Source organism: Arachis ipaensis, chromosome B4 (genome assembly GCF_059453495.1).
Source record: "Arachis ipaensis isolate K30076 ecotype BB chromosome B4, ASM5945349v1, whole genome shotgun sequence".
Lineage (NCBI taxonomy): Eukaryota > Viridiplantae > Streptophyta > Magnoliopsida > Fabales > Fabaceae > Arachis > Arachis ipaensis.
Genome location: NC_142439.1, coordinates 136,181,505 through 136,253,593, shown reverse-complemented (window position 1 = coordinate 136,253,593; position 72,089 = coordinate 136,181,505). Strand labels below are relative to the sequence as shown.

The following is a 72,089-nucleotide window of genomic DNA, read 5'->3' as shown; positions in this document are numbered from 1 at the left end:
GTGCAGATTTTCAAGGGCTCCGGAATGTAACTCTTACCGTAACTAAGGAGAAGTGACTGAACCATGAAGCGGCAGCCCTGGTAGTGATTCCGGTAGCGGCAACTTGCAGCAACTCCTAGCACACAGCCGCATCACAACTCTCATGGTAAAGATGAACTTTAATGGAGAAGGAAACTGAAGACGGGTTAAAGCTTACCAAACGACACCAGTTCCAGTGGCAATTTCCGGCGGCAGCAGCGGTGGCCCTTCTCGGCGACCGGAGGCACAGCAGCCATGGCTGACGACGATTCAAGCTCCATCAATGGTGGCTTGGACCACAGGATCCCAGGCAGCAGTGGCGGAAGAAGGTCCCCCTTCGCGCATCCCCCTCTCTCTGTGCGCGAGAATGTGAAGGTGGCCGCGCGGCTCCTCTGCAACGACGGCGGCCACTCCCTCATTTGGCGCGGCGGCGACCAGGGACTGAGTGCGGCTCCCTCCTTCATGACCTCCTCTCTCTCGCCTGAGTTCTGACCAGCGACGGCGTCGTCTTCAATGGGCAGCAGCGGAGTTGGGAGAAGCAGCGGCGACAGCAACGCCGTCCTCCACCCCCGCGCGTGTGCTCTCGGTTCGTGGGTCACCAAGGACGGTGACGCGGCTCGAAGCCCCAGGGGCGGCAGCGACAAGGCGCGAGTTCGGCCCCTCTTCGACGCCTCTTCTCCGTGACGGTGGTAGCAGCGGAAATGGGTTCGACTGCGAGGCATGGTGGCACGGAGGCGAGGCAGCAGACGTGATCGACCGTGGCGGCAGCAACTCCTTCCCCTGGCCGGCGCGCTTCCTCCCTTATTTTCCCCATTTCTGTTTTCCCTTTCTGCTTGCCTTGATTTCTGGTTTCACCGTGGATTTGGGTGATAGGAGGGAAAGGGATAGTGACGGCTAAGGGTTAGGGATTAGGGTTTCACTTTTGAAACTTAGGGTTAGGGGCAATTCGGTAATTTCATATAAGAGTAGGGGTAATATAGTAATTGGAACTCAAATTAAATCCAACACTATTCGTACTTAGAAAATACTATTTGCTCATCAACTTTACAAATTATTTTCTAAAATAACAGTATTAACATTTAAAATATTAATTATTTAATCCAAATCATATAGAAATCCTTATTATTTCACAACTACCAACTTTATAACTTGAATATAGAAAATAATCCAATAATTACAAAATTGGATAATAATCATAACTTATCTCAAATCCAATAAATCAAAACTTGCCTTAATTATCTTTAATAAAATGATTTCCGAAATTAAGGCTATAAATAACTATATGATTTGAGACTTGATCATAATAAGACTTTTCAAAAGTTCTGGGTCTTACACGCCTTGTACATGCAGCAACCTATTAGCTAGCGGCAAACCCTTAAATGGATCGGAGTTCAATACCACAACGGATTAGTCCTTGCCCTGTCGATCAAGTTGTGGAATACCATGGGAAACCAAAAAGAAATAGATGGAAGCGCAAAGACCAGTTTACATTTTATTGCATACATAATTAAATCAAATAAAAGACATAACATTTTTTTTTTTAAAATTGGTTGGACTTAATTAACTTATAATCATGTACTATGGAGTATAGATTTAATCTATTAGACACCTATTATTTTGTTAAAATTCTAAAATTTACAATAAAAAAATATTTAATCTTAATGACATATTTTTTATACATATACTTGTATGATATTTATATTTTGTAAATAGTAAAAATTAAACGGCATTTACAAATTTATAATATTATTATTATTAATATTATTTTTAATAATAAAATAATTAACAGTTATTAACCGTTTAGCATGGTAAAAATAATAACAGTAATTCTTTATTCGTTGAACCATTGTATTGTTTGACAAAAAAATATCTTTTTGAGTGTATTTCATAAATGAAACAACATGTACATTGATAAGACATGTTTGTTAAATTTAAAATTCATTGAAAAAGTCTTAATCATTAAATAATTATATGACTTTTGATTACTACCCATAATATATGAATGTTTTAAAGTCTGCAACAAAAGAAAATAAAAAAGTGCGCTTTTAATTTTCTTGTACAAGAAATTTAAAATTTTTTTATTATTCTTAATTAAAAAATTCATTAATTTCATTGTATTTTGAGAGAATATTGTCATCAATTCTATATAATTAAATATAAGGACAAATATATATCTTTCTAAAAAAAACAATCTAATCGCTTTTTGAAATCATCTTTATATACTCTTATAAATTTGAATGGATCTCAAAATTTGAATGGATCTCAAATTTATATACTCTTTATATTGATTATTTTAAAATTTGAATGGATCTCAAATTTAAAGGTAGATCATCAAATATTATTAAAAGACTCTTTTGTTAAAATTACATTCGAAAAGATCAAACTAATAAAAATTTTCTAAAAAATTTAAAACCAGAACATATTCCGAAAATTATTTTTTATATATAAATATCAAATAGTGAATAACAAAAATCTTTAAATATTGTATACGTAAATATATAGCATGAATAAATTTTACATATTATAATATCTAAAATTGGAAATTGTGCAGAATTGTGTAATATATTATAAAGAAAAAGATCTAACGTCTAGGTGGATAATTAGACATATATTTTATGATGGGTATCAATTAAAGAAATACATTAAAAAAACTAAAAATATAGCACAAGAATCAATAGGGATATGTCGAAGGGGATAAAAATATATGCAAAATTCCAAAGTATTAATAAGGATGTATTTTTTTCCTTTTTTCAAAAATAAAAGATTACATATGGCTGGATCGGACAAAGATTTGAACATTAAAAGAAACATGAATATAAAAATGAAATTAAAATGATAAGGAAAAAAAAACATACTCGTAACATGCAATGTAAATTATCTATGCTTCTGGAAGAAATAAATTTGTAATAAATGTATTTTGTGAATAGATTTCAACCATTTTACAATTGACACGCTATTTATTTAATTTATAGGATTAATGATAAAATTAATCACTAAAAGATGGTTTGTTCGTGGAATTCATTCTCAAAAAAAATTTTCAATCAAATTAATCTATAAAAAATTTAAAATTAATTGCATTTGTTCTTTCGTTAATAAATTAATATTTTTCATTAACAATTGACACTGACATCAAGAATATCTCCTCAACCTTCATAAATTATTAATCTCCTTTTGTCATTTTTAAACTTTTCATCATATAGTAAAAAATAATTATTTTTTATATTTGCTATGAATCTCTAAATATTTTTCATAGGACTGTCAAAAATACATAAATCAAGAGACAGTATGAATCATAATAATTCATATCATTGAGAGTTTCTTCCAAATTAAGCCCACATAAGTCATGATTTTCCTCTTCTTTCATAAATTATAACAAAAGAATCCTCAATCATGGTTTTTAGTTTGTCAAATTGTAAAATTCATAGCAATTAATCATATTTTTAAGACAATCAAAACAACAATGTGCAAGTAAAAGGGAGGAAAATTTCACATATCATGTCAAAAAAATCATCCTCTGTTAAGAGATGAAAAGGAGCATGCATTTTTAGTCCCTGACAATTTTGATGACACACTGTTTTCGAAAACAATAGCTTCACTTGGTAGCGTTCTGCCTTAAGCTAAGGTTGTTCATGAACTTCTTTGAAGAATTAAACCCACCATTGTTCGTTCAAGACACGAGATTCAAGCTGAAATCTTTGTTCTACCTTGCTCCTTTGTTGACATCATCGCCAATGTCATCGTTATCCTTTGTTTAAATCTTTCGACACTAATTTAATTGAAAAACCTATTGAAAGACAAATTTGATGATCAATCCATTTTTTAGAGACTAATTTGGCTATTAATTCTTAATTTATAAAAAAAAAGTTTTGCATGATTAACACGCGCGTAACTTGCTCGTCTACGTGATACCAACTAAGTTCACCAATGATTTTGAATTTGAAATTTGAATTTCTCGACGGTCTTCTCTCATGGGTTGCTTGAAATCCTGAACTTTCTCACGATAAAAATTTTATTAAATTTTTTTTTACAAAGCTACTATTAGATTGAAAAAAAGTTAGTTTTTACAAACAACTCTACTAAATAACGTAACCAATTAGAGATGTAACTAACCAGTGAAAAAAAGGTGCCCATTAATGGAAAAAATAGTACCCGAACTCCATAGCTACCTTAATTTCCATTTCACTCCCATTCACAATAAAAAAAAATAACCACAAAGAACCAAAAAAACATCCGGAACATAACAAAAAAATATCTAAAATCATTGTGAAAGATTATCCAATACCCTTTCATTTATGGTAAAGAAAAATGCATCCTTTTTGGATATTGAAATATCCAAAACCTAACAAAAGAGATATCCAAAATAATTTAAAAAAATCTAAAACCTAATAAAAGGAGACATACAAAATTATTAGAAAAAGAATATAAAAAAACTAAAGAAAAAAACATTTAAAATTATTCAAAAAATAATAATTCAAAATCTAAAAAAAGAAACATCAAAATTAAAATATATAATATAACATCCCGAGTTTTTGAAAATTAAATAATGAGTTATTTGTGAATTATTAGAGACTTTGAATTTAAAATTAATTAGAACTCATGATTTTCATAATAATTGGATATTTTCTTATTTAAAATTTAATGTTTTAGTAATTGAAAAATAATGAGAATTTCATATGATTTAATTTGAATATTGAGACTTATGAATTTTATTTTATGAATAAAAAAATTAATTAATTTGATTATCTCTAATTGTTAAATTAGAGTATTTTTCTGAAAATAATTGATAATTGATAAGTTGATAATTAATAATTATAGTTGGTTTTCAATTACTATTCTACCTTTTTATTTTACTAAAATTTCTATACTACCTAAGACCCTAATCTAACCCTAAGACACACTCCCACTCACAGAACAAATACCCTCACCAAACCATAGCCGCCATTCCCCCAATGAAAATAAAAGAAAGAAAGAAAGGGAAAGAGAGAAAAGGGAGAACGGAGGGGGGAGGGGAACCGACGGAGAAGAAGAAGAAAGGGAGAAGAGGGAGGAGAGAGCTGCCAAGCCGTCGTCATTTCTGCTCGGGGCCATCGCCACCGTCGTGCCACCGAGTGGAGGAGGACCAGAGCTATCGCGTGCGGGAGATGACGATGCGCAAGCCAAAGATGCAGAGAAGAAAGCTTCATCTTTGTCGCTACCGCGTCCTACATCGTCACCACTATGGAGTTGCTTCGTCGTCGTCATAGTCATCTTTGCTGGGGTTGTGAATCGCTGCTGTGACAGTGCGCATGGAGAGGGATTTCGAAGAGAGAGAAAGGGAGCTCCGACGGAGTTCGTCACTGAGTTGCGTCGCCGTGCTTCTAGGCACTGCCCTTGTGGAGTCCCCACTGGTAAGGGCATTCTTCCTTCTAATTTCCATTTCCTTTAACTTCTGGGAATATTGTTGTCATTGCTTGCCATTATAGCCGCATCACTGCGCCTCTGGTAGTCGAAAATCCACCAACGGAGATTTTGGTTGCTGCCGTCACTAGAGGTAGTTGCCAGAGCTGCCACTAAATCGGTTTAGAGGTCGTTGCTGCTTCGTTCTTTTGTTGCAGTAAGTTTTCATGCTTGAAAGCCCTAGCTATTACTACTTCGTTGTATGTTTATTGAGATTTCACGATGTTAATGTCTTAGGGTTGAGTTGCGGTAATTTCATGCTGTGATTAAAGCTGTTGTGGTTGTTGTAGTTTTGGATAATGCGGTTGTGGTCGCTTGGAAATTTTTGTGATTGCTGCCGCTGCTGCAGATTAACATGAAAAGAGGGTTTACTGTAACACCCTACCACACAGTGCTTTACACCTAGGATGTAAAACAGAGGTAGCAAGGCGCTACGACCTCTAAAAATAAAATTATATATATATATGTATATATATGGAAAAGTGTACAGTATACGAGGAGCCTTGAAACACGGATAAAACAAAAATCGCAAAAATAAAAGCGCAATGCTCAGGAAATGTGATTACTTGCGTACGAAGAAACTAGAGTTCATGAGTATAATTAAATGGAAGGTAGGAATATAGGGTAAAAGGTACAAAATAACAAGCTCCTAACTCAGCCTGCGAAGCTAAGGCTGGCCGGAGAATATTTACATACATATAAACATAGCCCGATATCCAAAATACATATATAAAACCCTAGTTCTCTATAATCCTCTAAGAAGAGCAAAATAAACAAGTATATCAGAGGAGAATCTATATATACATATATCAAAAGATCAAAAGAAACCCCAAAAGAAACCACTTCGCTGCAAAAGCTCCAGACGCCTAGCGAAGTGCCTCTCGACATGCATCTGAAAAACAATAACATAGTATGGAATGAGAACCAGAGGTTCTCAGCATGGTAAAGGTGCCACGCATATAAGATATAAGGTCCTGAAAATGCCAGAGGCAATCCTAGAACGCCAACACTCATATTATAAAACTTAGAGAGCTAAAACAGAAACCATAGATCAGGGTGGTTCTCTAAGGCTTTCTAAACTAAACCGATTTCTTAAAATCTAACTAAAACTGAACTAGAATCCTAAATCTCTCCACCTTTCCTCCATTCCTCCATCTCCGATGATATTACAAAGACAAACAATTAAACAAAGGCAGACACAAGTATAATACAAATAGTACAAATAGCAAGTGTAACAACTAGCATGTTATAAGCAGTTAGGCATTCCTAGTTAATGCACAATCAAACAATTCAAACAATATGCACATAATGTATGCCTGTCCTATGGCTGATGAGGCTCATCTGTTGGTTATCAAGCCAACCCGACAAGTCTGGTTTGCTAAACCCTTGGACTGTCCCCCGTCGCGCATCTCCATGAGTCTATGCATAGCTTTTTCTCTTTTCATTCATAATTCATACATTCATATATATATATATATATATATATATATATATATATATATATATATATATATATATATATATATATATATATATATATATATATATATATATATATATATATATATATATATATATATATATATATATATATATATATATATAACTTTACTCAATGGGGGATAACCATTCCCGGGAATTTATACGTGCCCAGTCACCCTTACGAGGTAGGGTCAACAGAGTATCGAGTTTCAACCTGGAATACGTGGTGGCAAGCCACGGTACGTTACCCAGGGAAACTCGTATCTTAGATAATCATTTATCATTCATTTATAAACATTTCATAGCCATTCATTCATATAATTTCACTTTTATATATAACTTATCATAACCCGGAGCAAGTGGAGCGAAACCACAACCCTTGCGTCTGACCGGGGAGCCTCTATACTAACCAACCCAGGAGGTACGTTCTCATATGCCCAAGAGGAACAAAAGAGGGGATCCTAACCTCCCACCATCTCACTGGGGGCGATTTTACAATACCAGGAGGAACAAGGAAGGGGATCCTCACCTTCCACCATCTCTTGGGGTCGCACTTTCGAGAAAGAGTACTCAGATAATGTAACATTCATTCTTTTCGTTAGCCAATTGCATAATTTAAGTAGTATATATATACTTATACATATTCACCCTACCTCCTCATACCTAAAACATCACTTCTTAAAATTTCTTCATCCCCAAGTTACTTCCATTTCCTAACTTCAACTTATTACTAGGCCTATCATTATGTTCTAGGGCTTAAAAGGTAAAAACAGAGGTTTAGAGGTTCGAAATGTAGCTTTAAATCACCAAAACTTGATTGCTGAAAATATAGGGTTCGCGTATGCAAGCAACTTACTCGCGTACGCAAGGGCTGATTTCCCATTGCTCGCGTACGCATCCCACTTGCCCGCGTACGCGAGATGCCCAACCCGTAGGGATTGGTCGCGTCGCGTGCAAGTGGTCGCATACGCAACCCTCTAAAGTCCTTTGATTGCGTACGCATGCACCACCTCGTGTACGCGAGATGCCCAACCCGTAGGAATTGGTCGCGTCGCATGTGGTGGCTCGCGTACTCGAGTTATGCAGAAATGAGAAAATGCTTAAGTTGCAGAATTTTCACCTTTTCAGTACCAAACTTCCGACGCGCATAAATTTTTTTTAAAACATTTTTCATCCGTTCTTCGAACGGCATAGACTTCACGAACCCCACTTTCATATGAAATAAATTTGAAATAATTTGGGGGTTTGGAAGCCGAGTTATGGCTCGCCGAAGTTCGGCCCAAAAATCAGTTTCTACACCAAAAACCTCAACCTCAATTTTTTACCAAAAAAAGATTTTCACAAACAATTCCAAGGTTTCCCATAACACCAAAACAATCCAAATTACCTTCTCCACACCCTCATTCTTCCCATAACATACAACACATCATTTAACTACTCAAAAACCAATCAATCATATCCAAAGCAATCATGAGATATCAATGAAACAACAATAACAATTTCATATTCATAAATCCTCACTAAATCACCATCAACCATAAGAAATAGTCATCATTCCCTTTCTCACACTCATTCAGCATCCTCCATAAGTTTTACTAAACATTAAGCACAATCATACATCCAACCTATCCTATGGTCATCTAGCCTAAGTTTTCACAGAACATTATATATCAAATACGTGAAATCTAAACCATTAATTGGCCAATTTTCACGTATTTCCCAAGGCACCCACTTAAGCGGAGAGCAAACCCTCAACACCACAATCCAACTCTATCACCAACCAAGTTCCAATCAAGCTTCTAATGGCTCCAAAGACTTCATATCATACATACATACACACCTAACACATATATAACATATTTATACCCAAAATACTTAATCAATGAATTAGTTAGGGTTCTAGGATTCTCACCTTACCAATGGGAAATTGGGACAAGACTCGGCAATTCCACCAAGTTAATTCGATCCTAAACACCGAAATCATACAAAATCTCAACACCAAAGCCCAAGAAATTCGAAACTGGAAATAAGGAAATTGAGGAATAAAATGTGACTTTTTTACCTTACAATGTTCTGGGCTTTGTAGAGCTCGACGCTGCGGACGCGTGGCCGTAAACGGTGCGAAGATCAGAGCTCCGGATCAAAAGTTACGTGGATTTGAATGAAATCAAGGATTTTGGAACTTAAGGTGTTCTTCCCCTTGTTTGCTTGCTTCCAGTGCATTTTGCATGCAAAAATGGGAAGAATGAGCTTCAGCTAATTTTATTTAATGAGCTAGTTGGGCCCACGGGTCCGGTTCGATCGGTTCGGTCCGTTCGGTCTAATTTTGGGTCAAATTCTTTTGAAATTAGCGTCAAAATTCTTGTTTTAATTAGCTCTATCTTATTTTACTATAAAATTTATATTTCTAATTTATTTTATTAAAAATTAATTTAATGATTAATTATTTGCTAATTTTGCGAGGTTTACATTTACTGCGTTAAAATCGCTGCGGGCTTAACTTGATTTCTTGAGGTAGGGGATTTATTTTAAAATCAACCATTTTAAATTATGAATGCCAAGAAACCTGATGAATAACTGCAAATAATTTCTAATTGTTTTGTATAGTTAATTGATGAATTGAGTTGAGTTGAGTTTGTGTTTGGTTTGGAATTATTGCAATGATGGTTTATTTGTGTCTAATTTTTTGATTATTGAGAATGAGTTCTTGCTGTAAATTTTGATTATATTGATAATATTATTTTGGTTACTAAATTGAAATGGATATTTAAATACTGGATTAATGCTGGCTATTGATAGTCATAAGTTTGAAAATTGGATATTCTTTTAGGGTGTTAAGGTTAAATTTTGAAAGTACTTGAGAATGGATTGAAAGAATGCTTAAGGAAGATAAGGAAAAGTTTAAGGAAATATATAAGGTTAAGGGTATCCATAAAGAAAAGATAAAGTTAAGAAAAAGGTTAAAGAAAAAGGTTAAGAAAAAAATTAATAAAAAGGATAAAGATAAGGACATGAAAGGTTTGAAGATTAAGGTTAACTTCTAAAGAAATAAGGTTTGAGGAATAAAGTTTGAGGAAGATTGAATAATTTGAATCAAATAATCTGATTTTGAGCACAATCTCATGAGAAAGGAAAAATATAACGCTTACTTGAGATATTGTGCATGAGACTCAATGGGGATGCTCACTTGAGACCCAAAGGATAAGGCTCAGGTGGGACAGCGATATGTAATGCCCACTTGAGATCAGAAGGAAGGCTCCCCATGAGGATGGCAATATGTAATGCTCATGGAAGGGCGTTGGCTAAGATAGGGATGGAAATACGTAACGCCTATCTCAGGACCATTATCGGGTATCAGACAACGAACTGACGCGTGAGCTCATGGCCTGAATAGGAATAGACATTCATCATGTGCATTTGTATGAAATACTTGTATGTTTGTATTGTGTATGTTGCTTGTGCTTGTTGGTTTATAAAAATGACTGTGAACTGAGGTGATTGAGGATAGATTAATGTAACTGAAAATTACTTTAAAGAAATGTGATTTGAAAGAAAACTGCTAAATCATTTAAAGTAAGAACTTAGAATTTTAAATGTTTAGTAAAGGAGATTATTCTTGAAAGATAAGAGAGCTATATGCATTTATTCTTTACTTTTATGGCATTCTCGACCTCTACTGAGAACGAGTGGTTTAGTTCTCACCCCAAAATTTTCACCCCTTTCAATGTCACAAGCTTGAAGAATCAGTGTGAAGCTGCAGACAGATAGTGAATTATGTTTTCTAAACCTAATTGCCTTCATAGAGTCCCCTTGCTCTTGTTGCTTAAGATTTTATTTTATACAGAGGGATAGGTATTATACCTGAGTTTCATTTGATTTCACTGGTGTAATATTTATTATTATTAATATTTATGTGATTATTATTACTTGAAGATCTTTGATATATGACTTTAAAGAATAAAAGCAAAAATTTTTCTGGAGTTTTCTTAAAACTGAAATGCGACATCGATATAAAGGCTTCGTATTAAAATGATAATAAAGAAAAATAGGTCAGTAACACCTTACCTTTAGTACGATCATGATGAGTTAGGAGTTTGGTCGTTACATATAACATAAAAAAAAAACAAAAAATAAAAGAAACATCTGAAACTAACAAAAAGAAACATCCAAAATTGTTGTAAAAGATTATCCAAATCTTTTCAATTATAGTAAAGAAGAACGTATCATTTTCGGATATAGAAATATCCAAAACCTAACAAAAGAGAGATATCCAAAGCCTAACAAAACGAGACATTTAAAATTATTAAAAAATGAGTATCCAAAAACTAAGAAAAGAATCATCTAAAACTATTAAAGAATCCAAAACCTAAAAAGAATAAACATCCAAAATATAAGAAAAAGAAACATCCAAAACATATAACAAAAATGCATCTGAAATCTAGGAGAAAGGAATATAAAAAATTAGTACAAAGAATCATTCAAAACTTAGAAGAAGGTCTGGGAGTGACGAGTTTGATGTCAAGGCATCTCGTTAAGAGGCTTTTGCTGAACTGGGAAGTGGGTTGATGTGGCCTTGCACTGAAAACAGCACCAACTGAACATGAAGCTCTTTTTTGTCGTTGAAAGCCATGGTTTCACAAATAAAAACTAACAGAGGGATGGAGATATTGTTAGATTGTTATTATTTTTTATGAATATTGATTAATGAATATGCAGGACAATAACTTGCAGGGGAAGGCCGCGGTACAAGGAATTGCTGAGGAGGCGCACATCACGACACGAGGAATTGTAGGGTAAGGCCTGCGCGTCATGGGACGAGGTGTTGCATGGAAAGGCGCAGCGCCACGACGATCATGGTTGGAGGGGGAGGGGCGTGATGCCGCTGAGAGAAGAGTTGGGGGAGGATGCGGCGGCGCACGAGCGGCGATGGACCTTGAGGGTGCTCGGAAGGAATTGCAAAGGGAGGTAACGACATCGCGTGGAAGAGCAATTGGAGGGAAAGATCACGCTAAGGGTTGAGGTTGGATGGCGCGTGTTTTTGAACCTAGTCCTTACTTTTGGGAATTTCAAAATAAGATTTTTAAAAAGTTGTTCAAATTTGTTATACATATTCGTTACCTATACTTTCTCTTCTACAAAAGAAAAACATCTTTTTATATTAAATGTTAAAATTTTTTAACATAAATATAAAATCCGTGTAAATCACTTATGTGCATTTACACGAAATTTACATAGATTGTTATTTTTGTACTAAATAAATATGTGCAAAATATTTTGGATTATTTTAAAAAATAGTTAAAATTAATATAGTAAAAAAATTTGAGGCTGATTATATACAAATTTATAATAGAATTGACTTTTTAAAAACAAGCCTCAAATCTATGTAAAGTTATTATGCATGTTCAAATGAAATACAAACAAATTTTAATATTTGCCTTAAACCTGTTACTAATTTGTTTAAAAAAATTTTGTGCCACCAAAAAATGTTTGACAAAAATTTTGGGACCAAACTTAGCTGAATTTGAAACTACTTTTTATAACCTACACCAAAATCTATTAAAAAAGTTAATTTTAAACAACAAATATATTTATTTGATACTTGATTTGATGGCTAATTTTTTTATAAACTAAATTGACATTATTAGACAATAATAAAATAAAATTCAATTTTCAACAATAATTTTTTTCCCATAATTATTTCGGACAAAATTTTAGGCTTTATTTTTTTCCTTTAATACTCATAATTTTGAACAATAAATTATTTCCCATAATTCAGCTAGCAGATGCGTTGTTAGTCCAACGTATAGGTCACACGTTGGATCTGTTATTCTATATGGACACATGAGAGAAAAAGACTACCCTTAGAGGTGGAGCCACCCATAGTGGATAATTCGATTTGATTTATGTATTGAGAACTCCTTTACTGATTCACTAATTAGTATCAACTACTATTTTCTAATTAAAAATTACTTTGATAATAATGTTTATATGGTTTCATGTGGATTATAAATATATTGTCTAGTTACTGAATTGCAAAACTCATTCCGTTTTTTTAAATTATTTTTAGAAAAAAATACTTAAATATGTGAGCCCTTCTATTCAAGAGTAATGATCTGCAATTGATACCTATTTTTTTTTATTGAGTTTCTAGATGTCATATGCTCTGTATATCATACGCATAATCTAACCATATTATCTATTTTATGCTTTTTGTTAAAATAATGTGTAACTATTCTTTCTAGTATTTGTAAATTTATTAAAAGTATTTGTAACTTTCTTATTCGACTTATATCCAAATTTGTTAAGTTTGTTAGGGGACAATTTTTCTAAGCACAAGTCATAGCTCATTTTAGACCGTGACAGTTTATTTTGGCATATTTAAGGTGAATGCTATAGTACCTAAAAAATGGTGCCTACTTACCAAAAAAAGTTAAAAATTAATATTTAATTTAAAATATATAAAAATAAATAATTTTAAAAAAATCAAAACTTATTACAAAAGATAAGTTAGGCAAAACTTAGGCACCAACTCATAGACACCATAAAATTGGCCAATTAAAATTGCTAAAGCTCAAGTCTTTCGAAGTAAAAAATTATTTATTCTCCAAAAAATATATTGACTTGTTAAATTTGATGCTAGGGATTAATTATAAATGCTCAATTGACAAATCCAGTGATAGAATCGTTACATATCAACCATCTAGAATTTAATATATAAGCTGATCTAGATGAAAATCTAATCTGGATTCAATATATTTTGATAATGAATCCCTTCTCAAAATCATGGAAGAAAATCTATTTTGGATTCAATACGTTTTGGTAATTAAGCTCCTTTTTAAAATCTGAGGAGAAAGTAGAGGCTGGGTAGGAAGCAGAGTATGGGGAAGAAGTTAAGGGCCGAAATGTGGTTGGACCAACGGATCCATTGTATACAACTGAGTCTGACGTATGAGCACGAAAATCAAGAATTGAGATAATCTTGATCAGTTCCAAACTCTATCAATGACCATGCAATTTACCAATGGCTAGGCCATCTGGCCATTTCTGATTAACCATCAAGCATGAGTCGTTGGTGTAACACCCTAACTACCAAAGCTCACACTTCCGGCTGTGCGACTCTGATAGCTCGGACATTACGACGACACTTATACTATTTAATACTAAAATATGAGCCTGTTTGAAACTTTAAACCACAATACCGCTCCCAAAAGTACTTTTGTTCGATAACATACAACGTACGTCCATACATACCATACAACTTACAGAAACTCATAAAGAGTACATCCATATATATACACATACAAATATATAAATAATATTACAGACATTAACCAATACAATTCCTATCCCTCTTACAGATTATATCGAGGTAAAGGCGAGGGTACAATAAACCATAACTAAAACAATATAGAGCATCACAACAACAATTAAATAAACTCTTCGTGACTTCTGCGCCCATATCCTGAAAGGGGAAAAATGTAGGGGGTGAGAACATCATCCTCGAAAGGGTTCTCAGTAGAGGGTTTTTGGGAATTACTGTAATAGGATACATGAAGATAAACCGTACCAGTGATTAATAACCGTCTTATGCCTCTTTTCAAAAACAACGGTTTACAATAAAAATAAAGTCGGAAATCTTTTCTGAAAGAGGAACCATTCAATTCTCAAAAACTCAAAAGCCTTTCAAAACGGTTTATCTATGCTGAACCAAAACAGCCATTCATATTTTATTCCAAACTAGAAACACAAAAACCGAAATCAACCATCGGTTCATCTCATTTCAACCACGGCCCTAGGCCCCAAACAGTCCTACCATCAACCAATCACCACAGTCCAACAGAGTCCCAATAGCAAACACAAATAGGAAGATGCAAGCACAAACAAACAGTTATTGCAAATAGAACAATTAGCAATTATTCACATAGGCAAACCAAGTATAATATGCACACCCAAACAATGTCACATAGATGCATATGATGCATGCCTGTCCTAGTGGCTGATGATATCATCTGTCGGTTACCAAGCCAACCCGACGTGTCCGGTAGCTAACCCGGACACAGTCTCTCTGTTGCGCTTTATTATCATTAGAGGGTATCTGCGCCCTGTCGCCATTAGAGGGTATCTGCGCCCTGTCGCCATTAGAGGGTATCTGCGCCCTGTCGCCATTAGAGGGTATCGGTGCCCTGTCACCCTTACAACCAGAGAGAAAACACAAGCATACTCGCATACAACATTCATCTCAGCCATCCGGCTTAAATTCACCATTCATTTGATTGCATACATGCATTTGTACTCAACCATGGATCACCATCCATCTCAGCCATCCGGCTCACGGTTCAATCCAGAACCAGCCAATTTATCAATAAATACAGCCCTTCGGCTTAAGTTCATAATTCATAATCAGCCATACGGCTCACAACTCATTCGGCAATCAGCCATAGTTCAATAGCATACACAGCCATTCCGGCTCATAACAAAATAGCACTTCCGACGTTCGACATCATCAACTTCATAAATCGGCATTTAAGCCATAAATCACTTTTCTCAATTCATTCACTTTAAAAGTCAAATTTCAACTCTTTTCAGCCTTGGCTTTAAAGATCTCATTTCTCAAATCACCTCAGGCTCATAAGCCAAATTTTCTAAAAGTGAGTTCCCTTTTCAAATCAAAGCCACTCTCGGCATTCTCTTTCCAAAACTTCCAAAACCATGGCAAGTTAAGGATTTATTTCAAAGTATTCAAAATCACCCATACAACAATGGGATTTTATAACAAAAGTTTCTCGGCAAAGTCCCAAGTCTCTAGGGAAGGTCAACCTATATCAATTCCTTAAAATTCATTGAAACTCTTAAATCATAGATTCTCGGTTCAAGTAAATAAAACTGAATTTACTATAAAACCGGCCATTCAAAATCACAAGTTCCAACCCGGTCCAAAAATCAACTCATTTGAAACGGAACCGGTCCATTTGAATCAAATCACCTTCAGGTTTCTTTTTGGAATCCATTTTTCTAACTCTTCCAAAATGCCTCAAACTTAATTACTCAATCAAAAGTCTAGATTCCTTTGAAATCATTAAAAGACCCTTTTTATATTGAAATCAATATTAGAGCATCATTCTTTCCTTCAGTGATTCAAACGGTAAAAATAGTTCATTTCTAAATGGGCCGAATTCAACGCATAAAGTTCATTAAATAAATTAAGCTTGAAAACATAAATATTCTCTTAATAAATCAAATAATACAATTTCTCAAATCCAACCCTTTTTAAATAACTTTACAAACAAGAGTAGGATTTTGTAGAAATTTCGGCAGCACCTCCCTTAAAACTTGGACTTTTGCCACCCGGTTCGGGTCCCAACTAAACCATTCCTCATTCCTTTTCAACAGCTCAAAACCAGAAATCAATTCAAAGCAAGCTAAATCCAACAATTGCCTCGGTGGCGTATCTCAAGGAAACCATTTCAAAATCAACTCAATATCAACCGATTTAACTCATTTCCAAAACTTTAAAGAATCGGTTCAGCAATAAATCATTTGTCCAAAACCAAGTCGATTAAAGTAAACCAGGCTGAATTCAAGAGTACATTCTATTTTTCATATTCCCAAGAAAATTAACTCAAATCAATCCTCAATGGATTAAACTCGATTTCAAAGCTTTAAAGAATCAACTTCAAAACATTATATTTCACAAGCCGCACAACAATTCAGCCAAATCAACATCCATAATCATTCGAGTCAATCAAATAATACATAAGGCAGATACAATCACCAAATACACAATATCTCACATCAGTATCCATATGTAATAATTCCAATACATAAAACACAGTTTTTGGAAAGCGCCCCTACCTCAAAACGCAATTCCATAACCCAAACGCCTCACAGAGTCCTTTTTGTCCTCAACTCGAAATCACCGGCAAACAAAACCTCGGCTCTACTTGTTACCCTCAAAATCAGAAACAGCTACAAGCGGCATAAGCAAACCGGATTCTAACTCCTAACACAATAATACCGCAAGACCTTAATATACATAACAAGACATTAACGCGGAGGTTTCGAAACGTAAAATACTCACTGAATTAACAAAACAGCCGCAGCTCCATATCAACCTGGTAGCGGCTCCGTCAGCCACCTCATGCGGCAGCGGCAATATAAGACTCCGACAACCGCGACTGCACAACAACGTCATGACGATAAAGACCCATGAATAGAAAGGAATGAAGACCAAATGCAAGGACCCTTACCGGCAGTGGTTTTCCGATGGCTAAGCTGCATTCTCTGGCAGCAGAAACAGTAAAAGCCTCGGCGGTGGTTTTAGCAGCGGTGGTAAGAACAGCAACCCAGGGGTGACGGCGACGCGGCTCCACCACCAGTGACCGAGGAGCGTGACAGAGGCGTTTCCTCCACTCAATGGCGTCCTCTCCTTCAAACCGGATCGGGGCAGACCTCCAGTAGTGGCGAGGCAGCAGCTTCGAACAGCAAGCCACGGTGATGGAGGACTTCGGCGATGGTGGAAGGGCAGCGGAGGACCCGCGACGGCGGAGGCACTACTGCAGAACAAGATCCCCCTTCCGCCGATCTCTCTCTCTCTCCTATTCGAGCTTCTCTCTTTGGCCCTCCGTGGATGACGAGGACTCAGATTCCACGGTGAGGAGGACGACAGCGCGAGCATCACAGCGGCGGCGGCGAGCTAGTCCGCGACGAGGAGGACGGCGAAAGCCCCACGCTCAGCCTCTCCCTCTCTCCGACGCTACCCTCTGCGAACATCCTCTTGTCGCGGAACGGCGGCAGCAGTGCGGATGGCCACTCGTAGGGCCAGTGACGGCGACGCGACGGCAGTGATGAAGCCCGACGTGCCGGCGCGGCCTCCTTTCTCCTCTCCTCTTCTTCTCCTTCGGACATCGTGCGCCGTGGGTGTTGTGCTTCTGATTCCCCCTCATCTTCTTTTCTATTTCTGTTTTCCTTTTCCATCATGGAAAAGAAACGCTGCTGCTGAGTTAGGAAGAAGGGGGTTTCGGCTGCAGCTGGGGCACGGGGAAAACAATGGGTTACCGGGTCATGGGTTAGGGTTTTAGGGTTAGGGGTAAATTGGTAATTTCACTTAAAATTGGGAATAATATAGTAATTGAAACCCAAATTAAATCCAACACTAATTATATATAGAAAATACTATTTGCTCACCAATTTCACAAATTATTTTCAATAAAATGCCCAAATCTAAAAATTAGAAATAGTATACTTAATTTCTTCATTTTCCAAAATAGCAGAATAATATTTAAAATATTATTTATCTAATCCAAATCATATAAAATCCTTATTATTTCATAACTATCAACCTTATACTTTAAATATAGAAAATAATCTAATAATTATAAAATTGGATAATAATCATAACTTATCTCAAATCCAATAAATCAAAACTTGCCTTAATTATCTTTAATAAAATAATCCCTGAAATTAAGGCTATAAATAACTGTAGGATTTGAGACTTGATCATAATAAGACTTTTCAAATATTCTGGGTCTTACAGTTGGTACGGCGCATTACTAACGTGGAGTGTGTGCAGTGTCCTAAAGTATATTTATTGTGTGATTTAAAAACTAGGTGCGTGTTAGATTGATTATATGTATAATTATTTCATATGTTAAATCATTATTAGAAAAATTATTTTTAGTGGTCATTTATTTTATTTTTAGCGGCTATAAAAAAAGCTGTTTTATGTTTTGTTATTAAAAATTATAGTGATAATTATACAATTGTCGATAAAAATCTTTTTAATAATTGTAAACAGTATATAATTGCTATTATAATATATAGTAATAACGATAAATATATAATTGTCGCAAAAATATAAGTTAAATAAGATATATAACTACCCTTATGTTATTACTACTAAAAGTGGTTTTTGTTATAGTAAATACACAAAGTAAACCTAGTATACAATAATACATGATAAAAAAATAGAGAAAATTCCACTCTCCTTTCTTGAGAGATGCTAAAATGACATTCTCCTCCTCTTTATTTGTAAAATGTATATTCTCCTCCCTTATAACTTTTAAAAAATCTCCTCTTTAATTCATTTAAAACTTTTTGTGTTAACTAATGTTAACTTTATCCATTTTTTAAGAAAAAATAAATTATTTTTTACAAAAATACCCTTTAGCAAAATTTTATTTTTTTGTAATTAAATTTTACTTACCAAAATACTCTTTAATAAATTATATTTTTACCAAAATATTTAAAAAAATTAATAATTAAATTATTTTTTTAAGATATCCTTCAGCATTAATTATTAAATTGTGATTTTATCAAAATTTTTGTTAACAATTATTTTTATATTTTATTATTAATTTTTTGATATCAATATATATTATTTTAACATTAAATAAAAAATCTTGGTAAAATTATTTTTCGATATCAATATATATTAATTGTTATACATATTAATAGTGGTAAGATTTTTTTATTTAATATTAAAATAATATATATTGATATCAAAAAATTAATAATAAAATATAAAAATAATTGTTAATGAAAATTTTGATAAAATCACAATTTAATAATTAAAAAATTATCAAAAGGTATCTTAAAAAAATTAATTTAATTATTAAATTTTTTAAAAATATTTTGGTAAAAATACAATTTAATCAATAAATAAATAATTTATTAAAGGGTATTTTGGTAAGCAAAATTTAATGATAAAAAAATAAAATTTTTGTTAAAGAATATTTTTGTAAAAAATAATTTATTTTTTCTTAAAAATAGATCAAGTTAACATTAGTTAATACAAATAAAAAATTTAAAATGGATTAAAGAGAAGGTTTTTTAAAAATTATAAGAAAAGATAATGTACATTTTACAAATAAAAGAAAAGATAGTATCATTTTAATATTTCTCAGAAAAAGAGAGTGAAATTTTCTCTAAAAAGTAATTTATTCTCTAATTTCAAAAGGATACCAGAACAATTATCATCAATTATTTGATTGATAATATGTAAAATAAAGTCAGTATTCAACGTTGAAATATTTAATGCGTTTCCAAATTAGTAATCTTCTCATTAATTATTAGAATATTTATAATATTAGAAACATTTTCAATTTTATTAATTTAATGTATGAATGCTTTAATTATTTAAATTTTACCATTAATACACATTCATGCATCTTTGCACAATTTTTTTAGATAAAAACACGATATTTTTTATCCGAAATGCATATATAAATACAAATCCTTCCATGGATCATCAAGAGTTCATATGAAAAATATTGATCACCATGTTAGATATTTTTTCCATATTAATTGATTCTTCCATTTCCATATGGCGCTTCCATTTTCGATAAAAAAAATTTCTCTTCCTATCTTCATTCTCAGACCTACCAACATCTACAACATTCAACTATATGATCTCCAAATAGATCATCATATCACATCAATAAAATACTAAAGGATTAGATTATTTTTGATTTTGTTATTGCTATACACCGTGAAGAAATACCACTTTTCAAAAGAAATAAGGTGTTTTTTCCAAGTGCGGTATACCATATGTATGCAATCATGACAGCTTTTGGGAATTCATGGTGGCAATAATGAAAACAAATCGAATTTCTGCATTGTGGGTGCTGCTATTGCAGAAGTTTATTTTCCCTTGCAAGCTCTACCATTGGTTTTAGGGCTTTATCCTAGAGAAATGTTCAAGCACCATTTTGTTGTTTTTAGCCATCACTTTTAGCTTTCCTGCCAGTTTCTTTAGTGTAATAAGTAATAATCCAATAATATAATTTTTAATCCACATTTTTAAATATTGATGGTTAACTGTTGGTCAAAAACAATAAATTATGTTGGTCGTCTAGCATTCTTCTTTACGCCATCCTTAAATGTTATGGTGAACTTAGGTGAAAATAAATGAAATCTAAATTATGTATTTTACAATGATATTTCATATGTTTTGGTTATAGTTAAGTGAAAAGTGAGATCTATTGTTTATGTTACAATGGTGTGTTTCTATACTTGTACTTTTCATACTGTGTACAATATAACAGTTCCAAAAAAAATGTATATTTTCGTTTCATTATGTATGGATACCTCTTTTGAATACTATGTTATAAAACTATACTTATCTTAAAATAAAGTTTAAGTTGATAAAAAAATTAAAATAATTATATTTTTAACAGATATTTGTCACAAAATTTATTATTTTATTCTAAAAATAATTATTGGATAACAAATAATGTGTATTTTTTTTGTTATAACAAGTTTATTTTTTACAATTAACATATATTTTATCATCAAAGAGAGAAGGGACTGAGAATATATGTAAAATAAAATGATAATTTTTTAATACTAGTAGTATTATAATTAATAAGAGATAAGTATTGTTTTGGTCCCTAATGTTTAGGGTCAGAATCGAAATCATTCTTTACGTAATTTTTTATTTAGAGTCATTTTTAATATTGTATTTGATTTTAAAATCGTCCTTTTAAATAATTTTTTTTAAATGACAAAAATATCCTTTTTCCCACCATTTCATTCTTCTTGTTCTTCTTCTTCTAGAAGATCAAATTCTTCTTCCATTAACAAAACTCAAAACTTCAAATTTTTAAATACAGTTAACAAATCCAATTACAAGAATTAAAAATACACAAATTCATCTTCAATTACAAAAATAAAAAATCTATAAATTTAATTACCAAGAAATCAAATACAAGAACAAGAACAAAAATTAGAGAGAAACAAGAAATTCAAAAACAAAAAAAAAGCAACAGCAATCCAGAAATCCAGAAATAAGAACAAAAACAAAACCAACAATAAAAATTAGGGAATTAGGGATTATAATGAACAAATTCATTATTCAAATCCAGATTCAACAAATACTAATAATCAGATTCAACAACACCAACAATTAAAACATTATTCAGATCCAGAAATAACAACATCAAATTCAACAACCAAATCAACACACAACAACGATGAAATCAGAAAATAACAAATCAAAATCAGATTAAAAGTAGAAGCAAAAGCAGACCCAAAAGAAGCAGAAGTAGAAGCTCAAGCAGAAGCAGAAAGCAGAGACAAGAGCAAGAAGCTGAAGACGAAGTAGAAACAGAGGCCAAAGCAAGAAGCAGAAGCGGCAAGGTGCAGCAGCGAGGCGACGAGGCGGCGAGGAGCAGTGGCGAGAACGCCGCGGTGAGGAGCAGCGGTGCAGAAGCAGAAGCTCTCTCCCTGGCTCGCGACGGTTACGGCGGCTCTAAGCTTCGCTGGCGCCGTCCCCCTCCCCCCCCCCCCCTTCTCCTTCCCCCTTCCCCCTCTCCCTTTCCCCTTTTCCTTCCCCCACCCCCCTTGTGTCCTTTCCCTTTTCCCTTTTTCCTCTCCCCCCTCGTGTCTTTACTTTTCTTTTTAAATTTTATAATTTTTTTATTAGAATATGGGTAATTTATTAAGAACATTAAAAATTTTATTAAAAAGGACGATTTTAATACGAAATAAAACGTTAAGGACGATTCTAAATAAAAAATTACGTTGGGGACAGTTTCGATTCTGACCCTAAACATTAGGGACCAAAACAATACTTATCCCTTAGTTATTTGATTGATAATATGTAAAATAAAATGAAGTCAATATTCAACATTCAAATATTTAATGCGCTTCCAAATCGGTAATCTTTTCAATAATTATGAAAATATATATAATATTAAAAAACATTCAAATTTTATTAATTTAATATATAAATGCTTTAATTATTTTGATCTTAGTCTTACCATCGATATATGTTCATGCATCTTTACACGATTGTTTTAGATGAAAACATGTGTTTGATTCGAAATAATATATAAATACAAAAACTTCATGGGATCATCAAGAATTCATATGAAAAATTGATATTGATCACCATGTTAGATATTTATTCCACGTTATTTGATCCTTCCATTTTGATATGGCGCTTCCATTTTCTATAAAAACTTTTCTCTTCCTATTCAGTGACCAACATATACAACCTTCAACTATAAAGAACTTCAAATATATCATCATACCAAGTCAATAAAATACCAAACGGTTAGATTATTGAAAAAAAAGAACATCTGAAAATTAAGAAAAAAATATCTAAAATTATTCAAAAAAATCATTCAAAATATAAAAAAAAGAAACATCAAAATTAAAAATATAAGAAAAAGAAATATCCAAACTATATAATAAAAAACAACCACAAAAATTAAAAAAAAAAAACACCAAAAACTTAACAAAAAGAAACATACAAAATCATTATAAAAGATTATCCAAAATTTTTTTTAATTATAATAAAGAAGAACACATCACTTTCGGATATAGAAACATCTAAAACCTAACAAACGATAGATATCCAAAAGCATTTTGAAGACTGCAAGCTAAGTTACCGGCGGACAGCAAAATCTAACGATAAACAATTAATCTGACATTAATCTTATTACCAGCGAATTATTTTCTTTTTTTGCCAATAAATTTAACGGTATTTAACGTTTTTCTTATAATATTAGCGGTCATTTATTTTACTTCTAGTGTTAATAAAAAATGTTATCCATTAAATTTTCTTTATTTTTGTAGTATGAAAATAATCTTCTAAACTTCTTCCTCTATTTTTTCTCCACATATCCTAATATTTGGTACCTCAACTCTTACGAAACAATAAATTATTATTTTAATTATAAAAAAATGAGTGTTAGCCATTTTAACTAAAAAATTTTGAATTACCTAGATACTCATCAAATACCAGGTTAGGTCAACCAAATTAGCCAAAATGAACTTATAATTAAATTTCTTACAAATGTTGGAGACTTTTTTTCATACTTTTTCCTTGTTTAATACTATGTTAATTTCATTTTTTTTTTCAATTTCATAGACTATATAGCATTTTGTCTATATTTTTTGGTGATTTAATTTTGTTTATATTTTGTTTGTTTGCTTTTCCTTTTATTTTTAGTATAGAGTTTTAGATGCATAACCACTTATTTGTTTTTATCTAATAACTTAAATTTTTTAAATAACTGATTTTGTGATATGGTATAAGAAATTTTATGATTAAAAGATTTATAATTTAATATTTGTTGCTCCTATTCTTCTAAAACAAATTTAAAGAATTCAAATATGGCGAAAACAAAAGAAAAAAAATTATGCACAAGTACTCTTTAAGTCTAAAAGAGGATTAAATTTAAATTTTTAGAATAAATAATTTTCTAATTAACATAGAGTAATAATAATGGCAATTACTGCCATGCCTTTTTGAAATTAGAGGATAATTAACATCGGTTGGTACAAAGGCTAGGGAGTTGGATACTTCCGATTTCAAATTCTAGTATACAGGAAAGGTGAAGAATAAGAATGGGGTTGGTATTATTATGGATAAGCAGTGGAAGAAGGACGTAGTGGATGTCAAGAGGGTGGGAGATCGGATCATCTCTATCAAACTTGTAGTGGATGGAGGTGCTTTTCATGTGATTAGCGCCTATGCACCGCAAGTGGGTTCGGACGAACAACACAAGATAAGGTTTTAGGAGGATCTAGAGAGTTTTCTAAGACATACCTTCGGGAGATAAGATTTTCTTAGAAGAAGATTTAAATGGCCATGTTGGAAGAGAAGTGACTGGGTATGGAAGTATTCACGGAGGCCATGGTTTCGGGGTGATCAATACCGAGGGTAAAACTATTTTGGACTTTTTCTCAACCTTTGACCTTCTCATCGCAAATACATGTTTTAAAAAGAGAGACGAACATCTTATAACCTCTAAGAGTGGCCTGATAAGCTCTCAAATTGACTTCTTCTTGTTGAGGAGAGTCGACCGAAAATTTTGCATTAATTGTAAAATTATCTCGGGAGAGAGTTTGACAACACAACATAGGATACTCATCATGGATTTTCGCGTTGAGCAAAACTTGAGGAAAAGACATCATACGAAAAAACCCAAGGACGAGGTGGTGGCAGATGAAAGGTGAGGAATAAAGAAGCTTTCTAAGACGGGTAGAAGAAGAGGCAAAGTGAGACAGGAATGGAAGCGCAGAAGAGATATGGAGGTAGATGACAGAAGTTATTAGAAGAACAGCAAAAGAAAGTTTTGGTGAATCTAAAGGAATAGGACCAAGAGACAAGGAGTTCTGGTGGTGAAATGCGAGTGTACAAGAAAAGATAAAGATAAAAAAGGGAGTGCTTTAAAGAGTGGTCTTTATGTCGCAATGTAGATAATTGGAAAAAAAAATAAGGCGTCTAAGAAAGAGACAAAAGTGGCTGTAAGTGAAGCAAGAACAAGAGCATATGAGGGTATCTACCAGTCTTTGGACACGAAAGAAAGAGAAAAAGGTATATATAGAATCGCAAAGAGCCGTGAAAGAAGAACGAGAGATTTGGATCAGGTTAAGTGCATAAAAGATAAGGATGGAGAGGTGCTGGCTCAAGAGGAGAAGATTAATGAAAGGTGGAAGAGCTACTTCTACGAGTTATTTAATGAAGGACATAAGACTCTTCCGAGCCTTGGTCGGTTATGCACAAGGGAAGAAGATCAAAACTTTGACTACTATCGAAGGATTCGAGACTTCAAGGTAAAAGAGGCTTTAAAGCAAATGAAAAATGGCACGGCAGTAGGACCTGATAATATCCCGATTGAGGTTTGGAAGGGCCTTGGAGGAAAAGGCATCAACTGGTTAACCAAGCTTTTTAATGAAATTTTAAGATCAAAGAAGATGCCTGATGAGTGAAGAAAGAGCACCTTGGTACCTATCTACAAGAATAAGGGGAATATACAAAGTTGCAGAAACTATAGAGAGATCAAGCTCATGAGCCATACCATGAAGTTATGGGAAAGGGTGATAGAATGGGGGTTGAGAAAAGAGACACAAGTAACAGATAACCAATTTGGATTTATGCCAGGCAAATCCACCACCGAAGCGATATACTTTTTAAAAAGGATGATGGAGAGGTATCGTATTAATAAAAGGGATCTACATATAGTGTTTATTGATTTGGAAAAAGCGTACGATAGGGTGCCAAGGGAGGTCTTATGGAAGATTTTAGAAAAGAGGAGAGTAAGGATCGCATATATTCGTCCAATTAAAGACATGTATGATGGGCCACAACTAGTGTGAAGACTCAAGGTGGTGTGACAGAGGAATTTTCTATTGGTATAAGATTACACCAGGAATCATCCTTAAGTCCATACATTTTCATATTAGTCTTGTAAGTACTCACAGAGCACATCCAAGAGCCTGTGCCATGGTGCATGCTTTTTGCCGATGATATCGTCCTTATGAGAGAGTCAAGGGAAGACCTAAATAAGAAGTTGGACTTATGGAGAGAAGCTCTAGAAGTATATGGTCTGCGCATAAGCCATAGCAAGACGGAATATATAGAATGTAAGTTCGATCTGAGAAGAGAAAACCCTAATATAGATGTGAAGATTGGAAAAAACATCCTACGAAAAGTTAAAAGTTTTAAGTATCTTGGGTGCATCATACAGGATAACGGAGAGATTAAACAGGATGTAAATCATAGGATCCAAACAGGTTGGTCAAAATGGTATAGTGCATCTAGTTTTGTATGCGATAAAAAAAGTGCCTTTAAAACTTAAAGGTAAATTCTATCGCACTGCTATAAGACTATGCTTTATGGTACGGAGTGTTGGGCGGCCAAAGGGGAGCACGAACATAAGCTGAGTGTAGCAGATATAAGATGTTGAGATGGATGAGTGGTCATACGCGATTGGATAAAATAAGGAACAAAGATATAAGGGAGAGAGTTGGAGTAGCACCCATTGTGAAAAAGATGGTAAAATCGCGTCTCAGATGGTTTGGACATGTGAGAAGAAGACCGACAGAACACTCAGTCAGGAGGGTGGATGAGATGGAAGATGGATAAGGAGTGAAAGGCAGAGGAAGACCTAAGAAGACCATCTATGAGGTGGTCAAACGAGATCTATATGTAAACGGTCTCTTTGTAGACATGATATATGACAGAGTTCAATGACGTTGTTTGATTCATGTAGTCAATCCCACCTAGTATTAAGACAAGGCTTTGTTGTTTTTTTTTTGTTGTATCATATAAAAGCTTAATTATATATATTTAACACGTGATATAAATATCTTAACATATTTTATTTGAATATAGAGTATTATGTTTAAACTAAATTCTAAATAATTAATTTATTGTATAATTTCCATTTTCATGAACGTATAAAACTTCAGAAATACTTATGTGATTCTAGAATATATTTAATGTGCATTGTAAAAGCTTATTTTTTTATCTAAATTTTAACTATGTATAAGATTGACTAAAGTGTATAATTATTTCGTTTGTTAAAAATGTACAATACAGATCATTATGCAATAATACATGATCCAACAAAAAAATCTTTTTCGTTCTTTGATCTTTTAACTCTATAAGTTTGGTTAGTCTTTTTTTCTTTAATAATTTTTCTCTAAAATTAATAGAGCATATTTACATGACACATTAAATTGTTAATCCGTATATGCTAATTTCTAATTTAGATTGATAGATTTTTTATTAGGAGTCTTATTATTTTTTGGACAATTGTCAAGACCGTTCAAAATTTTTTTAATTATTTTTTCATATATATTGACTAAATTTATTGTTTAAGAATTGAAAAATATTAATAATTTTTTATTTTTTAACTATAAAAATTAAATAAAAAATATACATATTAATAAAAATGACATTGTTATTTTTTATCGATTTTATTTATTTGTTATTAATTATTTTAAAATATTAAATTTTAAATCTTTGATATTATATCTATCTGATTACTTGATATATCATTATCTCTGAATAATTTTCTATAAGATAAAAATTCCATGTTTCTTTTCGATTTGGAACAAAAATATTAGTAGAATACCAACCATTCTGCTTAAAATTAAAAAAAAAATAACAAAACTTGAATAAATAATTTACAATAAGTTGTCTGGGGATTAAATCATAATGGTAATATATAATAAATATTCTCATTTATTATATTTAATTTAGATAAATTATGTCAATTTTTTATTATCTATTATAAAATAGAATATACACTTATTCTAATAATTCAAACTAATAGTTAATAATAAATAAATTTTATGTGAATTATGATGTTCAATTTAAATTGAGTACACCTAAAATTTAACATAATAATAATATATAATATATTAACAATTTTTATAAGTAATTAAGAGTGAAAAGATTAAAAAAATATATATTCTCTATTTAATTTTTATAAATAAAAAAATTAATAAATTAATAATATTTTTTAATTTTACACAATAAATTTAATCAATGTATATGAAAAAATAACAAAAATAGAAAAAAAATCCTAATTGACTATTAACAATTATCTCAAAAGACAATAAAATTCTCAGCTGGTACTTAATGGACAGATCAATAGTTTATCATGCTATATAGGCACGCTTTATGAAGTCCAGAGAAAGATCATTGACGAAGGGGATAACCAATTTTATGGAGTTGATTAAGGGCCTGAAAGAGATTTTTTTTTTTTTTTAAGTTAGAATTCTAATTGCTTTTAGAGTAATTGTTAGGATCGTTTAGATTTTTTTTTAATAATTTATTACAATTATACTTTATATAACATAACATTTATAATTTTGTAAAAATAATTTTATAATTACATATTTATTATATCTAAAATTATACAATTATTCTAATAATAATTAATAAATATTAAGATGATTTTGAACTATTTAGTCTAATTTTTTATTATCTCTCGAACATTATTGTATTTGATTGATAATATGTAAAATAATGAAGTCAATGTTCATGGTCAAATATTTAATACGCTTCCAAATTAATAATCTTCTCAAGAATGATAAGAATATATATATATATATATATAATATCAGAAACATTTAATTTTATTAATTTAATATGTGAATATATTAATATTTAAATCTTACAATTAATATAGATTCATACATCTCTACGCAATTGTTTTAGAATACAATATGTTTGATACGAAATGTATATATAAATACAATCCGTTCCAGGGGATCATCATCAAGGATTCATATGAAAAAATATTGATCACCATGTTAGATATTTGTTTTGTATTATTTGATTCTTCCATTTTCATATGGCACTTTCATTTTCTATCAAAAAATTCTTCTTTCTATCATCATTCACATACCTGTTTACAAATATAACCTTCAACTATAATGATCTTCAAATTGATCATCGTATCAAGTCAATAAAGTACCAAATGATTAGATTATTTTTGCTATTATTGTTGTTGTATTTTTTAATCATAACCAATTTTGGGAATTCATGGTGGCAATAATGAAAACAAACTTCTGCATTGTTGGTGATGATACTGCAGAACATTATATTTCCTTGCAAGTTTCATCATAATTTTTAGGATTTTATGCTGTCTTTAAATATTATAGTGAACTCAAGTGAAAATAAATAAAATCTAGTTTTGATACATGTTATTGATTGGAATCGGAGCTCTTCGGTTAGGAAAACCTTTCGGAACCAATGTGCCATTTGAACATTAGCAAATGAGATCTAATTGATGTATGTACAATGATATTTCATATTTTTTGTTATAGTAAGGTAAAAAGTGAGATCTAATGTATGTTACAATGGTGTATTAAATTTGAAATTTTTTATATTTTTTACTTATACTTTTTATATGTAATGGACGTCTCTTTTGAATTTGATGCTATCATAAAATCATATTTATTCTAAAAGTTTAAATTGATAGGAGAAGATATATAATTATTTATATTTTTAATAGATCTTTGTCTCAAAATTTATCATTTTTGTATTTTTTTACAATGTTTTTTATTTCCGATATTTACATATATTTTTTATTATCATCAAACAGAGAAGTGTCAAGAATATGTGAGAATATTATTTTTATTCTAACTATTAATAAAATAAATAGATGGAAGCACAAAGACTAATTTATATTTTATTGCATATTTTTTTTTCATATACATAACTAAATCAAATAAAAGACATTACAAAATTAGTTTTTTCTTTAAATTGGTTGAACTTATAATCATGTACTAGTTGCTCTTATGAATTTCAAAATATTTATCACTTTAAAATTTGGATGGGTCTAAAATTTAAGGGAAAGTATAAAAAAATTCTTAAAAGATTTTAGCTTGTCAAAAAGATTAAACTAACAAAAATTTTCTCAAAAATTTAAAATCAGAACAAATTAAAGATAATCAAAGAATATTATATTTTTATAAACACTAAATAGTGAATAATGAGAATCCTTAAATGTGTATATGGGTGTGTACTGTGAATAAGTTTCTCATGTTATAATATCTAGAATTAAAAGTTGTGCATAATTGTCTAATCTATTAAAAAAAAAAAAAAAGATCTAATGTCCAGGTGAATAATTAGACCTCTTATGAGTATCAATAGGGATATGTCAAAAGGGATAATAATCGGATCCAACTGTATCTATCAAGTATTTATTCCAAAGTTAGACAAATTAATAGATTTATTCAAAACAAACCTTAAACTTTACAAAATTCTAAAGTATTAATAAGGATGTGTTTTTTTTCCCTTTTTTCAAGATTTAAAAAATTACATATATATGAATCGGACAAAGATTTAAACATTAAAAGAAACTTGAATATAAAAATGGAACTGAAATGGATTGGGCGCTATATTTAACGAGAGTCTCTTCCAAATTAAGCCCACATGAGTCATGATATTCCTCTTCTTTCATAAATCATAATAAAAGAATCTTCAATCATTGGTTTTCATCGGTTTGTCAAATTGTAAAATTCATAGCGATTAACCATATTTTTAAGGGCAATCAAAACAACAATGTGCAAGTAAAAAAAGACACACGAAACAATTGACATCATAAAGGAGGAAAATTTCATATACCATGTCAAGAAAACAACTAACGGCTTCACTTGGTAACGTTTTGCCTCAAGCTAAGGTAGTTATCATGACTTCTTTGAAGAATTAGACCCACCATTGTTTGTTTAAGACATGAGATTCAAGCTCAAGTCTTTGTTCTACTTTGCACCTTTGTTAACATCATTATCATCATTATCTTTTGTCTAAATTTTTTAGGACTAATTTGATTGAAAAAATTCTTCAACGATAAATTAGCGAACGACCTATCTTTTAGAGACTAACTTAGCTATTAACTCTTAATTTATAGAAAAAAAAATTATTTGCATCTTTAACGTGCGTAAGCTGCTCGTCTATGTGATATGTAACACCCTACCATACAGAGTCTTATGCTTAAGTCATAATTCAGAGATGGCAAGGTATTACGACCTCTAAAACAAAAATTTAGTACGTATAGTAGTATGAATAATTGATTATAACTAGGAGCCTTTGTAGAAAAAGGGGTAAACAAAAACCGTAACTCGAACGCGCAACACTCCGATCGATAACGTAACGAGCAAAGGATAAGCTAACGCAAGATCATATATATAAAGAGTGTCAAAAACGGGAATATCAAGACTCAAGATCCGGCTGCAAAGATAACCGGTCCGAGCATAATAATATATACATATAATAAAATAAGGAAACCCCAAAGGGACACAAATACATACAACCTATTCTCCAAAATCCCCTCTAGAAGGAGTCATCACAGTTTGTATTATTTAATGGAGATAAAAGTATCTAAACAAGATATATAAACCAAAACAGAGTCCCAAGAACAAAGGATCTTCGCTAATCCAGAAGTCTCCAGCATGCCTCAACGAGAAGCCTCGCGTCCTGCATCTGAAAACCACAAAATCCGCATGGGTGAGAACCAGAGGTCCCCAGCACGGTAACAGCTTCCACATATATAATACATAATAATAGAGGAAAGCCAAAGGCAATCCTAGAACTTCCTCCAGATAATATCAAAGCTTATAAACAAGCTAAACCATATAAGGGTATCTGACTAAAGATTCTTCAGTCTAACTAATACTTCCCTTTTCCAATTCCTTCAAACCTCCCAACCACCAGCAGGAGTATATTATAGCAAACACAGTTATATCAGACAAAGAATATACAAATAGGAGCAGTTAAGACATTTAGACAATTAGCAAGTAATATGCAGTCAAATAGGCAATCTCAAACAATTCACATAGTATGCATATGATGAATGCCTGTCCCTAGTGGCTGATGATATCATCTGTCGGTTATAGAGCCAACCCGACAAGTCCTGGTAGCTAACCATTGGACTGTCCCTCTGTCGCGCATCCCCAACTCGAGTTATACTCGTTATAAACTTGATCATAAACATGATCCATATCCATCACCCTCACTGGTGAATATTTCGGGGGCGAGCTCATCCGGGTCTTTCACAGTGCCCGGCCACACTTACGACATAGGGTCAACAGAGTCTCGAGCCTCCACCTGGAGCACGTGGTGGCTAGCCACTGCTTCCTCCCAGGGATCTCGTGCCTCTGATAGTGGAAGTGCAAATCTCAATTATCAATAATTCAGCATAAGCATGCATGAATTCTCATCCATGGATCAATATCCATATCAGCCATCCGGCTCACGGTTCAGTCCAGAACCAGCCAATATTCATATTATACACAGCCTTTCCGGCTCACGGTTAAATCCATAACCAGCCGTTTCATTAGCAATTATAGCCTTTCGGCCCATGGCTTAACAAGCACTTCCACCACCAACTTCCGCATCTCACATAATCATCTTGATCCTCATTGATCATTCATTTTTTTCCCTTGCTTCACTCGCAAGTTACCTCATTCACTAGCCCCTTTTTAATAGCTAGGCATGTCATAATGATTTAAGACATAAATGGTGAGATCGGAGGCTTAGAAGTATGAGATTTGGCTTTTAAAACTCAAAAAATCAACTTTGGGATGAAAACAGGGCCACGCGTACGCGCACTCCACGCGCACGCGTGGATGGCCTCAAAAACTCATCGACGCGCAAGCGTCATGCACGCTAACGCGTGGATTAAAGATTTGCCAATCGACGCGCACGCGCCAACCATGCGTACGCGCGGGTGTTCTCGTGCCCTAGGCACAACACTGGCACAGTTCTGGCATAACTCTCTGGAAAATGGCTGGGCATTGGGTGCAGCACAATCGGCGCGCCCGCGCACATCACGCGCACGCGTGGATGGCGCTTTCTGGAAGATCGGCGCGTACGCGCCAGGTGCGCCCACGCGCAAGGGGTCATTCTGCTAAAAATTTTCTAAGTTAAAAGCTGCAGAATTCACAGATTTAAACCTCAATCTTCCAACGGACATAACTTCCTCATTTTAAATCGTTTTTCACCCGTTCTTTGAACGGCATGGACATCCCGGATCCAGTTTCATTTCTAAACAGATTTGGTACAAAACGGAGATCCGTAGTCCAAGTTATGTCCCGCCAAAGTGTGCCCAAAAACCATATTTTCATACAAAACCACAAAGTGCCAATTTCAAAACAAGCCATTTCCAACTCTTTTCAAAACCAATCAAAACATGCCAAGTTCATCCCTTTTCTTTGAAATCAATCAAAATATATCAAATTCAACATCAAGCCTCCTCAACTCACACATTGACACACATTACCACAAATTACCAAAATCACTATCTCATCATTTTACCCCACTTCACCCAAGTGGCTCAAACTCAAACACATTGACATATCATATACTATTCCTCATGCCAATTCTCAACAACACCAATTCCAATAAATTATTATTGTACACAATCAACATCATACTCACCATCAACATGGTTCAACCCACAATTCAACCATAACCAATCATCAAGTATATATCACAACATGCATATTTCTCATACATCATACCACTAAGGCCTTAATAATCATCATCACATATATGACCACATCATATATCTCAATCATTCAACAACATCAACAATTCAATGCCTATCTTAGGGCCTCTAGCCTAAGTATTTCCTACCACATTACATATTAGATACGGGAAACCGAAACCATACCTTAGCCGATTTTCCCAAGCTCCCCCGGAGCACTTCCAAACCACTTATCCACAAGCTCTCAAGGCCTCAACACCTCCAAGAACAGATTTTTCACCACCAAACCCTTTCCAAGCTTTTCAAAGTCACCAATCAAGCTCCAATATTCACATATACACAACCTAAGCCACAACCATCATACCCATACACAACATCTCAAAACCCAAACATCATAGAACAACAAAATCACACTAGGGTTGAGAATCTTACCACACCCAAGGTCCAAGGAGACAAGATTAACCTTCTCCTTCAAGAGAGTTGGGTCCTATAACATCAAAGAACCCAAAATCTCAACATTTTACCCATGAAACTCGAAAATAAGGGCTGGAATTTCGAACAGAAACACGTGGCTTACCTCAAGATTAGTTGTATGGGTTTTGTAGAGCTCTCCGCGGTGAACGCGTGGCCGCAAACGGAGCGGCAATCGGAGCTCTAGATCAAAAGTTATGGTGGTTTGAAGATCAAGTGAGAGAAAGAACTTGAGAGAGTGTTCTTCCTCCCCTCTCTTCAATTTCAGCGTGTTTGAGTGTGTTGTGAGGAGAGAGAGTGCTGAAAACTAGGGTTTTGGTTTAGTTATGTTGGGCCAAGGGCCCACTTTGGGTCCGGTTGGCCCGGTTTGGCCCGTTCGGTCCAATCTTGGTCCGAATTCTATAAAATTGGTACCGAAATTCTCGTCTCAATTTCCTCTATCATATTAAGCCATAAAAATATCATTTTTGGCTTTCTAGAATAAATTCTCATATATGGGTTAATTAGCCGTTAATTAACCGGGTCTTACATTCTACCCACCTAATTGGGAATTTTGCCCACAAAATTCAAATTCAAATTCAATTACCTGAGAATAAGTGCGGATAATCCGTTCGCATCTCCGACTCAAGTTCCCAAGTGTGTTCCTCAACACCGCCTCGACTCCAAGCCACTTTGACTAATGAAACCTCTTTTCCACGCAACCGTTTGATACTAGTATCATCAATTCTGACTGGAGCCACTGGAAGCGTCAAATCTTCTCTTAACTGAACCGATTCGGGTTCTAACACATGGCTAGCATCAGGAGTGTACTTTCGAAGCTGCGACACGTGAAATACGTCGTGCAGGTTTGAAAGATGGGGTGGTAAAGCCACCCGATACGCCACCGGCCCAATCCTCTCCAAGATCTGAAATGGACCAATGTATCGAGGATTCAACTTCTTTGCTTTAATCGCTCTACCTACTCCTGTGGTCGGAGTAACTTTCAGGAAAACATGATCTCCTGCCTCAAATTCTAAGGGCTTCCGCCTTTGATCGGCGTAACTCTTTTGACGACTCTGCGCCGTAAGCATCCTATCTCGGATCTTCTTGACTTGTTCAGTGGTCTCAGCTATCATTTCCGGCCCCAACAAGCCTTTCTCTCCAGCTTCATACCAACATAGTGGAGATTGACATTTTCTCCCATACAAAGCCTCATACGGAGCCATTCCGATGCTCGCATGGTAACTATTATTGTATGCAAACTCTACTAACGGCATATACCGATCCCAACTCGCCAGTTGGTCCAAAACACAAGCTCTCAACATATCCTCTAGTGTTTGGATCGTCCTCTCGGATTGACCATCTGTTTGAGGATGGTACGCTGTACTCAAGCTTAATCGAGTTCCAAAAGCTTTCTGAAATGCACCCCAGAACCTCGAAGTGAAACGAGGATCTCTATCAGAGATTATAGTAGCAGGTACACCATGGAGTCTCACAATCTCCTTTATGTATAACCGAGCTAGCTCCTCAAGGGTGTAAGTCATCCGAACGGGTAAAAAGTGAGCTGACTTCGTCAGTCGGTCCACGATCACCCAGATAGCATCAAAACCGGTCCTAGTCCTTGGCAATCCCGACACAAAGTCCATTGCAATACTTTCCCACTTCCATTGCGGAACCTCTAAGGGTTGCAACATCCCGGAAGGTCTTTGATGTTCAATCTTTACCTTTTGACAAGTTAAGCACTTTGAAACATATTCCGCCACATCATTCTTCATACCCGGCCACCAAAACATCGCCTTTAAATCATGGTACATCTTAGTACTTCCCGGGTGAATGGAGAATCCGCTTTTGTGTGCCTCCTTTAAGATATCTTGCCTCAAAGTGCCAACATCCGGCACAATGATCCTACCCTTGAATCTCCATAACCCATCTTTTTCTTCTGACACTCTCCACTGTTTTCCTTGCTCGATAGCCGGTAACACCTTCCATAACGCTTCATCATTTTCATGGGCCTTTAGGAGTTCGGACTTAAAGTCACTCGAGATTTCTAATCGGCTCAAACACAAGGTTCCAGATACTTCTCGAGCACCAATTTTTAGACTCTCGAATCCCTTGAGCAACTTCTCCTCTTGAAGCATCATCCAAGACGCATATAACGACTTTCGACTTAACGCATCCGCCACTATATTCGCCTTTCCAGGATGGTAATTTAACTCAAAGTCATAGTCTTTCAACAATTCCATCCACCTCCTTTGCCTCATATTAAGCTCTTTCTGATCAAAGAGGTATTTCAAGCTCTTGTGATCGGAAAAGACTTGGAACTTAACCCCATAGAGATAATGCCTCCATACCTTCAAGGCAAACACAACCGCAGCGAGTTCCAAATCGTGCGTAGGATAACTAACTTCGTGAGGTCTCAATTGTCGTGAGGCATACGCCACCACATTATGATGCTGCATCAGCACGCACCCTAGGCCCTTTAACGATGCATCACAGTACACCTCAAAAGGCTCGTTCGGCTCAGGTAACACTAACACAGGTGCAGTGGTCAACTTTTTCTTCAATGTCTGAAAGCTCTCCTCGCACTCAGGAGTCCAAACAAACGGAGTGTCTTTGCTAGTTAACTTTGTCAACGGCAAGGCTAATTGCGAAAAGCCTTTGATGAACCTTCGGTAATAGCCAGCTAAACCCAGAAAACTCCTTATCTCAGTTACTGTGGTTGGTTGCTTCCAATCCATCACAGCTTCTACCTTGGTTGGATCTACGGCTATTCCCTTCTTACTCACCACGTGACCCAAAAACTTCACCTCGCTCTTCCAGAACTCACACTTAGACAGTTTCGCATAGAGTTTCTTCTCCTTTAAAATCTGCAACACGGTCCGCAAGTGTTCCGCATGCTCTTCTTCAGTCTTGGAGTAAATTAGTATATCGTCAATGAAGACAACCACGAATTTATCCAGAAACGGACGGAACACTCTATTCATGTAATCCATGAATACTGCAGGAGCGTTCGTCAACCCAAAGGACATTACAGTGTACTCGTAATGACCATAACGAGTCCTGAAAGCGGTTTTAGGGATATCCTCACCCCTCACCCTTATCTGGTGATAACCAGATCGCAAATCGATCTTAGAGAAAACCCCAGCTCCTTGTAACTGATCCATGAGATCATCAATCCTCGGCAATGGGTACTTATTCTTTATGGTGACCTTGTTCAGCTGCCTGTAATCCACACAGAGCCGCATACTTCCATCTTTCTTCTTTACCAGTAACACTGGAGCACCCCACGGGGAAACACTTGGTCGGATAAAGTTCTTACCCAACAATTCCTCTAACTGAGACTTTAGCTCGGCCATCTCTAACGGTGACATCCTATAAGGAGCACTTGAGATTGGTCCCGCCCCAGGCACCAATTCAATAGCAAACTCGACCTCTCGGTTAGGTGGAAATTCCTCAATATCATCGGGAAACACTTCCGGAAACTCATACACTACCGGAATCTGATCCAACCTTTGATCATCACCCGAAACACCCGCGGTTAACAACATGATACCCTGACATTCGGTTCCGGAACAGTTCACCATCATCGAATTCAAGTAATAATTATTCACCACGACCGGCCCTTCTGTATCTTCCGGCATAAAGTACACCGACTTTGTAGAACAATCAAGCAGGACATGGTTCTTAGATAACCAATCCAATCCCAAGATAAGATCAAGACCGATCATCGGCAAGCAGACTAAATTATGAACAAAATCACGCTGCTTGAACCTAAAGGAAACTTTCGGGCATCCTAGTCTAGTTACCATAGCTTCATGGGTAGCATTATACACTTTTAAGTCATAACCTAAGGTTATGATCTTCAACCCTAACTCATGGGCTTTCTCAAATGCAACGAATGAATGCGATGCTCCCGAATCAAATAAAGCATTTAAAGTTTGACCAGCCATTTCACAGTTACCTCGAATGAGTGTCTCGGATCCCTCTGCACCCACAGCTGAGGTAGTGAACACCCGACCAGTCTGTTGTGCTTTCCCAGCACCTTGCTTTTGCTTCTCTGGACAACTTGCGGCTTTATGCCCCGCCTTTCCACAATTGTAGCACAAACCCCATCCGGCCTTGCATGGTACTCCCGGATGGTGACCCCCACACCTAGTACAAGCTTGTTCATTCTGGGGTTGCTTCCCAAACTTCTTCCCTTGGAAATTGTTGTTGTTGTTGGGCCTCCTGAAAGAGCTTCCCCTCTTGAAAGACGGACCTCTAGGTGCAAAGCCCTTCCCTCGGTTCTGTGGAAATGAACCTTTGTGACTCCCTTTCTCAGCGGTTGCCCTTTTCACACACTCCTCAGCAACCCTACACTTGTTCACTAATTCGGAGAAAGTCCTAATCTCCATTGGTCCTACTGAACTGAAGATATCACTCCGGAGTCCTCCTTCATACTTAACACACTTCCATTCCTCATATTCCACCGGAGTCCCTTGGCACATACGAGAGAACCTGAACAGCTCCTCAAACTTGTCAGTATACTCTGATATAGACATAGTACCCTGCTTCAGCTGTAACAATTCAAGTTCCTTAGCCGTCCTAGCAGAAGTCGGAAAGTACTTCTTATAGAACTCTTCTTGAAAGACATTCCAGGTGATATAGTCATCACCCTGCTGCAGAAGACGTCGGATGCCTTGCCACCAATGCGACGCTTCACCGGTGAGCATATAAGTGGCAAACTCGACACGCTGTCCTTCAGGTACCACTTGTGCTTGTAATGCTCGCTCTATAGCCTGAAACCATGTATCAGCCTCAGTCGGGCTAGTAGTTCCCTTGAACTTAGGCGGATTAACCTTCAAAAAGTTTGCCAAGGTCATCGGACCCTGAACTCCACCTCCATCATTACCATGGTTGTTCATCTGTTGACCAAGAGCCTCAGCAGTGGCTTGCATAGCAGCAGCCATGTTCTCCAACGCAGCCATAAAGTTCACCGGGTCATTAGGATTAGTCTCCGGCGCACGAGCATTCGTATGTCCTCTCCCACGGCCTCTACCGCGTCCACGAGGCGCCATCTGGTTCCTATACACACCCAACAATCGATATTAAGTTGATCAGTCTCAATATCGGAAGTCTAGTGCTTCAAAGTCCCAAATGCATGCTCATGAACGTTTATGCCAATTATATCAAGCAGATATACTAATAGCACATAACACACACACAGAGAATGCACAGAAGCATAGTCAGTCCATCCCTCAGGCTCTATAGGAACGAACTGCTCTGATACCATAATGTAACACCCTACCATACAGAGTCTTATGCTTAAGTCATAATTCAGAGATGGCAAGGTATTACGACCTCTAAAACAAAAATTTAGTACGTATAGTAGTATGAATAATTGATTATAACTAGGAGCCTTTGTAGAAAAAGGGGTAAACAAAAACCGTAACTCGAACGCGCAACACTCCGATCGATAACGTAACGAGCAAAGGATAAGCTAACGCAAGATCATATATATAAAGAGTGTCAAAAACGGGAATATCAAGACTCAAGATCCGGCTGCAAAGATAACCGGTCCGAGCATAATAATATATACATATAATAAAATAAGGAAACCCCAAAGGAAACCCAAAGGGACACAAATACATACAACCTATTCTCCAAAATCCCCTCTAGAAGGAGTCATCACAGTTTGTATTATTTAATGGAGATAAAAGTATCTAAACAAGATATATAAACCAAAACAGAGTCCCAAGAACAAAGGATCTTCGCTAATCCAGAAGTCTCCAGCATGCCTCAACGAGAAGCCTCGCGTCCTGCATCTGAAAACCACAAAATCCGCATGGGTGAGAACCAGAGGTCCCCAGCACGGTAACAGCTTCCACATATATAATACATAATAATAGAGGAAAGCCAAAGGCAATCCTAGAACTTCCTCCAGATAATATCAAAGCTTATAAACAAGCTAAACCATATAAGGGTATCTGACTAAAGATTCTTCAGTCTAACTAATACTTCCCTTTTCCAATTCCTTCAAACCTCCCAACCACCAGCAGGAGTATATTATAGCAAACACAGTTATATCAGACAAAGAATATACAAATAGGAGCAGTTAAGACATTTAGACAATTAGCAAGTAATATGCAGTCAAATAGGCAATCTCAAACAATTCACATAGTATGCATATGATGAATGCCTGTCCCTAGTGGCTGATGATATCATCTGTCGGTTATAGAGCCAACCCGACAAGTCCTGGTAGCTAACCATTGGACTGTCCCTCTGTCGCGCATCCCCAACTCGAGTTATACTCGTTATAAACTTGATCATAAACATGATCCATATCCATCACCCTCACTGGTGAATATTTCGGGGGCGAGCTCATCCGGGTCTTTCACAGTGCCCGGCCACACTTACGACATAGGGTCAACAGAGTCTCGAGCCTCCACCTGGAGCACGTGGTGGCTAGCCACTGCTTCCTCCCAGGGATCTCGTGCCTCTGATAGTGGAAGTGCAAATCTCAATTATCAATAATTCAGCATAAGCATGCATGAATTCTCATCCATGGATCAATATCCATATCAGCCATCCGGCTCACGGTTCAGTCCAGAACCAGCCAATATTCATATTATACACAGCCTTTCCGGCTCACGGTTAAATCCATAACCAGCCGTTTCATTAGCAATTATAGCCTTTCGGCCCATGGCTTAACAAGCACTTCCACCACCAACTTCCGCATCTCACATAATCATCTTGATCCTCATTGATCATTCATTTTTTTCCCTTGCTTCACTCGCAAGTTACCTCATTCACTAGCCCCTTTTTAATAGCTAGGCATGTCATAATGATTTAAGACATAAATGGTGAGATCGGAGGCTTAGAAGTATGAGATTTGGCTTTTAAAACTCAAAAAATCAACTTTGGGATGAAAACAGGGCCACGCGTACGCGCACTCCACGCGCACGCGTGGATGGCCTCAAAAACTCATCGACGCGCAAGCGTCATGCACGCTAACGCGTGGATTAAAGATTTGCCAATCGACGCGCACGCGCCAACCATGCGTACGCGCGGGTGTTCTCGTGCCCCAGGCACAACACTGGCACAGTTCTGGCATAACTCTCTGGAAAATGGCTGGGCATTGGGTGCAGCACAATCGGCGCGCCCGCGCACATCACGCGCACGCGTGGATGGCGCTTTCTGGAAGATCGGCGCGTACGCGCCAGGTGCGCCCACGCGCAAGAGGTCATTCTGCTAAAAATTTTCTAAGTTAAAAGCTGCAGAATTCACAGATTTAAACCCCAATCTTCCAACGGACATAACTTCCTCATTTTAAATCGTTTTTCACCCGTTCTTTGAACGGCATGGACATCCCGGATCCAGTTTCATTTCTAAACAGATTTGGTACAAAACGGAGATCCGTAGTCCAAGTTATGTCCCGCCAAAGTGTGCCCAAAAACCATATTTTCATACAAAACCACAAAGTGCCAATTTCAAAACAAGCCATTTCCAACTCTTTTCAAAACCAATCAAAACATGCCAAGTTCATCCCTTTTCTTTGAAATCAATCAAAATATATCAAATTCAACATCAAGCCTCCTCAACTCACACATTGACACACATTACCACAAATTACCAAAATCACTATCTCATCATTTTACCCCACTTCACCCAAGTGGCTCAAACTCAAACACATTGACATATCATATACTATTCCTCATGCCAATTCTCAACAACACCAATTCCAATAAATTATTATTGTACACAATCAACATCATACTCACCATCAACATGGTTCAACCCACAATTCAACCATAACCAATCATCAAGTATATATCACAACATGCATATTTCTCATACATCATACCACTAAGGCCTTAATAATCATCATCACATATATGACCACATCATATATCTCAATCATTCAACAACATCAACAATTCAATGCCTATCTTAGGGCCTCTAGCCTAAGTATTTCCTACCACATTACATATTAGATACGGGAAACCGAAACCATACCTTAGCCGATTTTCCCAAGCTCCCCCGGAGCACTTCCAAACCACTTATCCACAAGCTCTCAAGGCCTCAACACCTCCAAGAACAGATTTTTCACCACCAAACCCTTTCCAAGCTTTTCAAAGTCACCAATCAAGCTCCAATATTCACATATACACAACCTAAGCCACAACCATCATACCCATACACAACATCTCAAAACCCAAACATCATAGAACAACAAAATCACACTAGGGTTGAGAATCTTACCACACCCAAGGTCCAAGGAGACAAGATTAACCTTCTCCTTCAAGAGAGTTGGGTCCTATAACATCAAAGAACCCAAAATCTCAACATTTTACCCATGAAACTCGAAAATAAGGGCTGGAATTTCGAACAGAAACACGTGGCTTACCTCAAGATTAGTTGTATGGGTTTTGTAGAGCTCTCCGCGATGAACGCGTGGCCGCAAACGGAGCGGCAATCGGAGCTCTAGATCAAAAGTTATGGTGGTTTGAAGATCAAGTGAGAGAAAGAACTTGAGAGAGTGTTCTTCCTCCCCTCTCTTCAATTTCAGCGTGTTTGAGTGTGTTGTGAGGAGAGAGAGTGCTGAAAACTAGGGTTTTGGTTTAGTTATGTTGGGCCAAGGGCCCACTTTGGGTCCGGTTGGCCCGGTTTGGCCCGTTCGGTCCAATCTTGGTCCGAATTCTATAAAATTGGTACCGAAATTCTCGTCTCAATTTCCTCTATCATATTAAGCCATAAAAATATCATTTTTGGCTTTCTAGAATAAATTCTCATATATGGGTTAATTAGCCGTTAATTAACCGGGTCTTACATGATACCAACTAAGTTCACCAATAATTTTGATTTTGAATTTTGAATTTTTCGACTATCTTCTCTCATGGATTGTTTGAATTCCTGAACTTTCTTGTGATAAAAATTTTATTGAAATTTTTTTTTACAAAGCTACTATTAAATTGAAAAAAAAAAAAGTTAGTTTTTACTTACAATTCTGCTAGGTAACTAATTAGGGATACAGCCAATGCCAACTAGTAAAAAAAACCATTAACAAAAAAAGAATCTTTCAAAACCTAAGAGAAAGAAACATCCAAAACTTAGAAGAAGAAGGTTTGGAGGTGGCGAATGTGATGTCGAGGCCTCTTTTTAAGAGGCTTTTGTCGAACTTAGGGAGTGGTTGATGCGGTCTTGTGCTGAAAATGCCACCAACAGAACGTGAAGCTCTTTTTTGTCGTCAGAAGCCATAGTTTCACAAATAGAAACTAATAACAAAAGGATGGAGATATTATTATAGCGTTATTTTTTTTAATATTGATTAGTGAATATGAGGGACGAGTAGTTGTAGGGGAGGCATCGCAGCACAAGAAATTGCAGGGGAGGCGCACGTCACGGCACAAGAAATTGTATGGGAAGACATGCACATCATAGGATGAGGTGTTGGCATAAAGAGGTGTAGTGTTGCGGCAATCAGGGTAGGAGAGGTAGGGGTGCGGCGCCGCGAAGAGAAGAGTGGGGTGGGGGGGGGCGGTGCGCGAGGGGTGTACCTTGAGGGCGCTCAAAAGGAATTGTAGAGGGAGTTCATGGCGTCGCGGGAGAGAAAAGTTGGAGAGGGTGAGGTCGCGCTAGGGGTTGAGGTTGGAGCGCATGTTTTCGAATCTAATCTTAACTTTTGGAAATTTCAAAATCAAATTTTTTTTAAAAATTTTGAAAAATTGTTCAAGTTGGCTGTACATAAAGTTGGTTATCTGTATTTTCTCTTTTCTAAAAGAAAAATATCTTTCTACATTAAATGTTAAAATTTTTTAACATACATACAAAATCTATCTAAAACACTAATGCATATTTAGACGAAATTTATATAGATTGTTATTTTTGTCCCAAATAAATCTGTACGAAATATTTTAGATTACTTTAGAGAGTAGTTAAAAATAATATACTAAAAAAATTTGAGGCTAATTATACACAAATTTATAATAGAAATAACATTTTTTAAAACGAGTCTTAAATCTGTGTGAAGTTATTATGTATATTTAAATAAAATATAAACGAATTCTAATTTTTGTCTTAAATATGTTGCTAATTTGTTTAAAAAATTTTGTTCCATCCAAAAAATATTTGACCAGAAATTTTGGGACCAAATTAACTAACTTTGAAATTATTTTTTTATAACCTACACAGAAATCCATTAAAAAGTTAATTTTAAATAACAAACACATGTATTTATTTGATATATACTTGATTTGATGACAAATTTTTTTTAGGTTTATTTACTTTATTGGTCCCTATAGTTTCGCAAAATTTTCAATTAGGTCTATACTTTTTTTTCCTTTTAATTGGGTCCCTGCACCAAATTTTTTTTTCAATTAGGTCTCTCTTGGTAGTAATTAACTTCATTGTATAGGAACCCAACTAAAAAGAAAATTGGTGCAAGGACTCAAATAAAAGAAAAAAAAGTATAAGGACTCAATTAAAAAAAAGTATAGAGATCTAATTAAAAATTTCGCGAAACTATAGGGACAAATAGAGTAATTAAACCTTTTTTTTATAAACTAAATTTACATGATTAGACAATAATAAATTAAATTCACATTTTTCAACAATAAATTTTTCCCATAATTATTCCGGACAAGATTCTAGGCTTTATTTTTTTCCTTAAATACTCAATTTTGGACAATAATTTTTTCCCATAATTCTAGGCTTTATTTTTTCCCATAATAATTAAAAAAAAATCTGAATAGCTTTAGACTTTATAATTAATGTGTTCATGCATCTAGTTACAAACTTACAATTTTATTCGATATAATGCAATTTGTTTGAGATGCAATGGAGGTATAAATATTCTTCTATGCGGTGCGAAATCCATATGATTTTTTGCTACTCATGCTAGATATATTTGTTCCATATTATTTAAGGTCTCATATGACCATTCTTGTCTTCGTTATACACTTTTCCTCTTTCATATATGTACTATGTCTTCAAAAAAAATCTATATATCAACTCAATAAAGTACCAAAAAACTATATTATAATATTCCTTCTTTGATTGATCTCATATATAATTTGAGTGATAATGTTTGTTAAACATATTTTTTGTGAGTGTTTTGGGCAACGCGACTACCTGCGATTGCTACCTAGAAAGGGACATCAAATTATGCATAATTTGAATGTTTCTTTGGAACACATTCATCTAAGGCACATTCACATACATACCTTGGTGTGAGTGTTCAAAAGAATTAGAACAAGAGAATGCTCATGATGAGGTTTGGGTTGCCATTCAAGGTTTTACTATTGTCGTTTTCTTTTTTGTTAAGAATGTAATAATAGAAGTATCTTTTTGAGTTTGCTATGTAATTAGATTATCTTATTAGAGTGACAATGAAAATCTCTGTCAATAATTAATCAAAAAAATTATTCATTTAAGAATTTAACATTAGATATTTAAAATCTAACAATCATATATTTAAAAAACATGCTAATTGGTTGATTGTTCCTTCCGATTTATCCAAGTGTATAATATATAAGTCATAATATAATTGTATTTATCATTTTGCTTTGGTGTGTACAAATAATGTATGTTTTTATTTCTCGTATTGGGAATCAAGCGTTTATTTAAAGAATAACAATTTAAATTGATACCATCTCAATTCACTAATAATTTTGAATTCAAATTTTGAATTTCTCGACTGTCTTCTCTCATGGATTGCTTTGAATCCTGATGAACTTTTTCGCGATAAAAGTTTTATTGAAATTTTTTTTTACAAAACCTATTAGATTGAAAATAATTTTTACAAATAATTATGTTAAATAATCAATTAGCGATGTAACCAACTGCAGTCAACTAGTGAAAAAAAGATGCCCATTAACGAAAAAAATAGTATTGAAACTTCAAAGCCACCCTAATTTTACTTTTACTCCCATTCTGTAACAGCCCAGACCACCCGCTAGCACGATATTGTCTGCTTTGGTATACAAGGCCTCACGGTTTTGCCTTTGACGATAGGGATGATAGCCGAAACCCCCCACACTCACTCGTCAAAATGCGTCATGCTAGGAAGAGGTATCCACACCCTTATAAGGCATGCTTCGTTCCCCTCCCCAACCGATGTAGGACCTTACAATCCACCCCCCTAAGGGAGCCCAGCGCCCTCGCTGGCACATCGATCCGGGTTCCGGCTCTGATACCATCTGTAACAACCCAGATCACCTGCTAGCACGATATTGTCCGCTTTGGCAAACAAGGCCTCACGGTTTTGCCTTTGACGATAGGGATGATAGCCGAAGCCCCCACACTCACTCGTCAAAATGTGTCATGCTAGGGAGAGGTATCCACACCCTTATAAGGCATGCTTTGTTCCCCTCCCCAACCGATGTGGGACCTTACACATTCACAGTAAAAAAACTACAAAATAAAAAGAAGCATCCAAAACGTAACAAAAAGAAACATCTAAATCATTGTAAAAGATTATCCAGAACTTTTTCAATTATGGCAAAGAAGAACACATCACTTTCGGATATAGAAACATCCAAAATTAAGAAAAGAAAAATTCAAAATATAAGAAAAGAAATATCCAAAACATATAACAAAAACACATCCGAAATCTAGGAGAAAAAAATCCAAAACTAGTAAAAAGAATCATCCCAAACATAAAAGAAGAAGGTTTGAGGGTGGCGAGTATGATATCGAGGCCACTTGTTAAGAGGCTTTTGCCGAACCTGGGAGTGGGTTGATGTGGCCTTGCGCTAAGAATGCCACCAACAGAACGTGAAGCTCTTTTTTTGTCTCAGAAGCCATGGTTTCACAAACAAAAACTAACAGAGGATGGAGATATTATTAGAGCGTTACTATTTTTTGTTATGAATATTGATTAGTGAATACGCGGGATGACAAGTTGTAGGGGGAGGCCCACGTCATGGCACGAGGGATTGTTGGGGAAGGCGTGCGCATCACGAGACGAGGTGTTACATGGAGAGGTGCGACGTCACTGTGATCAAGATTGGAGGGGGAGGGGCGTGGCATCGCGAAGAGAAGAGTTGGGGGGGAAGATGTTGCGGCGCACAAGGAATTGCAGAGGGAGGTCATGGCATCGTGGGGGAGAGGAATTAGAGGGAAAGGTTGCGTTAGAGGTTGAGATTGGATAGTGCGTGTTTTGTCTAATCTTAATTTTTGGGAATTTAAAATTTTTTTGAAAAGTTGTTTAAATTGGCTGTACATAGAGTTGGTTTCTTATACTTTCTCTTTTACAAAAGAAAAACATCTTTCTACATTAAATATTAAAAATTTTTAACATGCATACAAAATCCATATGAAACACTCATGCACATTTAGATGAAATTTATATCGATTGTTATTTTCGTCCCAAATAAATTTGTGCGAAATATTTTGGATTATTATAGAAGGTAGTTAAAACTAATATAGTAAAAAAATTTGAGACTAATTATACACAAATTTATAATAGAATTAACATTTTTCAAAATAAGTCTCAAATCTATGTGAAGGTATTATGCACATTCAAATGAAATACAAACGAATTCCGATTTGTCTTAAATATGTTGCTAATTTGTTTAAAAAGTTTTTATGCCAGCTAAAAATTGTTTGTCAGGACATTTTGGGATCAAATTTAGTTGAATTTAAAATTATTTTTTATAACCTTGAAAGGTAACAGTGCTGAATTGAAAGAGAAGAGTAAAGAGTGGTAGAGTGAAGAGAGTCTGAGGAGACGGAGATTGAGACAGAGAAGAAGAAGAGAGAAAGAGTTTCACTAATTTGGTAAAGGTGAATTGAATTGAGACACACACTTACATTCTGTTACTAATAGCTAGCAATTTATTGTGCCTAATAACAACTAATTTGTAACTAATCTAATTGAGAGAGATTGTAACTAATTCTGCTGACTCAGCTATCTTGCTTAACTAATTCAATTCAACTTAATCATTACTCTATTATGCATTCTGCTATCTGACTCCATTATTCAGCTCAACACTCACTCCATTAACCTACACCGAAATCCAATGAAAAAAATTATTTTTAAATAATACATGTATTTATTTGATATTTGATTTGAGGGCAAAATTTTTTTATAAACTAAATTGACATGATGAGTAGACAATAATAAATTAAATTCACTTTTCAACAATAAATTTTTTCTCATAATTATTCTTGACAAAATTCTAGGCTTTATTTTTTTCCTTAATAATAAAACAAAAAATCTAAATAGCTTTATACTTTACAATTAATGTGTTCATGCATCTAGTTATAATTTTATTAGGTATATGCGATTTGTTTGAGATGCAATGAATGTATAAATATCCATCCATGCAGTGCAAAATCTATATGATTCTTTGCTACTCATGCTAGCTAGATATATTTGTTCCATATTGTTTAAGGTCTCATATGGCCTGTCTTGTCTTCATTATACACTTTTGCTCTTTCATATATGTACTATCTTTTCAAAAAAGATTATTGTAGATCTACACAATATATCAACTCAATAAAGTACCAAAAAACTATATTATAATATTCATTGATTGATTGTTCTCATATATAATTTGAGCGATAATGTTTGTTAAACATACCTTTTGTGAGTGTTTTGGGCAATGCGACTACGTGCGATTGCTACATTGAGAGGGACATCAAATTGAGCATAATTTGAATGTTTCCTTGAAACACATTCATCTAAGGAGCATTCACATACATATATGTTAGTGTGAGTGCTCAAAAAAAATAGTTATGAGCAAGAGATATGTTTAAAAACTTAGCAATTGTGTACAAAAAGGAAAAAGAATTCAAGGAGAGGAAAAAATGAGAGCAATGGGCGACGAAAGAAACACATCAACAGATGCTCTGGGACTTTGACGGTACAGGATACAATCTGTGATGTGTTGATTTTGTGGATTAGAATATATTGATTATGTGTTTGATTTTATGTGTGAGTTGTCATATTTTTATTGATATTTTAGATACTTTTGTTTGTTTTGCTAATTGATTATATTGTATACAGGTGTTGTTCGTCTTTCTCTCCTTCATCGGGTCGAGTAACTTGGAACAATCGGAAAAATGAATTAGAACAAGAGGATGCTCATGATGAGGTTCGGATTACCATTCAAGGTTTTATTATTGTTGTTTTCTTTTATGTTGAGGATGTAATAATGAAAGTGTCTTTCTAAATTTATTATGTAATTAGATTACCTTGTTAGAGGGACAATAAAAATCTCTATCAATAATTAATAAAAAAATATTAGAGAGACAATAAAAATTTATGTCAATAATTAATCGAAAAAAAATTATTCATTCAAATTTTTTTTTTTTGGTAGATTTAAGAATTTAATATTAGATATTTAAAATCTAACAATCCGTTGTTTCCTGCGATTTGTCCAAGTGATATATAAGTCATAATATAATTGTAGGCCTATATTACTATATAGAATCATAGATAGCAAATTTATCTACATGTGTAGATTACACATGCCAATCTCTCAAAACATCATTTCTTAGCCAAAACGACAAATTCCTTAGTGGTGGGGTTCATGAAAAGATCGACCAGTATTTACTTTTTGTAGATCCTAAGCTATGTTAATCTGAAAAGTTAATTTTTAAATTTAGCAAAAATAAAAAATATTTAATATTATTTTGTATTATTTAAAATGTTAGTTATTTCGTATTTTTCCTTATCATCAGTATTACTTACACATGTTTTGACAAGAGAATAAGTAAAAATAACTGTTAAAAATAATTTTATGAAAGCAAATAAATATTATTATCATCTACTACTCAAAAAAATTTTAAATTGTAGTAAAAATACTTATCTTACTACAATATATATAGATCCGTCCCTATATATATTATATAATTTCCATTCTAACTATATATATTAATAAAAGAAATAGATTGAAGCACAGTGACCAATCTTTTTTTTTTTTTTTGCGTACATAACTAAATCGAATAAAGTCATGCATATCAAAATAATTGTTTTTTTTTTTAATTGGTATAAGTAATGACAACCGAACTTTTTATTTGATATGAATTTTTGTTAGAATATTTAAATAATTATTTAAAAAATTAATAAAAAAATTAGAATAAAATTTGATTTGCATACTGTAAACTAATTTGGGATAATTTAGTCCTTTGTTTACCCAAAAAACAATGCAATTTTTCTTCAGGTCTTCAACGTCATTCAACCTCCATCAACCACGTTCACCACTATATTATATATTCATTCTTCGATCTCCAACTTCTACCACCTCCATTAACCACAACTTCTACCACCGTCTTAACTCTTATGTATGTATTGATGGGTGGATGCGCCTCTTTTAAAACTAGGCTTTTGTTTCGAAATTGATCATTTTATTTCGAAAGATAATTTTTTAAAAATAATGTATATTTTACATTTTTATAAGTTTTTATTCATAACGGTTCTACTAAAAGATAATTTGTACTGTAATTTCAAAAGAATATGAGAGCAATTACACTATAATAAAAATTATTTTTAACAGTAACTTTTTAGTGACAATAATATAATAAATAATGGTCATTATATGTCTTATTTAATTTATATTTTTTGGTAATTATATACTTTATTATTATATGTTATAATAATAATTATATATCTTTTTTTGCATCTATTAAAAATATCTTTAACGATAATTGTATAATTGTCACTAAAATTTTTTAACAATAAAATATAAAACAACTAATATTTAATTACTAGTAAATTGATTAGCATGCAGTCTCTAAAAATGATTCTTCTGATAATATTATTGTCAGTTATTTGATTGATAATACATAAAATAAAAGAAAGTCAATATTTAAGGTTCAAATATTTAATGCACTACTAAATTAGTAATCTTCTTAATAATTATGAGAATATATATAATGTTAAAAAACATTGCAAATTTTATTAATTTAATATATAAATACTTTAATTATTTAGATCTTAGTCTTATCATCGATATATGTTCATGCATCTCTACACGATTGTTTTAGATGAAAACATGATGTGTTTGATTCGAAATAATATATAAATACAAAAACTTCATGGGATCATCAAGAGTTTTATATGGAAAATTTAATATTGATCACCATATTAAATATTTATTCCACGTTATTTGATCCTTCAATTTTCATATGGCTTCCATTTTCTATCAAAACTTTTCTCTTCCTATTCGGTGACCAATATATATACAACCTTCAACTATAAGGAACTTCAAATAGATCATCATATAAAGTCAATAAAATACAAAAGGGTTAGATTATCTTTGATTTTCTTATTGCTAACACCATGATGAAGTATCACTTCTCAAAAGAAATAACGTGTTCTTTCGAAGTGAAGTATATAATACGTTTTTAATCATGACAGTATTTTGGAATTAATGGTGTCAATAATGAAAGCAAACCTCTCGATTGTTAGGTGATAATTAATACTGCAAAAGTTTATTTTCCCTTGAAAGCTTCACCATTGCTAGGTTTTACGTTATCCTTAAATGTTGTAGTGAACTTAGGTGAAAAATAAATAAGATCTAATTATAGTATGTTACAATGATGTGTTCAATTTGGAACTTTTCATATGGTACAACATAGGATAGTTAGTTCCAACTTTTTTTTTTTCGGTTTTGCGGTATTCTAATGACTAATCCGTCGCGGTACTGAATTTTATTTAAGGGTTTGTCGCTTGCTAATGAGTTACTGCATACACAACACGAAATTCAAACTCTCACACTTGCTTAAACAGACTAATTAGCTAACCATTAAGTTAGCTAACCATTAGACCAACTCAACTTGATTTAATTATAATTATCTTATGGACCAATCCTTTTCGTCTTCACTAGTTGGGCCTGTAATGGGCTTCAATGCATCGTTGTGACCTATGAGATGGGGGTTATTGGTAGGTGAGATAGGTGAAGCGTTGAGTCTGTCTATGTTTGTAGGCTTTGTTTTAATGATTCTCTCTCATCTTATTGGTCTGAAAATATAGCCTCATTTTATTTTTTATTTTTTTGTTTAGTGTTTAATTTTCGACTGCATCACACCTTCATTTTTCATATGCAAACCAAAAAGGACCTGATTATTGGGCTCTATTATTGTTGCGATTTTGTGATCTCTAAGGTAAGTAAGTCATAATAACGTAATTGCCCAAAAAAAACCTTAACAGTTAACAGCGTAAGTATTAGTTCACTTTTTTTATTAATTAAATATGTAATAATCAAACCAAGTTGAATTGGTCTACTAATTATTTCACTAATTGCTTAAATAAATATTGACAGTTCAAACCAAGTAATTAGTTAATTATTTTTTTAAATATAATATTATATAATTGAATATTTATATAAAATTATTTGGTAGTACATTAAAATTAGATTGTAAATTAATAATGTAAACCACTACTGCCAAAAAAAAGTTAATAATGTATATCATCATATTTTGGTTAAAAAAAAAAAAGAAAAGTCTCGTAAAAAATTTTGTAAATCAAGTTTCAATAGATGTAATCTATAGAATATAATAGATGTGTTAAATTTTTATAAATGAATCACTTTTTATATTTTCGTTTTATTGGTATTGTCATTGATATTTAATTATTTATAGAGCAATTGATGTTTATAAAGCCGCTACAAAGAGTAGAGAATTAGATTTTGTGTGTAAACCACCGTGATCCATCCTAGTTTATGATATGCGTTTCCATTTCTTCATAAATTTGAAATTTCTCAGTAGTTGTTTATGCTTTTTTTCTATTTTTCAGGTAAATCGCGATACAAAATAGCGATTTACATACATACAACTTTTGAATACCTTAATCATTTTTCATTTACTGAATTTGTATAATATTAATTTTTAAATTATTTAATTTTGTAAATTATCCTAAATTAGTTTTCACTTATTAGTTTGTAAAAAGCATTGACTTGAAATAAATAATAAAAAAAAAAAAAAAAAACGGGGACGACACTTTGATTTGGTGGTGATGAGGCTTGGCAGAAGTGGGCGATCTGCAGTGAAGCAAAGAGCAAAAAGTGAAGAGTAGAGAAAAGAGGAACGCAGCGAATCACAGAAACTGAGAGTTCGGAATTGTATGCTGCAATGCCTCATCGTAACAACCCTGCGCCACTTCCCTTAGTGGTCACCCTAAACTGCATCGAAGACTGCTCCATCGAGCTCGAATCCCTAACCGGCGTCGCCGCCGTCGAGCACGTCCCCCTCAGCCGCCTCTCCGACGGCAAGATCGAATCCGCCGCCGCTGTCCTCCTCCACTCCCTCGCCTACCTCCCACGCGCTGCCCAGCGCCGCCTCCGCCCCTACCACCTCCTCCTCTGCCTCGGCTCCTCCGACCGCGCCGTCGACTCCGCACTCGCCTCCGACCTCGGCCTCCGCCTCGTCCATGTCGACACCTCTAGAGCTGAGGAGATCGCTGACACTGTCATGGCCCTCTTCCTCGGCCTCCTCCGCCGCACTCACCTCCTCTCCCGCCACGCTCTCTCCGCCTCCGGCTGGCTCGGTTCCATTCAGCCGCTCTGCCGTGGTATGCGGCGCTGCCGAGGACTCGTACTTGGCATCGTTGGTAGATCTGCCTCCGCCCGGTCGCTTGCAACTCGCAGCTTGGCATTCAAGATGAGCGTGCTTTATTTCGATGTTCATCCGGTACCACCACCTCCGTCTTCTTCTTCAATTGCTGGTTTTCCTTTTTAAATTATATTTATTTGTTCTAAAAAAAGTGAATTGAAGGAATGTCCATATTTTGAAATTTTAACTGGTCAGTGGTGTTTCCTTCTGTGGATTTCATGCTTTCATTTAATAGGTTCGTATATTCTTCTTACATTTGATGCAATTGGTGTTTGGCAGCTAGGATTCATGATTGGGATGTTGATTTTAAGAAATGGTCGGTTTTTTTTACTCTGCTTTCTTAACACGAGGCTTTTGGTCTAGTTTGAGATCTCCTAGTTTGGATTTCATGGTGTAAATGTATTTGTGAGTGATGGAGAGTGGATTACGAGGAAGGTAGTACAATAGGTTCCTAGGAAGTAGGAAGGTTGAGGGAGATCTAGAAAAAGTGTAGAGAAAACTCTTAAGAGAGACTTAGAATTTAGCAGGACAATATGTCATTGATTCATGACTTCATGTTGTTGACCACCTGGTGGAACAAGACTTTGTCGCATATAATTATGAGTGACACTATTGGTGAATATGTGAAGATTATGATGCTTTTGTTTGAACATGAGACTTGGGTTTTGCATGATTGGTTATGCTGTTTAGTTTATTCATTTCCTAATGTTGTTATGCTGTTCCTTGACATTGTGAGATTAAGGTCCAACTTTGTTATAATTTTCATTGAACCTTCTTTACTCTGACTTTCAGCAATATTGTGAATGATATCTTTGCTTAGGATTCCTTGTGGGTTAGGGCTTTTGTTGCCTTAGCATACATGTCACAAACTCACATGTGCATATTACACAATTAAATAACTAGTATGCATAAAGTGACTGTTTACTTCTTGGCTTTTGCTGATGGGGATGACCAAGGATAAGGCTTGGATTTTGTTGTAGTCTTCCATTCTAGATGTGTATCAGAGTCTTATAATTTGCATCGTTTATTTCCTTGGAACATTGGTAATCAGTAGCAACCTAACATGACATGCACTTGGTACTACTATCCAACTCCCGTCCGTTGCAAGTACTAAGCCTGAACAGCACAATTGCTATTATTTTTGGCTAACTTTTTCCAGCACCTTGCACTTGCAGGGAAAAGGGAAAGTGAGCTTCCCTCCAGCAGCACGAAGAATGGATACTCTTCATGATTTACTTGCTGCGAGTGACCTTATATCACTCCATTGTGCTCTAACAAATGAAACAATGCAGATCATTAATGCTGAGTGTCTTCAACATGTAAAGCCTGGTATGTATACAATTATACATATTTTAGAGATATTTATTTGAATGTTAGTTATTATGTTTGAATAATCTTAATTATTGATGATATTCCGATATTTCAACAGGTGCTTTTCTTGTAAATACGGGTAGTAGTCAGCTTTTGGATGATTGTGCTGTAAAGCAGCTCTTGATTGATGGAACCTTAGCTGGATGTGCTTTGGATGGTGCAGAAGGGCCCCAGTGGATGGAAGCATGGGTATGGTAACTTTAGGTTTTGAATTCTTTAACTTTCAAGGTATTATAGGAATTTGTAAATGTCTAACCAGTTGAGTATTTTCTAACTTACGTATAATGTTTCAGAGGGTTGAACTTTAACGTCTGTCAAGTGAACATAATATTCTCTCTGGCCGCATAAAATATCATATCATATATTTTCTATATGAGGTGATATATGTTTGCTGTTTTTTTCACTATATCCATGTAGTTGCTGTTTGTGTTTCTTCTTGTGTTTGAAATAAGCAGCCTTTAACAAGTTGCCACCCTAGGCTGTCCAAAAACTGATGAAGAATAGAGTTATTATAAATGATAACAGTGATCTAGCATGTATGCAAGTTCTGGTCCAAAAACAGGACATTGTTCAAATTGATTTTGGCATTTGATAATTCTCTATCAGAGCAAAAATGAAGCAAATGAAAAACTGTATTCTGAAGATAAAGTGTAGGTTTTGCAAAAGTTGGTCAGCATAAATTGGATTAGCTACTTATAATGTATATTTCTCACTATCTGTTAGCATAGAATAGTAAAATATAATAATGAATGATGCTAACATCTATTGCATGTGTGCTTCAGGTTAAGGAGATGCCTAATGTGTTGATACTTCCTCGAAGTGCAGATTACAGTGAAGAAGTTTGGATGGAGATAAGGGAGAAAGCAATATCTATATTACAGACATTCTTCGTTGACGGGATTATTCCAAAGAGTGCCATGTCTGATGTGGAAGAAGAGAGTGAGGTGGATGATGAAAATGAACAATCTGATCAACAGTACAAAGAAAATTCTCTACAGATTATTGTTAGAGAGCAACTAGATGAGGTTCAAGTAAGTCCAAGTCCTGAAACCTCCCAAAAGAAAGGAAGCATTCAAGTAAAAGAATCTTCATCCCAGAACCAGGTTTCAAGTTTGACTCAGAGTACATCCACTAGATCTGAAGGTAGGCGCAGCAGGTCTGGTAAAAAGGCCAAAAAGAGGCATACACGTCAGAAGTCCCAGCCAAAACCAGAAGATCCATCTGCACTGGAGAAAGAAGGCACATCTCAGAGAGACGATACTGCCATGAGTGGCACAGATCATGCCCTAAGTTCCAGCTCTGAAGATTCAAGAAGTAGAAAAACTCCAATAGAATCGTTGCAAGAAGCAACTGCCACTTCAGTTCTAGTGCCAAGCATGAGACTTAGCGGAAATTGTACTGAACTTTTAAGAGATGGATATGTCATAGCCCTTTATGCAAGGGATCGCCCAGCACTTCATGTATCAAGACAGAGAGTTAAAGGTGGTGGTTGGATTTTGGATTCAATGTCAAGTGTGTCAAAAAGAGACCCTGCTGCACAGTTCCTCATAATCTTCAGAAGCAAGGTTAGTTTTACAGAAATACACCCATCCAATCAGCTTGGTTCCAGCTTGCTACAAATAATAATTTAGAGCGGTGTATCCTGTCTTTACTTTTAGCTTTCTAGTTTTAATGCAAACTAGCTGATATCAGAGTGATGCATTTATTTCAGGACACAATTGGCTTGCGATCTCTTGCAGCTGGTGGAAAATTATTGCAGGTAACTGAATAGAATGCCAAAAGTTTCTTAATTTAAAAAATTGTGTGGACTCGACAGTTATGTTAATTACTAATTCTTTTATGCACTATATAGGCTACTCTAAATATTCTATTTCAGATAGTAGCTAGAGATTTTTATGCATGGTTCCTTCCCCAATCTATATTCACATTGCTAATGCAATGAGAGCATTTTAATTTGGTTACATGGATTCATTTGATTTTTCAGATAAATAGAAGAATGGAATTTGTATTTGCTAGTCATAGTTTTGATGTTTGGGAGAATTGGACGCTGGAAGGTTCCTTACAGGAATGTAGACTGGTGAACTGTAGAAATCAATCAGTAAGTTCTCTTTGTCATCTTATTATGTTGCTGTTCACAACATATTGGTATAATGGTACAAGAATCATATGTTTCCCCTTTAATTTCCTAGCTACTTCTGAAACAAACTTAATTGGCTGCATTTTACATTGAGGATTTCCAAAATAGTTATTTGATTTATTTCCTTTACAAACCTATCTTTTTATATTCTTTTCACATCCATATACAAGAGAATTTGTGTTGGTGAGGTCTAGAAGATATCTTAGTTCCAAGGGATCATTGTGTTTCTTGACTTTCCCTTTTCTTGCAAAACCTCATTGCAAACTCGATGCATTGGGAAAATTACTTGTCTTATATTTGGTGGTGTGGTTATGGAAGATATTGCCTTTGAATGAAGTCATCACTCCTTGACATCGCACTGTTCTAGTCAACCGTTACATTATAATACATTCATTTTGGTCTTTCATTATTTTATGCGTTATTTAAAGGGCTGTGATAATATTTAAGTTGGTGATTTGGTTCTTAAAATTTCTTCCGCCTGATTAGTTTATCTTCGTTGATACAAATCCATAGGCTGTTTTGGACGTGCGTGTTGAGATTTTGGCAACTGTAGGAGAAGATGGAGTAACTCGTTGGATTGAATAGACTGGTATGGTGAGTTTGAGCTTATTTCCTGTCTGGGTCTGTATTATTAAAAACAAGTGATGAGCTTCTAAATCTTTCCTGTGCCCAGCAGTATTTGATCTCCAAAAAGTTTCTTTATGGAAAGATTGGAATGTATTTGTAGTCTTAAGCAGACCTCTCTTGGTGATTTTTTCTTCTTCCCTTTCTTTTTTACTTCCTCCTCCTCCTCTTTCTCCTCCTTATTTTCTCTTTCCTTTTTTTTCTTTTTTTCTTTCTTTTTCTTTTTTGGGGTGATGTTATCATTGATTGAGGAAATCCATGAGATTATATTGAGTGTGATGAAATCTATGCCCTCATTGCCCTGACATGATGAGTATTTATTCTAATGTCGATCATCGAACTGTTTTTTAAATTATGAAGTTAAAAGTAGAAAATAAGAAAGGGGAAAAAAATTATTTTTGTTATGTTAATGTTATTATTATTATTATCATATAGGTATGATATTACATCCAGTATTTTTTTTAATGGATTGCATCATTTGTTTCCCGATAGGCTAACATTGTAAAATTCCGAACAAAAAATAAATAAAAACATGAACAAAGAATAATTTGGAAATCAAATATAATGAACATGAAACAATTTCTAAGATTATTCCATGTTCAATCGAATGGTTTAATAGACGTTATGTTATTATTACAAAGTAATATTTATTAAATATTTCTCAACATTATTATTTATATAATTAAAAAATACAATGAACAAAGAAAGAGAATTATTAGGAGATTATCAAAATTTATTGTTTTTGGTTCTCACTTAACAATTAATTTAATTTCTTTAATATAATTTCTTTAGTCTGGTAATTTAACAATATTTTATTCTATATTTTTAAACATTAATAAATAATTAATGGCTAAAAACAATAAATTCTGCTAGTCTTTTAGTATTTTCTCTTTTTAATTTAATATTTCTTAAATTAGAATGCAAGTCCTCTTCTTTCGACAACGAGTGGAGCCCTTTTTAATAGGTGGGGAGATTTCTACAATGAAAATTTATGCAGTGGATTTCGGATTCTCGCGTATAAAATGAGGTCATAAAGATTAGTATGCACTATGGAGTGCCTTTGCATGAGGAGACTCCTCTTGAAGTTGCTAGAGGCAAGTGTATGTATCAATAGAAAGTATGATCCGTAACAGATGAAGCAGCTTAGCTTGATTCCACTGTTTGTAGCACAACTGAAACGTTTTGATTTTAGATATGTCATTTCAACATTGTTACACTGTATTTAGTTGATATAAGACTGCAAAAGGACCGACTGATCACTCCTCTCAAAAGTTACATCCCCAGATCCTCAATTTATTTTCCCCTTACAGGAAATTTTCTTTTAGTCCCACTTAAAAAAATTTTAATAGAACACTTGATAATACCACTTGAAAAAAACATTGGGAAATTACATTCCCTACTCTCCCATGTGCAACAATAACACGTCAAAAATAGCAGAATCAAACATATGGACATCAAAAATAGTAGAATCAAACATGTGGATGAAAAAGGTTAACATATTTTCTCAATTTCAACTATTTTATTTTAGGGTTAACATGCCACATGAAGCACTCTTAAGGTTTACCTCATCAATTTAGTTAAATATCACATCTGGTTTTTAATCTGAAACCCTAGTATTGGAAAGATCCTTGATCTTTTGTGTCGCCACAAAAGAGGCAGCAAATTCAAATCCTAGCAAAAACATTCCAATTAATGAGAATTTACTACTTTAAAAAATAAAAAGTGAAAGCCAACTAATCTGCAAAAGAAAAGGATGATATTGAAAACCCATATTTCATGCATGAGTTATAGATGAGCCACAACACGGGGAGAATACAATTGTAGTATACACATCAACAATGATAAAATACACTATCTATACCCAAAACCCAAGTCTAGCTCTTGACCATACATTCCCCCCTGGCTATGCCCCGAAGCATGGATTGGCTTTGAGTTTGTCCTCAGCTCCATCTCGAAAAGCCTCTGAAGTGCTTCTGGATGATTTCTACCACCACCTACTTCTGGCGCTGATAACAATAGTCCAAAAGGAAAAAGAAAGTCAGGATTGAGAACACAGCAAGAGACTAAAATGATACTTTGGATCATGGGATCCTATAATTGGTAGATGTTTGCCGCAGCAAATCTGGTGTCTTTGACATTTTTGCAAAATAGGTTGAGAGCAATATGCAAGATAACTTTTGTGCATAAATCAAAGGGAACAGTTCAAAACGAAAATATGGCGGATTAGGGAATGGATCCTCTCAATTTTTTCTCTCAATTGATGTTGTAAAGTGTGATCTTTCACCATACATTTTTTAAGTGGGATCAAAAGAAAACATGTAAAAAGATATTGTATGGTAAAAGACGACACTTTATGACATCAACTCAGAAAATTTGAGAGGATCCATTCCCAGTGTATGCCATTTGATTGAGGCAAGGATGATTCAATAACACCTTTAGCCATCAAGCCCAACAAAAAACACATGCAAGAACAATAAAATTACATCAACCTGTAGATAATCATGCATGCAAATAAATAATTCACATGTAACAATTATATCAAATCATGAAAACAGATTATTCCAAATTAAAAAGAAAAAAAAAACAAAGATCCATAATTCACAATCATCCAAATAAGTTAGGGCGTGTGAAATATTCTGACCACTGAAATCTGCGACAATCATACAACAGAGAAGCATGATACTAAAGCACATAAAATGGAAATACCTTGCACTTGCATTCCAGGGCCAAAATTAGGATGCTGGTGACCACTAAATGGGATGCCTTGCATTGGGTTCGGTTCCTGCATAAAACCAGTCATGGGGTTGCTTGCATGAGGAGGCATTGGCCCACCCCTCGGGAATCCTCTTAATAAATGAGGGGGAAGGTTCCCCTGCATCTGCATCTGTTGAAGCATTGAGTGCTGAGCATGATCAAACCCAGGATTTGGTTGATGGAAAGGAGGACCAAGCATATTTCCAGGAAATTGATGATTTGGTGGAGAGTCGTGACGAACCATGCCCTCGGGAGTTCCAAGCTTCATATAAGAACTAATATGGGGACGATGAGAATCCATTTGATTGAACATTGGACCCATGTGATTCATCTGAGGGGGATGCAGCTGTGGAGTTCTTTGGACATTAAGATTATACGGAAGCCCGGGCTCCCTCATATCATAAGGACCGGGAGGGTATGGTAGACCTTCTTGATTTCTCACAAGTCGTTCATCTCTAAATCCAGGATTCAGAGCAGCCAGCTTTCGGGTAATGTCAATAGATGTGTCTTGGGATAAATCTGTTTTAACTGAATTTCCAGCAGACAAAAAGTTTCGAAGAGGATCACCAACTGAAAGCAAGCTGTCTTCTTCAGGAAGGTGAAAATCACGACGCCGATTGAAACCACTGATATTGGAAGTCTCATTTTCAAGTAGCAAAGGATTAAGATCTCTCTGGGAATCACCATAACCTAACCATTGCTCCTCTAATCTACTTGATTTTGGTTGATGAGATTTTTCTGAAGTAACACCACTTCCATGCCTGGCCAGATGTTCACCTGAAGAAGTGTGAATAGTGTCTGAGGCAGGAAAAGGAAATAACATCGAGTCTGAAACATCACCCCCTGCAGATCCAACTGAACCCCTTTGAACAGAAACAGGTGCACCAACTGATTGCAACTCCTTCATAAAAGCTGTCCCAAAAAGGGTTTCCAGGGTCAATGTCTTTGATGAACTGGAAACATCTGCATTTGCTTCTAGTGGATTATCAATAACGTTGCCAGCAGTGGCTACTTCGGGATTGAGCACCTTGTCGTTAGAATCTAGAATGGATGAGAGTTCCACATCTTTATGTGAGGTTCCTTTCTGTAACAAAGAAAGGAGGTGGTGGGATGCATGATTATCTATATTTGGAGTTGACGGCTCCGTCTTTACATCAAAATCTTTGTCCTGCATGGGCTGCTTACTAGACGAGCCATTCTCACCAACTTGTGACAAAATTGATTGTTCTAGATCTTCACAAGTAAGAACCGCTGGTACAACCTCGGTTTTCTCACTCTTGTAAAATTGTTCAGAGTTACTAATATTGGCATGTGCTACACTTGATGCCAAGTGCTCACCAACAGGTTCAAGATTTTGTGAAGGGAAATTAGGTGTAGTGTGCTGGGTTGCTGTCACATTAGGCATCTGCAAACCGCCTTTTTCACCACCAACAATAAGTGATAGCAAGTCATTTGGCCTATGCGTCAAGTCATCTGCTGACTTCTTTTCTGCACCATGTTGTGTGGAGAGTTAGACAATAATCCGACATGAAGTCAAATAGTGCGAATTGATAGTATTGATGCACTAAATCACCATCGTACCTGTACCTTCTTCAACAAACCAATGAGCAAACTTCGAAGATTGGAAGGTGTTTGGACTCCAAGGCTCATCTGCTTTAGCATCAGGCTGCTACAAGAGCATAAATAGTAAAATCCACATTATTGTTACAAAACAACAGCAGAAATATAAGACTTGTAGAAATCATAATATCTCTAACCTACTAGGTATAATAATCATTTTCAATGAAATGTCTGCCAATTGTGGCTTCTCAAATGTATGTAAACCCAATCACACAGAAGAGTAGTTCATTGACAGATCACAAGTTCAGTGAAAGCTTTCTTGAGATTACTGATATGGAATTCGAGTAAGTGCCACAATTACCTCAATAATACTAGTTGGTTTTCCACTGTTTAATGTTGAAGTATTGCCACCGAAAAGCTTGAATAGGATAGAATTTGAGTTTTCTTGATCAAAACCTCCTGCAGCCTCCTTTCCTTTTACGTCAGCATTAATCTGAATAAATTCACTATCCTCTGATGATTCCAAAGCTTCAGAAAGAGCAGATCTCTTCCTCACTTGATCACCCATTCCAAGTTTAATGCCTGGAGTATCCACAGCCGATAAATCTGCTTCCTTCACCGATAATGCTTCTTCTATGTTTTCAGAATTCATATTGAATGTATGACTACCATTTGTATCCCCAGGCTCAGGCGGCCCAACCTAGTAAGCACCAGAAGAATCAACAGAGTATAAAAAGAAAGCCTAGAAGAATGACATATTTTCGTGATTAAAACACATTAAAGTGCACTTCAAACATATAACAAGCAAAAGAACAAATCATTTGGTATCAACATTCTAATCTGATACCATTTGAACTAGTGACATCGGATTCAATGTGAATTATTAAAAATTTAGGAAGACATTATGCCATCCTTTCAGTTTAAATTGATTCCTAATATTACTAACTTTATCTTCATGGGGAGAAATGAACATTCGGTACTTGAATATTATACATTTCAGTGAAGGATGGTTTTGAAAAAACAAATCACAATCTAGAATCTTCTAACCAACTCTAGTTAAATGATGTTAGTGACAATAAGTCAAATTACAGTTCACTACCCCAAAGCATCTCCTTAATTCTATAAACAATTGAACATTTTATTGCTCTCCATAGACTCCATGAGATTCCCTAATGAATTGTCTCCTAAGGATTAGACCTGAAACCAACAACGTGCATGTGCTCGCTGAGGTTCCAGACTCAGATTTTATTTGTCTTGAAATTCCCAGCATAAAAGAAACATGTCTCCTGGACCCAGTCACCTTTTGCTTTTAAAATAAAAAATAAACATCACAAGACTTGGATCACTCTCCAAACACTCATCCACACACTAAAATTATACGACACAAAACACCAATAGGATAAATTATAAATTTTAAATTATCAGAGAGGAATAATGATTTAAAATTATAAAAAACTCATCTTGAGGCAAGTAAAAAATTTATTTATATAGTATGGTTTTCACTTTTAGATCTATACAGGCCTAAAGAAGGTTCAAGTAAATACATAAAATATCTTATACAGAAAATCATGGCTACTTTAGAAGTATTCAGGCCTCATAACTCTGAACAATAACAGAAAATCAGAAATTCCCTCCACAGACATAAAATTTGTACAATAATGGCTAGTTAGACTGGAGAGGAAGTTGCATGCCTAATTCAATACTTTAAGCAACTAAGACTTGAACTTAGGATTTGAAAATGACAGCATTTTAAGATTAATTATGCATCAAAAACCATGAATAAGATACAAGCCAAAAATGCAACTATCTACCTCTGTTGCGCAAATGTTAGATGATGTTTTGGTGACTGAATTCCTTTCCAACATTGCGCCTCCAAAACCAGGGGGAACAAAACCAGGGGGTACAAGTGGTCTAGCAGCTGAAGGAGCATGTGAAACAGAAGATTTCTCATCATTGCTTAATGCTGATAGATTTGCAGCAGGCTCCACTGACTCATCATTTCTATTAGTTAGCTTTTTCTCATCATCATCTAGAAGTGAATTGATGTCAAATTCATCCTTACTCTTGCCTGGGTTCAGCTTATTCTTTTCTTGGAAAGATTTCTGCTGTTCCTTTCGCATCAATTCAAATGAAGCTGGCAAGAAAGTTGTCATCCAGTTAGTTAAATCGATAAGGAAAAACTTACGAGTGACCCCAAGTATAACGATAAACATAAATAGTGAGAACAAATATTGCCTCTGCCACAATATCTTCCAAAAGAAAGTCGTTACCTCTCCTCTTTCTTTCCTCTTCCACCCTGTCCTCACTCGTACATTCCAAAGAACCGAAAGTTTCATCATTATAAGAGTCATTAGTCTCCCTCCGAGAGTGTGGTGCCTGAAGGCATCCAAAGCCAAAAGATGAACCAGACACACGATATCAATTCTCTTGTGCGCAGCTCCACCGAATGAAATGAAAATCATTCTCAAGAGTTGATACTTATGTTGTTTAAGATATAACAACTGTAACTAACCTTATAGGGACGTGGGGGGTGATAAGGCTCATTAGATCGATTTAGCTGGTGGCTGTCATTAGCTCGAAACTTGGAAGCAGACAACCCAGGTGAATACCCAGTAGGTCTTGGAAAAGAGCCACTACCAAGAAGTCCATCATGCTCAGGGCTTTGCCATGATCTGCGAGATTGGTTGCCAAAACGTTTTCCAGAATCTATAAATTGACATGAAAATGAAGTACATCAACATAATACAAATACAACAAAAACAACAACAACAACAACAATAATAATAATAATAAAGAAATCTTCTTACAGAAACAGATTTAAAATAGCCTTCTATATCAGTCTAAATGGTTGAGATTTGTTAGGGCAGTTGTGGATTCCTTTACTAAATAAATGAGTATTCTATTCTTATTAATCAACTATAGAGCAAACCTGAATCCCATTCAGATTGAGAATCACTATCTTTGTCAGACCGTCCCGAAGAACGAGATTCCCATTTTCCATGGACCCCGCGCGAAAAACTATCACTTCGAGTGGGAGGGGATGAACTGTATTCATTTCGTCTGAAACTATGCATTGACAAACCACCAGTACTTCTCTGTCGTTCTTGGGGTGCATCTTCAAACTCACTGTTTAAACAAAGGGGCATAGATCAAAAACAAAAACAAAGCCTAACACAATAATGGAAGAGCACCAATCACCAAAAAAGGGTATATAAGACAACATAAAGAAGCAAAAAAAGATGTAGCATTCCGGCATTCGCTTTTCAAATTAAAAATTGGACAATGTGGTGTCGCAGAATTTACCTTAGAAGTGACCGATCAAATCCACTAGGCAACTCTCTGCAGACATCCAATCCACTGAGTGATAACATAAATTCTCGAGTGTATGTTATTTTCCCCTTCCTGAACCACCAAACAAGATGAGTGTCTCATCATGACCATAATTTGATGAAACAAGTTACAATAAAGCAGAAATACTTATCAACAAAGGAAGAAAATTTTACTTCTGCAATCCATGATCAGTTGCATGATCCAACAAGATTTTATCTTCACTTTCAATGCTCATTTTTTTCTCTCCAAGCAAGAGCTACGCCAAACGAAGCAGACGAACAATGCCAACTACCTCAAACTGATGAACAATGCAAAACTATCAACTACCAAGAAGTACACTAGTCACTACCCATCACTTATCCAATTCAATAACACAATCTCACACTCATTGAGAACCCAAACTATAAAATCTACCAAAAACTCTTATGCTCCCAACTCCAACACCAGCACCAACACTAAAACAGAGTTAAGTACAAAGATTAATCAAACGTAACTATTGTTCTTCTAGTGCAAGCACAAGGTCAATCCTAGCTAATCCATATAACCCACTTATACAACCCTGAAATGGAAAAATTCTCAAATCTACCAAACCTGGACCTGAGAACTTATATATACAATCACAAGCAGAACAATTCCCCACTCACTGATCCAGCTCAATCAACAAGACCTATCATCCATAACCCTCCCAAGCTTCCTCCTTTACGAAAGATTACCAATATCCATCACCTAAAAAGCCGTGAAAAGGAAAAGAAAACACTCAACCTACAACAAAATCCGCGAACCAAAGAGATTCAATCTATGTGCATATACACACGTTAATCGCCTCTTTGAGCAAAATCAACACAAAAAAGAAAAAGAAAAAAGAAAAAAAAAACTACAGGTTTTTTTTATTGGAGGAAGAGATTCGATTCAAAAACTCGTGGAATACCCATGAATTCTGAACTCCGAGAAATTTGTGCCTAATCTAATTGCTCCGCCATGGGAAATGGAAAACAAAAACAAAAAAAAAGGACACAATTTAGGGTTTTGATTCTTTTTTCTTTTCAGAGAAATTATGCGGATCTAAGGTGTGAAATAATGTGAATCGATGAAGGTGAAGTGTGCGAAAAATTTTTTGGGGTTTTGCAGTGATGGATCGCGAAAGAGGAAGAGGGAGTAAAAAAAAGAGCAGAGGGATTTGAAGAAAGAGAAAGGTGTTTGTTAAATTAGTTTTTTTTCTTTTTGGTTTTCTACGCGCTTGGATTCTTCGCTCTCTGTATCTCCCTGATTTGCTATGCCTATTTTTACAGTCTCTTTCTTCAAATGGAATGGATTAATCTGTTAGATTAATTGATTACTAATTAATTAATGTAATTAATACTACATAAATTAGTAAAAATATAAATTTTAACTAGTTCTAAAAATACATATTAAAATTAAAAATTAAAAAATTATTAAAAATACAAAAAAAATTAAATTTTTAATACATTTATATTATAGTTATTAGTCACTAAAAAAAAATATTATAGTTATTAAAAAATTAAAAGTTTTTACTTTTCACTAATATAATAATAAAAAATTTTATTTTTGATGAATTATCGGAATAAAAAACTTTATACAAAACTAACTATATTTTATATGAACTGTATCTACAGTTATCCAAATAATTTTATATTTATCAGTTTATCAAAATTAAATTTAAAATAATACAAGATTCATTTTAGTTACATAATAAAGAATTGAATAATATATTTTTTTTAATATTTAATATTTAAAATAAATTCTAATGTTGCGTTTAATGTTTAAATCGTCTTATCTTAATTCTTAACATTTTAAAATCGTTTTAATGTTGTTATATGTTAGTAATTTGTTAATAGAACTAACGATATAATAATATTGAGATAATTTTAAAATGTTAGGGAGTTAAATAGGACAAAATTTTGAACAACAAAAATGATACATTATTTTTCGAAGAATTAACAAATAAAGTAAAATGAATTTTAACAAAATAAATTTTATTACGAATTTAAAATTTTTACTCATGCTTATAAATGGTTATATAAATTTCTAGAAAAAAAATATATTGTACATATACAATAAAGTATAAATTATACTTTTTGTTTTTGATATATCGAACATTTTTAATATTTTATTTTATTTTATTTTATTTTTAACATTTAAAAAAAATTTCAATAATTTTATTTTTTTACTATAGATAATGATTTAATTTATTTTTTAATTTTGTTTTTAATCAAAAATAAATTTATTTAAAATGAAAGTAATGTGATTAAGAGTAAAATTGAAAAAAATAAATTTATTTAAAATAAAAGTAATGTCACTAAGAGTAATTTATTTAGATGTGATTAAAAAATAATTGAATAATTATCTACCATAAAAAATTGATATTGTTGAATGATAAAATTAAAATTTAATTAAATTAAATATTAAAGAAGTTAGGTAAATTAAAGACAGAAAAGTATAATTTATACTTTATTGTATATATATTATTTTTTTTGTAAGTTTATGTACTAGCCATTTTACAAGTATTCCATAATGAATAAAAATCTGAGTAAAACTGAAAAAAAATTTATTTAGAATGAAAGTAATGTGATTAAGAATAATTTAGATATAATTAAAAAATAATGAAATAACTATGTACCATAAAAAATAATATTATTGAATTTATTTTAAAATTAAAAATAAAATTTATTTAAATTAAATATTAAAATAATTTGATATACTAGAGACAAAAATGTATAATTAGTCTTTATTATTTAGATCGAAGAGGATTATGGATTGGAAAAGAAGTTTATTGTTCTCAGGTGGCAGGCACACGCTATTGAGAGCAGTGAGAGAAGCGATTCCTATTTACACACTCTCTTGTTTCAAGCTCCCAAACACGCTGTTAACTGAGATTCATAGCATGCTTTCGCAATTTTGGTAGGGTCAAAAAGGCGCAGAACGAATAATGGTTTGGATTAAATGGGACACAATGACGAGACCAAAGAAAGATGGAGGGTTGGGGATCAAAGATCGAAGGGCACAAAATTTGGTCTTATTGGGTAAGTAATGTTGGCGTCTAATAAAATACCATAATTCTACACTGTCAAGAATGTTCAAAGCTAAATATTTCAGATATACAGATTTCTTACATGCAGAGATAGAAAGCATATCATCGTGGGGTTGGAGAAGTGTTCTTGAAAGGCGCAAGGTGATTGAGAAATGCTTGTTATGGAAAATAAGGTCTGGTGCTAATGTCCGCATCTTCCATGATCCATGGCTCCTACCACCATTGCCCTTTAATGTCCATCAAGCTGCAGTCACAATCCCACCGAATCTGCAAGTGTATTATGTTAGTGCGCTACTAAATCCTGATAGAAGCTGGAACAGAAACTTGATTGAGTCAATTTTTTCAATTGATATATGCAATAAATTTTTTTCCATCAAACCAACAGAGGATGAAGTTAATTGGTGCTGGACAAAATCTGGTATATACGAAGTTGGATCAGGATACAAACTTGCTTATGGGTTCTTTCATTCTCGTACTTCATTGATGCCTCAGAACATACAGAACAATAGAGTATGGAATAGCATTTGGGAATTGAAATTACCTCATAAAATTAAGATTTTTTTATGGAAGAGTCTTCATGAAAAGCTTCCGGTTTTGCAACAAATCTATAGCCGATTTGCATCCACCCCCGCCACTTGCCCAAGATGTATGCTGAAAGATGAATCAATTTTTCATGCCTTGTTCCAATGCCCTCTGTCTTCAATAATTTGGAGTCTAAACTTAATAACCCCTGACTTATGGCAGATAGAAGAGGAGACCTTCATCAATTGGTGGCAACGGGCCTTATCTTGGGCAGCAACTCAAATGAAGGTAGACAAAAGATCCTCTTCATCGCGGCGCTGTGTTGGAGCACTTGAAAAGTTAGGAATAGATATGTCTTTGAGAAGCTAATAAGCCCAGCGCCGAAGATAGTGCAAGAAGCTAGCAGCGTGAACTCAATAGCCATATCTAATGAATGCTAATAATTTCTCTTTATTCTTACTTTACTCTTTCTTAAATTATTTGTGTTCCAATCACATTTGGTGATAATTGAGAATACCCAACTTCTTTTGTACTTCCTTATGAAAACATTATTATTTTATAATAATAAAATAATATCTATCTTTTGAGAAAAAAAAAAAGATCGTTCCTAAGGTTGAATTTTATTTTAAAATCGTTATTCCTTCGAACAAAAGTACCTTTTTTTTCTAGTCACCATCATTCTCAGTTCTCCAAATTTTTTCTTCTTAACTGCCTCCACCCTTCCCAACCCCAACATAGAATAACAACGCAACAACGGTAACAACTTCCGGTGAAGGCGACGATGACTTAGCTCCCCTTCTATTTTTTCACTTGTAATCTACAAATTTCAAAGAAACATCCATCGGTACAATAATTAACACTACCAACAAACCCATTTTGAAACAAAATTTCTCCTCCAAATACATTCAACAACAATAATTTATTTATTTTGATTAACATAACTCAAACTAAAATTCGTAAAATAGATAGATATTTAAAGTAGGAGGGAGCAAGATTGAAAGAGCAAGAATGACAGATCTATTATTCCAATCCTCATCTCTGCCGCTTCTTTTTAACCATCCTCTACCAGACTACCACACAATTAACACACACATAGAGAGAAAGTAGAGAATAAAGAGAAAAAAAGAAGAAGAGGAAATAGAGAAGAACAAAAATAAGAAAGAAAGAGAAAAAGAGAAAAGAGCCAACGCTGAAAAGAGAAGAAACAAAAAGAACACTGTGATAGATAAGATGTGAATAGGAAAAAAGAACAAAAAAGTTGGAAGAGGGAGAAACGACTTCACTTGTGAGTATGAGAGAGAGAGAATTTAATGTTATGGACGATTTTGAACACACAAAAAAAAAAACTAGAAACGATTTTTATTTTTAGCTTAAACCATAGAAACTAAAATTATAATTAACCCTAATTTATACTTTAAAGTATATGTATCATGTTCTTTTTTACAAAAAAAAAAAACTTATTTACTAATTATTTTACAAGTATTATATGATAAGTAAAAATATTGAATAAGTAAAAAATACTAGTTATTTTACAAATATTTTTCTTGATTGTTAATTCTTTTAAGAGAAATGTATCATTTTTGCCTCTAACGTTTTCATTTTATTTAAGTCTTCAATGTTTTAAAATCGTCTTAATTTTATCCTACTATCAACTCTGTTAATAGATCACTAACTGTAGGATAACATTGAGACGATTTTAAAATAGGGTTTTTTACTTAAATAAAATGTATGGGAGTCAAAATTACCTAATTCCCCTGAAACGAATTCTGCAACGTAAATCCCCTCTTGGTATTATTATATAAATCGTCCTAGGCTGCATAGGGTTACATAAAACGTGAATCATCTTAGCCTGGGACGATTTATGCATGAACATGTTAGGCAAATCAAACGTAAATCGTGGCAGGGTCTCCAGGGTTAGAAGAAGAGCATAAATCGTCCCAGGTGGTAGGTTTTACGTGTTAATGGGCTAACTCTCACTGGGCTGCCACGATTTATGCATTATTGGGACCCTATTGAGCCTGGCACGATTTATGTTTGTTTTCGTAACACTAACTGGGTTGGGACGATTTATGCCCAAGTTAGTAACCCTAAGGATATAAACAAGAAACTAATATTTACTTTAATTTTATTTTTTTCTCCAATTGATCGAGTTGATCTTCAGTTTTTTACGTAGATTCCTTGGGTGCTTCAGGCCTAGTTTGGTAGCTTGTTAAAGCTGGTATTTGAAAAAAATATTTTTTTAAAAAAATTATAATTGTTATATTTTATAAATTGTAATAAAAGTAATTTTTGATAGGTGTAAATTATATGGATTGTATTCAATAAAATTTGCACAATTTAAAATAATTTTAATAATCATAATATAATAAAAAATTGATATATGTTATTAAATTTTATTATTTTAATAAATAGTAGTGTTAGTAGTTGTGAATTTTATTTTTCATCTTCGCCCTTTCGGGAAGTATTTAATTGAAAAATCTTGTATAGTTTTGTTTTATTGTATATTTTATTTGGATAAATTTGTATAAAAGTTGGTGACAAGTAACATAATTTTTTTTTATAAAGTAAGAGTTTCTTTTTAAAAGGTAATAATATATAATTGAAAAATACTAAAGGATAAGCAAATTTTTTTATTTTTGGTTGGTAGTTAGTTAATAATATTTAAAAGTGTTGATTAAAATTTTAAATCAATTTGTATGGGCTAGAATCTTCACGAAACATGGTTAAAGAATTGAAGAAGCAAAGTTTGAGTTGAATACAATAATCATCAATTGGCTAGATATTGCTAGAAGCTAATATATCGGAAGCTTGAAGATTTTTGAAGAACACTCAAGAGAATAGCACAACTACAATATTCTATAACATTGAAAAAATTCAAAATCAAATTGAATTGAAATTAGAAGATTATGAAAACTACATGAATGCAAATTGAAAGAAGATTCATGAAGTCAACTCATAAAATGGTGGTCATTACAAAATTGATTTGTGATTCATAAATTATTATTTTAGTGGGAAGCATTGCCTATATAAAGGCACATATGTCTTGTGTAATTTTGTGTTCCATGAAATGAAAAAAGATATGATT

The 72,089-nt window shown here is 34.2% G+C and overlaps 3 protein-coding genes across 4 annotated transcripts in view; 1 reads left to right on the top strand and 2 right to left on the bottom strand.

The window, feature by feature from the left end:
* LOC148569369 (uncharacterized) overlaps nucleotides 1-740 on the bottom strand; it is an 813-nt gene extending 73 nt beyond the window's left edge. The window contains exons 1-2 of the mRNA XM_088483213.1: nucleotides 197-740; nucleotides 38-115 (exon numbers count right to left, since the gene is read on the bottom strand). Of these exons, the coding sequence (XP_088339339.1) occupies nucleotides 38-115; nucleotides 197-740 (622 nt within the window). The remainder of the gene's footprint in view (nucleotides 1-37; nucleotides 116-196) is intronic.
* A 52,004-nt stretch (nucleotides 741-52,744) lies between these two features.
* AN (NAD(P)-binding Rossmann-fold superfamily protein) lies at nucleotides 52,745-58,073 on the top strand. Its single transcript, XM_016340573.3, has 7 exons — nucleotides 52,745-53,735; nucleotides 54,833-54,986; nucleotides 55,087-55,217; nucleotides 55,811-56,593; nucleotides 56,740-56,787; nucleotides 57,013-57,126; nucleotides 57,679-58,073. The coding sequence occupies exons 1-7, from the start codon at nucleotides 53,178-53,180 to the stop codon at nucleotides 57,748-57,750; spliced, it is 1,860 nt and encodes a 619-aa protein (XP_016196059.2). The 5' UTR covers nucleotides 52,745-53,177; the 3' UTR covers nucleotides 57,751-58,073.
* A 1,455-nt stretch (nucleotides 58,074-59,528) lies between these two features.
* On the bottom strand, nucleotides 59,529-66,720 carry LOC107635047 (chorismate synthase). 2 transcript variants are annotated; one of them, XM_016338406.3, is made up of 10 exons: nucleotides 65,607-66,720; nucleotides 65,407-65,505; nucleotides 65,033-65,229; nucleotides 64,616-64,809; nucleotides 64,374-64,479; nucleotides 63,915-64,237; nucleotides 62,465-62,803; nucleotides 62,125-62,212; nucleotides 60,496-62,031; nucleotides 59,529-59,795 (listed from the first exon to the last, which is right to left on the bottom strand). In XM_016338406.3, the coding sequence occupies exons 1-10, from the start codon at nucleotides 65,666-65,668 to the stop codon at nucleotides 59,641-59,643; spliced, it is 3,099 nt and encodes a 1,032-aa protein (XP_016193892.1). In that variant the 5' UTR covers nucleotides 65,669-66,720; the 3' UTR covers nucleotides 59,529-59,640. The 2 variants fall into 2 exon arrangements, with proteins under 2 accessions (XP_016193892.1, XP_016193893.1); XM_016338407.3 differs by having other exon boundaries at nucleotides 62,125-62,209; nucleotides 65,607-66,706.
* Nucleotides 66,721-72,089: the final 5,369 nt, after the last annotated feature.

Excerpts from the sequence above, each read along its gene's own strand:
- AN (XM_016340573.3), top strand. The coding sequence starts at position 53,178 with ATGCCTCATCGTAACAACCCTGCGCCACTTCCCTTAGTGGTCACCCTA. Across the intron at positions 53,736-54,832 it reads TTTATTTCGATGTTCATCCG|GGAAAAGGGAAAGTGAGCTT; the intron begins GTACCACCACCT and ends TTGCACTTGCAG. Across the intron at positions 56,788-57,012 it reads CTGGTGGAAAATTATTGCAG|ATAAATAGAAGAATGGAATT; the intron begins GTAACTGAATAG and ends TTGATTTTTCAG.
- LOC107635047 (XM_016338406.3), bottom strand. The coding sequence starts at position 65,668 with ATGAGCATTGAAAGTGAAGATAAAATCTTGTTGGATCATGCAACTGAT. Across the intron at positions 65,230-65,406 it reads TTTGATCGGTCACTTCTAAG|TGAGTTTGAAGATGCACCCC; the intron begins GTAAATTCTGCG and ends TTGTTTAAACAG. Across the intron at positions 59,796-60,495 it reads CCCTGGAATGCAAGTGCAAG|CGCCAGAAGTAGGTGGTGGT; the intron begins GTATTTCCATTT and ends TATTGTTATCAG.